Source organism: Vicia villosa, linkage group LG4, assembly GCF_029867415.1.
Source record: "Vicia villosa cultivar HV-30 ecotype Madison, WI linkage group LG4, Vvil1.0, whole genome shotgun sequence".
Lineage (NCBI taxonomy): Eukaryota > Viridiplantae > Streptophyta > Magnoliopsida > Fabales > Fabaceae > Vicia > Vicia villosa.
In genome coordinates this window covers 15,288,533-15,360,621 of record NC_081183.1, presented here as the reverse complement: position 1 = coordinate 15,360,621, position 72,089 = coordinate 15,288,533, and the positions used below count along the sequence as shown (strand labels likewise).

At 35.7% G+C, this 72,089-nt stretch overlaps 5 protein-coding genes across 7 annotated transcripts; 2 read left to right on the top strand and 3 right to left on the bottom strand.

The window, feature by feature from the left end:
• The first annotated feature begins 3,347 nt into the window (after nt 1–3,347).
• LOC131596810 (uncharacterized) lies at nt 3,348–4,120 on the top strand. The gene is made up of 2 exons (XM_058869548.1): nt 3,348–3,595; nt 3,730–4,120. Exons 1-2 carry the CDS (start codon nt 3,348–3,350, stop codon nt 4,118–4,120), a joined length of 639 nt encoding a protein of 212 aa, XP_058725531.1.
• A 29,477-nt stretch (nt 4,121–33,597) lies between these two features.
• LOC131596809 (uncharacterized) lies at nt 33,598–34,585 on the bottom strand. Its single transcript, XM_058869547.1, has 2 exons — nt 34,207–34,585; nt 33,598–33,794 (listed from the first exon to the last, which is right to left on the bottom strand). The coding sequence occupies exons 1-2, from the start codon at nt 34,583–34,585 to the stop codon at nt 33,598–33,600; spliced, it is 576 nt and encodes a 191-aa protein (XP_058725530.1).
• Nucleotides 34,586–44,934: 10,349 nt separating this feature from the next.
• Nucleotides 44,935–46,714, top strand: LOC131598875 (EID1-like F-box protein 2). 3 transcript variants are annotated; one of them, XM_058871447.1, is made up of 3 exons: nt 44,946–45,087; nt 45,510–45,592; nt 45,845–46,714. In XM_058871447.1, the coding sequence occupies exon 3, from the start codon at nt 45,854–45,856 to the stop codon at nt 46,598–46,600; it is 747 nt and encodes a 248-aa protein (XP_058727430.1). In that variant the 5' UTR covers nt 44,946–45,087; nt 45,510–45,592; nt 45,845–45,853; the 3' UTR covers nt 46,601–46,714. The 3 variants fall into 3 exon arrangements, with proteins under 3 accessions (XP_058727431.1, XP_058727430.1, XP_058727429.1); XM_058871448.1 differs by lacking the exon at nt 45,510–45,592 and having other exon boundaries at nt 44,935–45,087; XM_058871446.1 differs by lacking the exons at nt 44,946–45,087; nt 45,510–45,592 and having other exon boundaries at nt 45,602–46,714.
• A 4,406-nt stretch (nt 46,715–51,120) lies between these two features.
• On the bottom strand, nt 51,121–53,511 carry LOC131596808 (uncharacterized). Its single transcript, XM_058869546.1, has 3 exons — nt 51,956–53,511; nt 51,441–51,840; nt 51,121–51,336 (listed from the first exon to the last, which is right to left on the bottom strand). The coding sequence occupies exons 1-3, from the start codon at nt 53,344–53,346 to the stop codon at nt 51,121–51,123; spliced, it is 2,007 nt and encodes a 668-aa protein (XP_058725529.1). The 5' UTR covers nt 53,347–53,511.
• A 6,099-nt stretch (nt 53,512–59,610) lies between these two features.
• LOC131594569 (chaperone protein ClpB3, chloroplastic-like) lies at nt 59,611–64,591 on the bottom strand. The gene is made up of 10 exons (XM_058866739.1): nt 64,222–64,591; nt 63,676–63,894; nt 63,275–63,512; nt 62,944–63,139; nt 62,766–62,820; nt 62,445–62,595; nt 62,011–62,319; nt 61,403–61,668; nt 60,212–61,138; nt 59,611–60,073 (listed from the first exon to the last, which is right to left on the bottom strand). Exons 1-10 carry the CDS (start codon nt 64,453–64,455, stop codon nt 59,744–59,746), a joined length of 2,925 nt encoding a protein of 974 aa, XP_058722722.1. The 5' UTR covers nt 64,456–64,591; the 3' UTR covers nt 59,611–59,743.
• Nucleotides 64,592–72,089: the final 7,498 nt, after the last annotated feature.

Below are 72,089 nucleotides of genomic sequence, written 5' to 3'. Positions count from 1 at the left end.
CTTGTTTTCAACCTAGCAACGCCGGCCACTAGTAGGCCTCTCACCACACATGAGATGGTCCCTCAAAAATCACCATAGAGGACTACTTGTAACAGCCCGAATTTTATTATTTGGCTAATTAAATTAAATAAGGATTTATTTACTTAATTTGGACGAAGTTTGATAATTAATTGGATCGTCGGTGTTATTGAGAAACGTGTTCAAATTATTAAGTGAAGTTAGAATTTATTCGGTTAATCGAAGAATTAATAAAGTGGAGCATGTAGAGAAATAATATTAGAAATAATATTATTATTGGATTTTACTTATTTGAGATAAAGTCGAATTTAATTGGATTAATTGGAAAATAATATTAAGGGTAATAATATTATTTGTTGGAGCATAATTATTTATTTGACTACTATATTTTATGAGTGGGCCTAATTAGTTAGGAAGTGAAATTATTTGGGTAAGCCCAATATCATAAATAAAGATAGTAAGAGAGGAAATGAGAAGTAGGAGAACCATTAGTTCATTTCAAGAGAAGAGAAGAGAGGAAATAAGGAGAAGAGGAGAAAAAGAGGAATAAAGAGAAAAGCTAGGTTTGAAGAAATTGAAGAGGTAAGGGGGAGAATCCTTATTATTATGGGTTAGTATGATTGGGTCAATGGGTAGATTAACATGATTTAGGGATGTTCTTCAATTTATGGGTTTTGATATGTTTAGGTTGAAATCCCTAATTTTTATGGTTTTGACATTGTTAGATTTTGATGAGTAATCCCTAATATGTGATGATTAATTGTGTTTTGATTGATAAATTTGGTGGAAAATGCATACAGGGGCGTCATCTTCTGTCAAATAGAGTAGATATTTTTTTAAATCTCCATGGTTTTCAAGTTATATCCATGTACCAATACCATGCTAAATTTCAACTTATTTTCGTTATTTCGAAGCTGTGTTGCTAGCTAATGCTTTTTGAATTGGTTGAATAAAGATATTAGACATGTGATTAAGATGTGTCTTCTCATATTTGCTTAATGATTTGTTCAGTATAGTTAATGGTGGTTGGAAATATATATAAGATTTAGTTATTCTATATCATCATAGAATGAAGTTTCTATAATACCTACTGATTATGATAAACAGGTACTATATTAGTTAGGTTCTAAACACTGCAGCGCCATGTTTTGATGAATGAAACAAATTGATATATACTGTAGCGGCAACTTTAATTGAAAATTCTATTTTAAGTTTATTAATATATAATAATTTTTCAGTATAATTAATAGTAATATTAATAGTATATTATTAGTATAATATTTTTAGGTGTTTTGAGTTAGAGATGAATATTTAAATTATTAGGCTAATTTAAATTATTTTCAATCTCGATAGGGTTGTCAATAGAGTTGTTAGAGTTGTCAATAAAATTGTCGGAGTTGTTTCGAGTTATTACGAGTCATATTTTAATTATTTCGCGTAATTCTGACATGTTTAGAGTTGTTAGTGTATGGTGTCGGTGTTTGCTTTTTTTATAAAAACTTTAAAAATTCATAACTTTTGAACCGTAACTCTGTTTGAGTCTCCGTTAGAAGCCTTAGAAAGCTAGCGCGGTATTCTTTTTCAATTAAAATGGTCTAATTGGAAATAATTGATTTAATAATGATGTGATTATGTAAATGACTTGTAATTGTGTGTACATTTATGTTGAGAATAATATATTGTTATGCCAATGATGTTGTTTTGATATTGATTCTCTGTGGGTAGTTGGATAGCATTAATTTTAATGATTAATTGCTTGATTTTAAATGTGTATGTTCATATATAATGGGCAAAATGAGAATTAACATGAGATAGTATGGTTACTAGTGTTAATTGGATTTTGTGAATCGTAATTGATTAATTGACCTTTTATATGTGAATGATATGTATGTGTTGTGAATGTTGTGTACAATTGGTGGATAATTCATCGAGTTGAATTATTGTGATATGCTAAATATTAAGATGGTAGAGATGATCTTAATTGCATATGTTTGATTAACATTGTACATACATTCATATCATGGATGCCTTGAAACAAAGGTGGTTTGCTTTGAAACATAAGCGTGGCTTGGATTCTAGAGTGAATCGGAAAGCGGTAAACTATATGTTTACATTTGGTGGCTTTGGTCTTGTCCGGATCTGAAGTGTGGCTAGATTCTATATGAATCGGAAGCGGTGGAACTTTGGGTCCACATTGGGTACCACATGCATAGTGTCACATGTTTCATTGAGTCACATTAGAGTTATGTGATAGTTGATTATGTGCATTATGTTGTCGTGATATGTGCATGATTGTGATAATTGATTATGTGTATTGATGTCATAATGCTATGTGTATGGATTTGTAATTGATTATGTACTCTTGGTGTTGTAGTGATATTTGTATTAATTGACAATGGATAATGGGTGACGTTTGAATGCGTAATTGGGTAAATGCGGGAATATGTGATAATTATGGCTATGTGCATAATTGAGAATATAATATTGAGATATTATACGCTTATACTTGTTGTACGTTTAAAGTGTGTGATTATATTGATTAGTATTAATTTACATGATTAGGCAAGGTGTAAAGTCTTCCTATAATTGTTGATTTAACCATTGTATCTTATTATGCTTTCTTCATAATGGTTCGTATTGTCACCCTTCTGTTTTAATGTTGCCCTCGTTTGGCGACATGCAGGCTTGACGATTAGTAGCTGACGTGTGATCTAGTCGGAGTTTCTTCTGAGTTGCTTGGTAATTAAGTAGTGAGTCGATGCTCTGGTCATGTAACACTGGGTAGATTAGTCGTGTTGAATTCATGTTTCTATTTGGTTATGTATGATGTTTATGACTTGAGAACTTATTATTTGGCTACTTGTTGTTTGAGAGGCTTTCAAGCCAAATATTCTGAATTATGTTTTAATTTATGTTGATATGATTATTGAGACTTGATCATGGTATGGGACATGGATCATTTTATGAAACACATGAGTATTTAGTAGTTTCCGCTGTGAATGCATATTCTGGATAAAATATGATTAATTGAGAAGTGTTATTTGAAATGACCAGGTGTATCATATATTGTAAGTAAATGCTGTTGGTTTTTAAAGGCTTTTAGTTTTTGAAAACATCGATGTGACACCCTTTTATTATATGCATGCTTATTCTCTGATTATATGCTTAATTATTTTGGGGTATAAAAGGGGTGTTACATTAGTGGTATCAGAGCCTGGTCGACCGGTTGGTCAAGGTTATTAATGTCGTTTTTCCCGTTGTATTTGATTTGTGTATCCGACACAATCAATACTATTTTGGTCTGTTTGGTTGTTGGATGTCTTAGGACGATGGTTGCAGGAAGGAATGGTGACATTAATGTTGAGGCAGTAATGAGGTGGACTAGTGCGATTGGACAAGCGCCGCACGAGAGTGATGGTAATGGAAGAAAGGATGAATTTCGTGTTTTTGGAGATTTCCGAAAGTGCAATCCGCTGATCTTTGAAGGAAAGTATGGACCAGACAAAGCACAGGCATGGATGAGAGATATTGAGAAGTTATTTCAAGTCATGAATTGTACTGATGTACAGAAGGTACGGTTTGGTAGTCACATGCTGACGAAAGGAGCTGAGGATTGATGGAGTAATACTGTGCAGAGATTTGAAAGAGAAGGTATTGAAGTTACTTAGACTCTTTTCCGTGATGCATTTTCGAAAAATTATTTTTCAGAAGATGTGCGTGGAAAGAAAGAAATGAGGTTCTAAAGTTGAAGCGAGGAAGAGGACAATCCAGCGGGAAACCATATGATGACAAGAGAGAACAATCTGATTTTGGCAAGAAGCTAAGTGGGGGAGGAACTTCTACTCTACTTAAGTGTTTCGGATGTGGTATTGAAGGTCATCATGCCGTTGATTGTGATAGGACTCATGTGACATGTTTCAAGTGCAACAAGATTGGTCACAAAGCACACAAGTGTAGAATTGGTTCGAGTGAGATTTATTACAATTGTGGTGAGCGAGGTCACATTAGTACCAAATGTGATAATCCAAAGAAGGAGCGAGCAGAAGGGAAAGGGATTGCGTTGTCTGGTGCTGAGATCATGGCTAAGGATGAGCTAATCTGAGGTACATGCTTTATTATTGATAATGATGCGATGCATTCTTTCATTTCTTTGGATTATGCTACGAGTTTGGATCTTGCTTTATCTGTATACGTAGAAGTATGGTTATTGATACAACTGTTGTGGCTTTGTTTCTATTTCTTTTACGTGTTTGAATTATTCGTTGATCATCTTTGGTAGAGATTTTGAGAATTGATGTAATTTTTTCCGTTAGACCAAGTTGATGAATTTTGGTGTGAACTGTTTGGAGTTGAACTAAGTAATTGTAACTGTAAGAGAGATTGTGGAACTCGGTGTTGTAAGTGATTTGGAGTACGAGTTATGAAGGAACACTATTATGGTTTAGTAACGATGGTTTATGTTTCATTATGATTGTCGATTGTCTATTGACAAATTGAGGATTTGATCACCCTTGATCTATTGTTGATAGGAGGCGATATCGTATTGAACGAGATAGACTTGTCTTACTAACTTGGTAGTGTGTAAGCGACTAAGGAGAAGTTGAAGAGTAGATTTGAGGAATTGTTTGAGAAAAGGGTTCATTGTCTGAGTGTATAGTCGTAGAGTTACCTTGTTCGTCGAGTAAGAAGAAAGAAGGTTCTATGAGGTAATGTTTCTTGAGGATATTTGATTCAAAGAGCGACGATGATCATGTTTAACATTTAAGGATTGTGTTACCGGTGCTGAAAGAAAAGAAGGTTATGTAAAGCTTTCTGAATGTGAGTTTTGGTTGGAAGAAGTGAATTTTCTTGAATATGGGATTTCGAGTTGAGGTGTGTTGATGAAGATATCGATAAGTGGTAGCTTATGCTTCAAGGTAACTTAAAGTTTATAAGGGGAATTATTCGATGTATGTATTGGAGTTGTTGCCTTTGTGTTTGTTTGGAATGTAAGAGGCATTGTTTGTGTGGATCAAGGTTTGATGTGTTGAGTAATCACAAGAGTTGAATATGAGGTAAACAAGACGAGTAGAATTTCGAAGAATTTTAATCTTTGGTTTGAATTACCATCCTGGAAAAGCGAATGTTGTAACTTATGCATTGAGTAGGAAATCATTGCATATGTCTATGTCAATGATTCGAGAATTAAAGGTGTTGGAACAATTTAGAGACTCGAGTTTGGTTGTGAGATGAAGCCTTCGTATGTTAAGTTTGGTATGTTAAAGCTTACTTGAGGGATTCTTGACGAGGTTAGAGAGGGTAAAAAAAAATGGATTTAGAATTAGTTGACAAGATGACATTGATGAAACAAGGAAAAAGGTAATAACTTTCGGATTGATGAGAATGGTGTCATGAGATGTTGTGATCGAGTTTGTATTCCTGATGGTTAGAATTCGGACAAAGAGAATTTTTGATGAGGAACATCGTAATGATTTGAGTATTAATCATGGTGTTAATTATGTATCGAGAGTTGAGGAAATGTGTAGTGGTAAAGTATGAAGAGGGATATACCGGAATTGTGTATTTGAGTTGGAGTATCAGGAACCATTTCGTTTGGTGCAACAGTTATCTATTTTTTCGAGTGGAAGGGAGATAGTATCTCTATGGATTTTGTTTCGAGATTGCCGAGGCATCGAGTAAATATGGAGTGAGTTGGGTCAGTATGGATAGTTGACAAATTGTGCTCGTTTTATTCCGATGAAGATGGATTATTCGATGAAGAGACTTGCTAAGTTGTGCATCAAAAGGATTGTGTGTTGCATGGTATTTCCTACGGATGTTGAAATGACATCTTTTGAGGCTTTGTATGGTCGTAAGTGTAGAATGTTTTGTATCGATATGAATCAATAGAGAGGGTGGATGTGGTCTGGGTGCTGAGATGGTTGTGTCGACTGAATTTTCGAGGACGAAAATATTTTAAGTGGGGGAGAGTTGTAACAGCCCGAATTTTATTATTTGGCTAATTAAATTAAATAAGGATTTATTTACTTAATTTGGACGAAGTTTGATAATTAATTGGATCGTCGGTGTTATTGAGAAACGTGTTCAAATTATTAAGTGAAGTTAGAATTTATTCGGTTAATCGAAGAATTAATAAAGTGGAGCATGTAGAGAAATAATATTAGAAATAATATTATTATTGGATTTTACTTATTTGAGATAAAGTCGAATTTAATTGGATTAATTGGAAAATAATATTAAGGGTAATAATATTATTTGTTGGAGCATAATTATTTATTTGACTACTATATTTTATGAGTGGGCCTAATTAGTTAGGAAGTGAAATTATTTGGGTAAGCCCAATATCATAAATAAAGATAGTAAGAGAGGAAATGAGAAGTAGGAGAACCATTAGTTCATTTCAAGAGAAGAGAAGAGAGGAAATAAGGAGAAGAGGAGAAAAAGAGGAATAAAGAGAAAAGCTAGGTTTGAAGAAATTGAAGAGGTAAGGGGGAGAATCCTTATTATTATGGGTTAGTATGATTGGGTCAATGGGTAGATTAACATGATTTAGGGATGTTCTTCAATTTATGGGTTTTGATATGTTTAGGTTGAAATCCCTAATTTTTATGGTTTTGACATTGTTAGATTTTGATGAGTAATCCCTAATATGTGATGATTAATTGTGTTTTGATTGATAAATTTGGTGGAAAATGCATACAGGGGCGTCATCTTCTGTCAAATAGAGTAGATATTTTTTTAAATCTCCATGGTTTTCAAGTTATATCCATGTACCAATACCATGCTAAATTTCAACTTATTTTCGTTATTTCGAAGCTGTGTTGCTAGCTAATGCTTTTTGAATTGGTTGAATAAAGATATTAGACATGTGATTAAGATGTGTCTTCTCATATTTGCTTAATGATTTGTTCAGTATAGTTAATGGTGGTTGGAAATATATATAAGATTTAGTTATTCTATATCATCATAGAATGAAGTTTCTATAATACCTACTGATTATGATAAACAGGTACTATATTAGTTAGGTTCTAAACACTGCAGCGCCATGTTTTGATGAATGAAACAAATTGATATATACTGTAGCGGCAACTTTAATTGAAAATTCTATTTTAAGTTTATTAATATATAATAATTTTTCAGTATAATTAATAGTAATATTAATAGTATATTATTAGTATAATATTTTTAGGTGTTTTGAGTTAGAGATGAATATTTAAATTATTAGGCTAATTTAAATTATTTTCAATCTCGATAGGGTTGTCAATAGAGTTGTTAGAGTTGTCAATAAAATTGTCGGAGTTGTTTCGAGTTATTACGAGTCATATTTTAATTATTTCGCGTAATTCTGACATGTTTAGAGTTGTTAGTGTATGGTGTCGGTGTTTGCTTTTTTTATAAAAACTTTAAAAATTCATAACTTTTGAACCGTAACTCTGTTTGAGTCTCCGTTAGAAGCCTTAGAAAGCTAGCGCGGTATTCTTTTTCAATTAAAATGGTCTAATTGGAAATAATTGATTTAATAATGATGTGATTATGTAAATGACTTGTAATTGTGTGTACATTTATGTTGAGAATAATATATTGTTATGCCAATGATGTTGTTTTGATATTGATTCTCTGTGGGTAGTTGGATAGCATTAATTTTAATGATTAATTGCTTGATTTTAAATGTGTATGTTCATATATAATGGGCAAAATGAGAATTAACATGAGATAGTATGGTTACTAGTGTTAATTGGATTTTGTGAATCGTAATTGATTAATTGACCTTTTATATGTGAATGATATGTATGTGTTGTGAATGTTGTGTACAATTGGTGGATAATTCATCGAGTTGAATTATTGTGATATGCTAAATATTAAGATGGTAGAGATGATCTTAATTGCATATGTTTGATTAACATTGTACATACATTCATATCATGGATGCCTTGAAACAAAGGTGGTTTGCTTTGAAACATAAGCGTGGCTTGGATTCTAGAGTGAATCGGAAAGCGGTAAACTATATGTTTACATTTGGTGGCTTTGGTCTTGTCCGGATCTGAAGTGTGGCTAGATTCTATATGAATCGGAAGCGGTGGAACTTTGGGTCCACATTGGGTACCACATGCATAGTGTCACATGTTTCATTGAGTCACATTAGAGTTATGTGATAGTTGATTATGTGCATTATGTTGTCGTGATATGTGCATGATTGTGATAATTGATTATGTGTATTGATGTCATAATGCTATGTGTATGGATTTGTAATTGATTATGTACTCTTGGTGTTGTAGTGATATTTGTATTAATTGACAATGGATAATGGGTGACGTTTGAATGCGTAATTGGGTAAATGCGGGAATATGTGATAATTATGGCTATGTGCATAATTGAGAATATAGTATTGAGATATTATACGCTTATACTTGTTGTACGTTTAAAGTGTGTGATTATATTGATTAGTATTAATTTACATGATTAGGCAAGGTGTAAAGTCTTCCTATAATTGTTGATTTAACCATTGTATCTTATTATGCTTTCTTCATAATGGTTCGTATTGTCACCCTTCTGTTTTAATGTTGCCCTCGTTTGGCGACATGCAGGCTTGACGATTAGTAGCTGACGTGTGATCTAGTCGGAGTTTCTTCTGAGTTGCTTGGTAATTAAGTAGTGAGTCGATGCTCTGGTCATGTAACACTGGGTAGATTAGTCGTGTTGAATTCATGTTTCTATTTGGTTATGTATGATGTTTATGACTTGAGAACTTATTATTTGGCTACTTGTTGTTTGAGAGGCTTTCAAGCCAAATATTCTGAATTATGTTTTAATTTATGTTGATATGATTATTGAGACTTGATCATGGTATGGGACATGGATCATTTTATGAAACACATGAGTATTTAGTAGTTTCCGCTGTGAATGCATATTCTGGATAAAATATGATTAATTGAGAAGTGTTATTTGAAATGACCAGGTGTATCATATATTGTAAGTAAATGCTGTTGGTTTTTAAAGGCTTTTAGTTTTTGAAAACATCGATGTGACACCCTTTTATTATATGCATGCTTATTCTCTGATTATATGCTTAATTATTTTGGGGTATAAAAGGGGTGTTACACTACTCGCTGCTAGGAGATAACCCTCACCCTCAAACATGTAATATACGTACAAGGGCCTCGGAGTCTCCCTGCCCTTGCAGGGGGAACATGTTACACCCTAATAACCCCACGCTTATTATTATAAAATAAAGCATATAGAAAACCCATATTCTCATTTAGGATGTTACTCGATATCAAACACATTTGTCATGTAACACATAATTAAAATAATACATTCAATACATGTCATCGCATGCTCACCTTCACTTAGGATATCATTGCAGCGAAATTATAAAAATATGTATGCTTCACAAATCATATAAGTCTCATAAAAAAACTTTATTAAAACCCAAGCAAATACAATAAAAATCTCTTTAAAGAGACATAGTCATCACAACGAAGAGAGTACAACATCCAACTCTCTAAATAACATAAACAGAATAATAAAAACATCATTCTCCTTACCTAGTGTAACAGACGAGAGCAACTTAACTCTAAGAACGCAAAACAAAAAAGAATGAAGCATCGCGCTAAAAAGCTCCTCAGCTACCTGCTTATTTGTATTCCAAAGAGGAGCACATACCACAAAAAAATCAAAGGGGGTGAGAAATCACATCAATAAAGTTAGCAGTATGTAGTCCAAGGTTGAGTATAAAACACATACATATTCTACAGATAATTACATGTATCATCGCACAACACATCCTCACATCCAACTTAACCATCACACAAAAATAGATATTATTCAAATGACTCATTTCTATGATGCAACTTAATCGTGCAACTCAATGCATATGCATGTGGTACCAACTCAACATTTGGTTTTCTCAGGAACCGAGTCCCCTCTCTGAGCTCCAAGCCCCCTCTTTAAGCCTGGGACAAGCCACTAGTCCCTTATATGAACTAGTGAATATGCCTTTTGAGATAAATCAAATGATATATGAATCATACAGATCAATACACTTGCGTTAAGACTCCTCTCAGACCTTAACATAGTGCACTGACAACTCTCGTAACCCCCTCTCTGGGTTATCACACAATAATAATCAGATATGTACATAATATCAATGCAACTTAGGGTTAAGTAGTTCCTCTCGATTAACTCATACATACAACCACAAAAAATCACAATTTACATTATCAAACACCACGACATCGCCATAACTCATAACTCATGCTCAATACAACATCAAAAATCACATTCACAAACATTTACTCGATTAAATAGTTTTAATTTAATTAAGTTCCCTCATCCCAACCCCATAAGTAGTCCAACAATCACTTAGAAGTCAAATAGTCCAATTATGCATTTATACACTTATGAACAGGCTTATTACGTGAACTGTAGAGCCATGACGCTCTGTTCGTCACCCCAGTGATGCTTGTTAATGAGCTCGTCACTCCCAACCCGTTACACTGTGACGACCGACTTGGAAAACCAAGTCTAAATACCATGATGGCCTTCCCGTCAGGTCGATGATGATCGTTATCGGTTCAAAGCGCTTGACAGTGTCATACCCCAAAATTTACCCGATATAATTCGCATCTTTTAACTTAGTAAGGGTGTTAAAAATTAAGAGCCATATGGTTTAATATATCTAATATTAAACTCGATCTCTTATACAATTCCCTTATAAATTGTTTAAAATAAAATTAAGGTGTGAATAGAAAACATTTGAGATCCAATTTGTTTTGGGCCCATTTGTTCCTCATCATTTAATCTTCTTTTTTTCTACAAATAATATTATTATTATTAACTATTAGCGTTAGTATTATTATTTCTACTATTAATGATGAGATTGTTAATTATTGTGATTGTTAATATTAATGTAATTATTAATATATTAGAATTATTATTGTTAACCAGTATTATTATTAACTTTATTAATCTAATTTGCAATTAATTGTTCGTCTTAGGATTTTATAGTGATTTTAATTAGGTATATTTTTATCATTAGTAATGGGCTAATTATTAGGAGTATTATTAATTACCTATTATCAATTACAATTTTTATTATTAATATCATCAGGATTATTATTAATATGAGGTTTGTTATGTATATTTATTATTAAGTAAATGGGCCGGATCAGTTAAACAGACTTGGGCCATGGATCAAGGGTTTTTGGGGCCACGTGTGGGTCAATGGACCGGGTCAAGTTGACCCGAGTCCTGTTCATCGTCTCCCACATCCCTCCATCTGCGCCGCAGCCAACACCCATCACAAACCCTAGCTTCAATCAACACTCATACCCAAGCTAATGAATCTGCAGCAAAGTTGTAATCGAATCCAAAAGCAAACGAAATCGAATCAAATAATATAACACAAAATCAAATCTAATTTTATTAAAAATTGCAAATCAATTACAATTAGAATCAGTCTCTAACTTAAATCTCTAATTTCCTGTTTGAATCAAATCAGATCCTAAAAACTAATTGAATCTGAAATCTATTGTAACTTAAAATAGATCTAAACCCTAACTATATAAGCCTAAAAGAAATCAGAAGAAGAGGAGAATTTTCTGGAAAAAAGTTGAGGCGCCGCTCGAACACAAATCCTTGGAGGTTTTGAACCTCCGATCGATACCTGCAAACAGAATAAGGAAGGAGAGATTAGAATACAGTTTGGAGCTCACACGTTCCTGAAATTCAAGGCATAAGGTATCAAAACCGAATCACTTAGCTTAAGCATCGTATTGTTGTTTGCATGCAATCCAATTCATCTTGTTAGATTTTCTGGAAATCTTGGTTTAGATTTAGGTCTAGGGTTCTTAACTTGGTGATTATATCCTTTTCTGGGTTTGAATTCTTTGGAGGTTGAAGTTTCCGGTTGAATATCAACCGGAAAACTGGGTAGTGTGGTGGTGTCGAGGGTGGTTTACGGTGGGGCTGAGGGTGGTTTCTAGGCTTCTTAGGGAGAGAGGGGCGAAACGAAAGGGAGAGTTGAGAGAGAGTGGGAAGCGAAGAGAGAGAAAGGAATCAGAAAAATGAGTAGTGGAAATTGGGTCTTGGTGGTTAATTCTCCCTTGGCCGTTGGATGATCGACGCGTGGCCAAGCTATGGCTATCTGTCGGCGCACCTAGACATGATCCAGTGCGCATTCCCTAGCATACTCCCTCGGCCATTAACACATGCACACCGTTGATAAGCATTCAAACGGATCCTAGCCACACACTGACCCTGAGCGCATAATAACCACGCGACGTCGCCACACTGGATCCCAACAGGTTCAGCGCTCTAGTGGGCTTAGCCCGTTCACTATCCACACATCCCAAATTACTAACCCTTACAATATACACCCCCCTGCAGTTTTGTAAATAAAGTTTAATTAATTTTGAAAACTTTAAATTATTTAATTGTTTGTTTTTTAGATAATTCAATTTAATTTTCTCCTCGAACCGACTATACCTATTAGTCGCATTAGACGAGAAATAATTTTAATTAACTTAATTTGTTTATTAATAATTTAACTAATTCTCGAATAATTCTTTCCTCGACCCGACTAAATCTATTAGTCGCAACGACGAGAGATGAAAATGATAAAACCCTCAATTAATTCTCTTCTCGACCCGACTAAATCTATTAGTCGCATTAGACAAGAGATAAAAAAATATATGAAATTTAAAAAACATTTGATTTACTGCCCGCGACGATCGAATCTATCAGTTAGAGTAACCAGCAATATCCTGTATAATCCGTTAACTATAATGATCAAATCTATTGATCATCGCATCTAACGGTGACATATCAAATCAGGGTTGTACGCCCAAAACTCAAAACATTCAAGACACTCCTCCAAAACTACAGATTTTCATTCTTTTCAATCAGGCAACTCAAAATGCCTTTCAAATCAACCTCAAAACTACGATAGGCAATTCAAAAAGCCTCCAAACCATATCAAATTCAAATTCAAATTCTAAGGCGTACAACCCTGTGCCCGAACTACGTTGACTCTGATTCTCCCTAAGGAGATACGTAGGCACTTGGATAACCGAGGCGAGTCCCCCTCCCTAGAATCTCAATTCACTTAAAATTTCAATTTTGCCCTTTCACTTCTTTAGCTATTATCCTGAATATTTTAGCCATAAAATTTGACCTTAGATTCAAAGCCATAGGAAAAGGTTGAGGGTGCCTAACACCTTCCCTCGACCTGATTATAATAACTTATCCCAAATCTCTTAACTGCGTAAGGTTTCCTATTCGCCTTGGTAGAATAGGTGACGACTCTAAAAGCTTATTTTTAGGGCAGGTTGCTACAGCTGGCGACTCTGCTGGGGACTACTATAATAGTGAATTATTATGCTCATAAGACTTGAGAGGGTTTAGGTTTTGGTAAACGGTTTAGGTTTTGGCGGAATTTTTTAGGGTTTGGCTAATTCGCCATTTTAGGGTTTGGTTTAGGGTTATGGTTTTTTTTTAAATATTTAATTTTTGTTTTATTTATTTATTTAATTTTTATTATTTGCCTAAATGTTAATTGTTTATGTTAATATATTTGCATTAAATGTTTAAATGTTATATTAATATATTTGCATTGCTGGGATTATAAAACTGTTGTTAAACCTAAGCGTGGGAATTATATTTAAGACCAGAGGGGAATTACATCGCCTACGAGTCTTATTATAATTCCACTCAGAGTGGGTTGAATATCCGGAAAGGTCTGATACGAGGCTTGACCTTGTTGAGGGCTGGACTTGGTATTTAGCTGATCTCTCTGGGAACCTACCCCTAAAACTCGAACCTCATGGATAAATGAGTTGTTCTAAAATCCAAAGAGATAAAAAGTCTCGGCGGCTATGAATGACCCCATGAGACCTTCTAGAACATACCAATGGGAAGGGTAGGCACCCTAAGCCGTTACGTCGAACCTATGAACCTAGGGCTTATGTGCTTATGTGTTTAATTGTACGTTTTCATTATTTTATATATCGTATAATTGTGGCATTCATCATGCATCATGTGCATTCTTGCATCATGTCTTATCCACGAAAAATAATGAGAAAGATAAAAAAAAAGGAGTTATTATAATTAATCAATGGATGTGGATAAGACATAAACACGGATAAAGCATATCATTCATGGCATGCATATCATTTTCATGACATTGAAAGAAGATTTCTCTTTTACCTTCAGAGCAAGAGACCATTGGGAAGGATAATCTAACATCCCGACCGTCTTATCAGACAAGATTTCAGCAAAAGAAATCAATGGATCATCTAGAACAGAATCAAGCCGCCCTTCGTGAGGAGGTGGATCAGCTAAAGGGTAGTATGGAAGAGGTTAAAGGAGGTATGGCTCAGATGCTAGGATTCATGAAGGCCCTCCTAGATAAACAAGAAAAGGCAAAAGAGGTTCAGTCTGGGGATACCCTGGTTAGGGATGAGATCCCCAACGACGAAAACCCGCTGCTAGGATTTGTGGCAGGCTTTGGCCCTGCTAAGGATAGACCTCAGGTCCGATCTGTTAGGAGAGCTATCCAATTCCAAGAGAAAAGAGAGGCCTCTCAAGAAGGATTTGTTCCCCCTCCACAAACGAAAGGGACAACCTGCACAGTTCACATTCCTGCTAACAATGTCCCTAAGGATGATGATTACTTGGATCTACAATACGGAGTACAAGAGGTGGACAACACAGACCAAGCACCTCAGACACAGCAGTCTATTCCTAACTCTGGGGAAGACTCCAAGGACAATGAACAAATCAAGGCGCTAGAGGAGAGACTAAAGGTAGTAGAAGGATACGATGCTTTCGATGTGGATGCCTTCGAAATGAGCTTGGTCTCAGACTTGACCATCCCGCACAAATTCAAGATTCCCGACTTCGAGAAATACAAAGGAGTCACATGTCCGAGGAACCACTTGCGCATGTATGTGCGAAAAATGGCTGCCTATGCCCACGATCAAAAGTTGATGATACATTTCTTCCAAGATAGCTTAAGCGGAGTATCTGTTGACTGATACATGCAATTGGAGAAATCCTATATCCGAAGCTGGAATGATCTTGCTAACACATTCTTGAAGCAATACAAGTACAACTTGGACATGGCACCCAACCGGATGCAATTACAAAATATGTCGCAGAAGAAGGATGAATCATTCAAGGAGTATGCCCAAAGGTGGAGGGAAATGGCTTCTCAAGTCCAACCTCCCTTGATGGAAAAAGAACTGGTGGACATATTTATGGGCACTTTGCAAGGACCATACTATGATAAGATGGTCGGAAGTATATCTTCAGGGTTCTCGGACTTGGTAGTCATTGGTGAAAGGATTGAAAATGGGATAAAAAATGGGAAGATACAAGGGGCACCCTCAGGTTCCTATCACACAAAGAAGTCATATGATGGGAAAAAGGAACCCAACACTGTGGGGGCAATCCTGGTTAATCAGACACCAGCACTACAACAGAAGGATCAGCAAAAACAACAGGGTGGCCAACGCACCTGGAGGTCAAAGCCAAAACGATCATTCACCCCGTTGTACATGCCACTGTCTCAGGCTTTGCAACATCTGCTCAGTCAGAACTTGATAACTCTGCTACCTCCATACTCAGCTCCAGCTAACCCCTCTCCTGGGTACAAGCATCATGCTAGGTGCGCTTATCACTCAGATAGTCCTGGTAATGATACAGAGGATTGTGGGCCGTTGAAGCACAAGATCCAAGATTTAATTAAAGAGGGGCTCATTGTGTTCGAAGAGCCTCGCAAGTCTAATGCTATAAGTGGCTAGAAGGAGGGTTTCTTAGATCATTAGTTTTGTTTTCATTCGCAATTTCTTTTCTGTTTGTTTAAACATTGGTTTTGTGGTATACGCTATGTACTTTACAATAATCATTAATGCATTGCTTACGTTTGTCTTGATTTATTCTTAGTGTTTTCGCTATATTTAAAACTGTGTTTCTAATTGGTTTTCTTATTTGTGATATTCAACTCTCGTTTAAAGTTGTATACCTTTAGAGGGAGAATGACGAAAACGATACCACAATATCATACAGTACGCTTTCGAATAGACCGTGTTGACGATGTACAAGCATTGTTTTGATTCCAATACAGTGGAGATATAAGGATGCTAATCCCTCGTCAACCCCTTTGAGCCTAAGAAGTAGGAGTTTTCCTTCACGTACAAAATAAAAACCCTCAAAATATAACCTGGGGTAGGGTAGCTGTTCATTTAACTTAATTATCCCAAATAGTTCCTTTGAAACGAAATCGTCGATGGTTCCCCGTCATCATTAAGCCTGGCAGTCAATATCCGCAAAGAAAAAGAAAGAAAACGCAAGGCCTGCTAAGTCCAAATCTATTAAGGAGACTTAGGCAAAATTGGGGCATCCCGCTGACTGTAAATTTAAATAAACAGTTCAGGGAAAATTTAGGGATAATAAAGTCGAAGAGAGGTCACTATATATCCTCGACAAATGGAAAATATTACAAAAAAGGAGGATGACTGCCTTTGCAGATAAACCTTTAGTTTTTGAACCGTCATAAATGTCAGCATTATAACACCTAAGGTCTTTTGGAGCTTAAATGCATGGTTAACTGAGCTTAGGACTAGAGAACATCACGAAGATTGGGATGGGTACAAATAAAACTTTGAGCCATTATCCTTTGTTTCTTAAAACCGTGAACCAGGCCACGTTACAACCCTTAAAAGTCCTAACTGAAGCATGTTTAGTTCGAAAGCATATCGTTACCAAAAGGTATCCCGACTCCTTAAGGTCTACTATAACTCTTGAGTTGATATCACTTTCTTACACAAAAAAAACTTTATTTTGCTCAAAAATGTTTTTGAACTTTCAAGACAAACGTATGCATTCGCATCTTATGAATTTCATTATAAAGCGCACTTGTCTATATAGATTCAAATGTTTTAACATCAGGGAGAAGTTGCATGGGGCATGGCTAATGGCTAAAAATCCTACCGACATGCGAAATAGCTTTAAAAGCATATCAAAAAAGAAATATCTCTTACGCCTGACTCAGATGGCTATTGTATACACAGGGCATGGCCCGTTGTTATCCTGTTTATCTAGGGCAATCTAATCAGGATCCATGGAATCTCTCAAAGATGCTGAATAGCCCATGGGGCAAGTCCATCACCTGAGAGCACGATGCAAAGTTCACTCAATATCAGACGGTGTTAATACTATTCTCACATTCTTTCTAGGAACCTTTCTAGGTAGTCTTCTTTAAGACATCTCTTAACCTGTTCAGGTAGTCTTCTTTAAGACATGTTCAAATATCTCTTACCCTTTCTAGGAGTCTTTTTCAGATAGTCTTCTTTAAGACACATCTTCTCGTCCTTTCTACGAGCCTTTCTAGGTGTCTCTCATCGTTTTCAGAAATCTTTCCAGATAGTCTTCTCTAAGACATATCCCTTTCTAAGAACCTCTTTAGGTAGTCTTCTTTAAGACATTCCTTGCCCTTTCTAGAAGCCTCTTCAGGTAATTTTCTCTTAAAATATCCCTCATCCATTCCAGGAACCTCTTCTAGGTAATCTTCTTTAAGATACTCGTCAATCCTTTTCGGTTTGTCTCTCTTAAGACATGTTCAAATTTCTCTTATGCTTCCAAGAACCTTGTCAAGCTTTGTTTAAAGTACAGTCTTCTTTAGGACGGTCTCCTATCCTTTCTAGGGTAATCTTCTTCAAAATGTCTTCTCCTGAGTTTTGTTTAAAACACCACATTCCTTAAAATAGTCTTTATCCTCTATGGGATCCTTTGACCCTCTTTACAAACGTGCATCCCCGAGCTTTGTTTAAAGCACAGTCTTGTTCAAGACGATCTCATATCCTTTCCAGGAGCCTCTTCAAGTAATCTCCTAGAAGACATCATCTCATTCTGAGTATTCAACGAATTTTTGTCCATCGGACACGACAAAGACGCATGACTAATTCTGAAAAGCATCTGCTTCACATTCAAATCAACACTTAGCATCAGGGAGATTGGTTTAATCAAAAGTGATCATTTCTAATAAAGATCCCTGAACCGGGGGAACCACGTCCAGAGGGTTCTCCTAAACAGGGGCAAAATTTCGAGGATTACGGGGGCATACGGTCAAGGATCCTATTGACTGGGCATATCTTTCAAGAATTCAAATACTGGGGCAGTGCATATCAGGTTCGTGGCATGACATGGTAATATTCAAGTTCCCTCTAAGGATACTTCCTTCAGGTTAAATGGTGCGTCTCTCAAAATTTCTGATATTAGGGAAATCACGCTAATATCACACAAGGAGCATTGCTGCGTAATTGGCCTCCCTACGCCTGTATTATTTACGACCTACAAACGCAGGATCGTCATACATACATAATTCTCATTTATTTTGAGAATCTCATACATCACATGCATCATGACATTGCATAAAACTAACGCTGCCTTTTCAGGTCACTTCATAATCAAAAGGATGTTATCATCCAAGTACAGTGCAAATACGATCGTATCAACGATTTAATGTTAACGCTCACAGATACAGTTCTGATACTTCATGCCAAGTCTTTCTTCAAAGGCAAACCAGAAGCAATCAAATAATTTCGTACCTTTCTAGGTAGGCTTTTCCAAAACAATTATCAACCTTTCTAAGTAGTCCTCTCTAAGACCCTCCTTATCCTCTCCAGGAGCCTTTTTAGGTCAGTCTTGTTTGAGACATATCCAAGTTAACCTTATAGTCTTATGTAAGACGTATCATATCCTTTTTAGGAGCCTTTCTAGGTAATCTTGTTTAAGACGTTTCATATCTTCTTTAGGAGCCTTTCTAGGTAATCTTGTTTAAGACGTTTCATATCTTCTTTAGGAGCCTTTCTAGGTAATCTTGTTTAAGACGTTTCATATCTTCTTTATGAGCCTTTCTAGGTAATCTTGTTTAAGACGTTTCATATCTTCTTTAGGAGCCTTTCTAGGTAATCTTGTTTAAGACGTTTCATGTCTTTTTTAGGAGCCTTTCTAGGTAATCTTGTTTAAGACGTTTCATATCTTTTTTAGGAGCCTTTCTAGGTAATCTTGTTTAAGACGTTTCATATCCTTTTTAGGAGCCTTTCGAGGTAATCTTGTTTAAGACGTTTCATGTCTTTTTTAGGAGCCTTTCTAGGTAATCTTGTTTAAGACGTTTCATATCTTTTTAGGAACCTTTCTAGTTTAGTCTTGTTTAAGACATATCTCAACTTCTTTAGGTAATATTCTTCAAAAATTTATCCAATCTTTTCTAAAGACATATCTTGCTCTTTCAAAGAGTTTCCTCAGTCAGTCTTCTCTAAGACAATTCTTCCCGAGCTTTGTTTGAAGCCTAATCTCCCTCACATATGTCAATGATCTACCCTGTTCAGGAACCTCTTCAGGTAATCTTATGTAGGGCATTACTTCATCTCTCTTCAAATATAATCCAAATCAGGATTCGCAAACAGTTCGAAGGGGTTAAACAAATTCAATGGGTGAATAAGGAGATAAGGCGTTGGAGTTATCATACATACATACTCATTTGCATACACGCAACATTTACATATGTGAACCTGCATACATTTGCATCGTATCAAACAACAGGGTAATATGCATACGCATTTACAAAACAATCCTCTATACAGGTAAACTTGTCTGAGCCAAGGCAAGTGACTCCTATTAATGCAGGCGAGAGTGCTAGAATTATAGCGACCAATCCTTTTGGGTTATACAAACTGCGGAAACTTACTAGACCTATAGTAAGTGGGGTTCACGGACTGCAGGTCCTCGTTATGTAAGTCTCAGACTTTAGCAAGGCGATTATCTTTTCTCGCACTCAAGCACAAGGTAAATTCAGGGGTCTTCCATTATTTAATAACTCTTCGATTCGAAAAACGTGAGACCTGCGTATTCTCACGCCATTCAATCCAAGATAATTAAATAGGGGCAGCTGTCATACCCCAAAATTTACCCGATACAATTCGCATCTTTTAACTTATTAAGGGTGTTAAAAATTAAGAGCCATAGGGTTTAATATATCTATTATTAAACTCGATCTCTTATAAAATTCCCTTATAAATTGTTTAAAATAAAATTAAGGTGTGAATAGCAAACATTTGAGATCCAATTTGTTTTGGGCCCATTTGTTCCTCATCGTTTAATCTTCTTTTTTTTACAAATAATATTATTATTATTATTAACTATTAGCGTTAGTATTATTATTTCTACTATTAATGATGAGATTGTCAATTATTGTGATTGTTAATATTAATGTAATTATTAATATATTAGAATTAATATTGTTAACCAGTATTATTATTAACTTTATTAATCTAATTTGCAATTAATTGTTCGTCTTAGAATTTTATAGTGATTTTAATTAGGTATATTTTTATCATTAGTAATGGGCTAATTATTAGGAGTATTGTTAATTACCTATTATCAATTACTATTTTTATTATTAATATCATCAGGATTATTATTAATATGAGGTTTGTTATGTATATTTATTATTAAGTAAATGGGCCGGATCAGTTAAACAGACTTGGGCCATGGATCAAGGTTTTTTGGGGCCACGTGTGGGTCAATGGACCGGGTCAAGTTGACCCGAGTCCTGTTCATCGTCTCCCACATCCCTCCACCTGCGCCGCAGCCAACACCCATCACAAACCCTAGCTTCAATCAACACTCAGGCCCAAGCTAATGAATCTGCAGCAAAGTTGTAATCGAATCCAAAAGCAAACGAAATCGAATCAAATAATATAACACAAAATCAAATCTAATTTTATTAAAAATTGCAAATCAATTACAATTAGAATCAGTCTCTAACTTAAATCTCTAATTTCCTGTTTGAATCAAATCAGATCCTAAAAACTAATTGAATCTAAAATCTATTCTAACTTAAAATAGATCTAAACCCTAACTATATAAGCCTAAAAGAAATCAGAAAGAGGAGAATTTTCTGGAAAAAAGTTGAGGCGCCGCTCGAACACAAATCCCTGGAGGTTTTGAACCTCCGATCGATACCTGCAAACAGAAGAAGGAAGGAGAGATTAGAATACGGTTTGGAGCTCACACGTTCCTGAAATTCAAGGCATAAGGTATCAAAACCGAATTACTTAGCTTAAGCATCGTATTGTTGTTTGCATGCAATCAAATTCATCTTGTTAGATTTTCTGGAAATCTTGGTTTAGATTTAGGTCTAGGGTTCTTAACTTGGTGATTATATCCTTTTCTAGGATTGAATTCGTTGGAGGTTGAAGTTTCCGGTTGAATATCAACCGGAAAACTAGGTAGTGTGGTGGTGTCGAGGGTGGTTTACGATGGGGATGAGGGTGGTTTCTGGGCTTCTTAGGGAGAGAGGGGCGAAACTAAAGGGAGAGTTGAGAGAGTGGGAAGCGAAGAGAGAGAAAGGAATCAGAAAAATGAGTAGTGGAAATTGGGTCTTGGTGGTTAATTCTCCCCTGGCCGTTGGATGATCGACGCGTGGCCAAGCTATGGCCATCTGTTGGCGCACCTGGACATGATCCAGTGCGCATTCCCTAGCATACTCCCTCGTCCATTAACACATGCACATCGTTGATAAGCATTCAAACGGATCCTAGCCACACATTGACCCTGAGCGCACAATAACCACGCGACGTCGCCACACTGGATCCCAACAGGTTCAGCGCTCTAGTGGGCTTAGCCCGTTCACTATCCACACATCCCAAATTACTAACCCTTACAATATACACCCCCCTGCAGTTTTGTAAATAAAGTTTAATTAATTTTGAAAACTTTAAATTATTTAATTGTTTGTTTTTTAGATAATTTAATTTAATTTTCTCCTCGAACCGACTATACCTATTAGTCGCATTAGACGAGAAATAATTTTAATTAACTTAAATTGTTTATTAATAATTTAACTAATTCTCGAATAATTCTTTCCTCGACCCGACTAAATCTATTAGTCGCAACGACGAGAGATGAAAATGATAAAACCCTTAATTAATTCTCTTCTCGACCCGACTAAATCTATTAGTCGCATTAGACAAGAGATAAAAAAAATATATGAAATTTAAAATACATTTGATTTGCTGCCCGCGACGATCGAATCTATCGGTCAGAGTAACCAGCAATACCCCGTATAATCCGTTAACTATAATGATCAAATCTATTGATCATCGCATCTAACGGTGACATATCAAATCAGGGTTGTACGCCCAAAACTTAAAACATTCAAGACACTCCTCCAAAACTATAGATTTTCATCCTTTTCAATCAGGCAACTCAAAATGCCTTTCAAATCAACCTCAAAACTACGATAGGCCATTCAAAAAGCCTCCAAACCATATCAAATCAAATTCAAATTCTAAGGCGTACAACCCTGTGCCCGAACTACGTTGACTCTGATTCTCCCTAAGGAGATACGTAGGCACTTGGATAACCAAGGCGAGCCCCCTCCCTAAAATCTCAATTCACTTAAAATCTCAATTTTGCCCTTTCACTTCTTTAGCTATTATCCTGGATATTTTAGCCATAAAATTTGACCTTAGATTCAAAGCCATAGGAAAGGGTTGAGGGTGCCTAACACCTTCCCTCGACCTGATTATAATAACTTACCCCGAATCTCTTAACTGCGTAAGGTTTCCTATTCGCCTTGGTAGAATAGGTGGCGACTCTAAAAGCTTATTTTTAGGGCATGTTGCTACAGACAGTCCACCCGTCATGCTGGTGACACCCGTCACCTTGAACCAGAAGGCATAAATCAATGTTTTTTTTGCTATTGATCACCTTCAAGCTCCAACTTTTGGATCCTTATCCCCCAAAATTCGATTATAGACATGGTATACTGGTCAAAACAGACAACCATACACACACACACACACATACACACACACACACATATATATATATATACACATACATCTACTACAATAATTTAATCATACATTCATGGATTAAACTATACAATTTCATGTTCATTATTCCAATTCAACATTACATATACATAACATAGTTTCATGGTAAATGGTAGTACACAAATTTCATCATTAAAAACAAATTATAAAATCAATAGGTTACCAAATTTCATATTCATATAATAACACAACCAAACATACGCATTCATACCAACCCTATTGGAGGTTAAGGACTACTCTACTATACCCCTCATGCATATACTCTTTATTAAGGTTATTCTTCCCCCTTACCATAATTCCTAGCGAGAAATCTAAATTGGATTAAATGATGTCCTCTCACCCAAAGCTCCAAGTTCTCACTCTTTCCTCTAGTCTCTTTCTCACAATTCTTATTATGTATTGTCAAAATTTTCCTAAACCTAGATTATCCTTTAAATTATAAAGTTAGGATAATCTAATTCAACTTATAATTTCACCGCTCACTTACTGATCAGTGGTTTTCACACATAGTTTTATCGTTGTTTTTAAGTATGTTTAAGTTTTGTTATTGAGTGTTTTATTTCTTTATTCGTCATTTTATGCTTTGGTTGTATGTTTTAATGTTTTCAGGTTCTTATGAAGAAATCGGAGTAAAGCAGTGCTAAACTCGGAAGTTTTGAGGAAGTTCAGAAAACATGCTACAGGAGGCCTGACACGGGTGGCCGTGTTGCTCAACACGGGCCGTGTCAGGAAGAGCGCTGGAACAAAGTGTGGAAAGAATGGAAAACAGTGGTGCAACACGGGTGCCCGTGTTGCTCAACACGGCCCGTGTTGCTAAGTCTGGGACCAAAGTTGAAAAATAAATATTACAGGGGACCAACACGGGTGCCCGTGTTGCACAACACGGCCCGTGTTGGGTGATGACGCTGATTTCAGTGATTTTTATTATTTAGTTCAGTGGTTGGCCTGCAGGGGTGTTTTTGGAAATTCCAACCAACTTAAGTGAGTCTGCACTATTTAGGAGGGTTTCCAAGATGAATTAGGGATCTTTTTGCCACACGAAGAATTGGAGGATTGAGAGAAGAAGCCTATGCAATTGGAGAAGAACGGAGAACTCTCATGAGCGGAAGCCATTGAAGATCAAAGTTCATCATCTCTATTGTAATGTCTTTATTTGATATCTTTGTAATTTCTTTGGATGATATGAGTAGCTAAACCCCCCAATGCTAGGGGGTGTCCCTGATTAACATTTGTGATGATTTTGAATTCCGAATTTTAATAACATGTTTCTCTTTTACATTCAATTTAATGGTATAAGGTTTTTAATGCTTTCCTCGTCGGACCAACTGGATTGATTTATGACTGACAATTAGGATTGACCTCCATTGTTAGGGTTTTTATACCATTATATTATAGTAGATATCACCTAGGACTAGGGATACCCTATAGTAACCGGATTGTTCTTGATTATAATAATATTTGATTTGATCACTAATTTCGAAGGACTTTGGGATTAGGATTTCAATGTTCAAAAGTTTGCCCACTAAGGACTTAGGAGCAAATACCCTTAAGAACCGGTAATTGATAAGTTGAACTTTGTTAATGAAATAAGGGTTCAGAATTGTTACATGTTAATGCACACACCTACCCTGGCATGTTACTCATATTTGGCCAATTAAACCTTTTTAAGTTTATTTGCAATTTAATTTGTAATCACAAAAACCAAAACCCCAAGGCTTTTTGTTTAATTGAAGTGCGACTAACTCTATAATCTCACGCAGTCCTTGAGATCGATATTCGGGGAATTTTCCCTTTATTACTACAGAGGCAAAATAGTACACTTGCTATTTTACCGATCAAGTTTTTGGCGCCGTTCCGGGGACTGCCGAAAAATTGTAGAGTTTTTAGTTTTATTTCAATTAGAATTTTGTTGCTCTGCGACTAAAATTTTATTTTCTGAAAAAAAAATATATATATATATTTTATTTTATTTTTGTTCCTCATTCTAATACTTGTCTAATCTGTTTATGCGAGGCAAGGCCTCAGTAGAATTTCTTTTTGACGCAGAAATTGAAAGGACTTTTCACGCAAGGCGCAGACAAGCTCATCAAGCTAAGCTGGAATCCGAAGAAGAAGTTGTGACAGTTCATTCAGGTTCTGAAAGTGAAGAAGAAGTTATAGGCGAGAATCCACCCCCACCTGAGAGACTCCTCGGAGACTATGGAGTTGCAAATACACCGGGGGGAAGACAAACAATTATCAACCAACCGGTGAATGTTCCTAATTTTCAATTGCACTCAAGCACCATCACTCAGCTCGAAAGAAAGCCTTTCACCGGAAGGGTTAATGAAGATGCAAACAAGCACTTACAGAGGTTTCTGACCATGAGTACAACTTTAAAAATCGAAGGTCATACAGAAGAGGCCAAGAAGCTGAGAATGTTTCCATTCACCTTGGCAGAAGAAGCAGAAGAGTGGTTTTATTCCCTTCCAGCGGGCAGCATTACATCATGGGGAGAGATGGAAAAAGCTTTCTTAAATGAGTATTTTCCCGCCTCGGTATTTATAAGGAAGAGGTATGACATTCTGAATTTCAAGCAGAAGGAGGGTGAGCCCTTAGGAGATGCATACAAAAGATTCAAAAGAATTCTAGTAGCATGTCCCACTCATAATATGGACAAGACTGAACAGATGCAAGTATTTGTCAATGGGCTCAGAATGAAAACAAAATAGTTAATTGATACAGCAGCTGGAGGCTCGACAAATTTCACAACAGCCTCGGGCATCATCAAAATCATTGAAGCAATAGCTGCAAATGAGCATTTGGAATTGTATGACAGGTGTGCTAGCAAACCGGAAGGAATCATTGATCTCAAGCTGGAGACTTCTAAAACTCGGGTTGAAGATGCGATAGCCGCAGAAGTTGAAAAGAAATTGAAGGCTATGAATATAGGTAAACAACAGGTGGCTCAAGTTCAACAAGCTCAACCTGTCAGCTGTGAAATCTGTAATGGCCCACACCAAACGGTGTACTGTTTTGCTACTCCCAAGCAGATTGAAGAAATCAAATTCCTAAGGCAAAACAACCCGTATTCTAACACCTATAATCCAGGGTGGAAGAATCATCCAAATTTTGCTTGGAAAGATCAACAATAACAAGGTACCCAGAAGGCAGAGTGGGAAGTGGCAATTGAAAGATTAGCTGGGCAGTGTTCTCAGTTCCAAGAAGAAACAAGAAACAACCACAGAAACACTGCGACCTCAATTAAAAATCTGGAAGTTCAAGTGGGGCAGATAGCACAGCATCTCACTCTACAGGCACAAGGTACCCTTCCGAGCTCAACTGTGAAAAATCCGAAAGACCAGGAGAAGATTAATGCGGTTACTACAAGAAGTAGGAGAGTAGCAGAATCTGAAAAGGAAAAAGAAAAAGAGGAAATAGATGACCCAATGGTAATAGAGGTGGATTTGGAAATAAGAGAGAATCCAAAAGAGCCAGAAGTTGTGGTACCGCCGGTTAAACCAATTGAAGAAAAAAATAAGAAAGACGCTAAACCTGTGATAAAACTGCCCTTCCCCTCCAGAGTGACAAAGAAGGGTTCAAGAGAGAAAGACTTTGAGAAGTTTACTAAATTGTTCAAAAAGTTAGAGGTAAATCTACCATTCTTTGAAGCACTTGAGCACATGCCTTTGTACAAGAAATTTATGAAGGAGGTGTTGGGGAAAAAGAGATCACTAGGAGGAGAACCAAAAATTGCAACGGAAAAGTGTGGTATAGTCTCAACAGCAAGGAAGATCCCAATAAAGAGGAAAGACCCTGGGGCAGTGGCGATACCATGCACTATCAAGAATATAGCATTTAAGAAGGTACTCCTCGATTCTGGGTCTAGTGTGAGTTTAATGCCTTTGTCCATTTTCAAAAAGCTTGAATTGGAAAAGATTAGTGAAAGTAAGACCCAGTTAAGGTTCGCCGATCACACCGTTAAGAAATCATATGGGGTAGCTGAAGATGTACTAGTGGAAGTTGATAAATTTGTATTCCCTGTTGACTTCCACATCATGGACATTCCGGAAGACGAAGAAACTCCTATCCTTCTTGGGAGGCCATTTTTGTCGACAGGCCGCTGCAACCTCGACATTGAAAAAGGAACGCTGACGCTGAAATCTTTTGATGAAGAAGTAACGTTGAAGATGTTAGGAGTCAAAAGACAGAGGGCGGTTGTGAATGATCAAACTTCTGATGGTATGACAGAAAGTGAGGAAAAGAACAAGAAGTCTAAACAGCCCCAAGAAAAAATGTCAAGCATAGCCTCCCGGGTGGAACCATCTTATGTAGTTGTCAACAATCTTAAGAAAGCTAAGGAAGTCAAGAAGAAGGTGGAGGAGAAAGAGCAAGGAAAGAAGAAGAATGTGGGAAGTAAATTAAAGTGAAAAGTGGTGAATGCTTTTCGTCTTCATGAGTTAGTGGTTGCGAAAGTGACAAGCAACAAGGTTTGGAAAAGGAAATACCCTCCATAATAAAGGGTAATGGACCGTCGAGCCATGCGACGTTAAACGAAGCGCTTCGTGGGAGGCAACCCACGGTTTTAATAATTAATTTCTCTGTTTGTTTATTTTATTTTCAGGAAATAAAAGAGGACGTCTCTGGTGAAAGCTTGGAAGTGATCATGAGAGTGCATTACCCTCTGTGAGTCACCTCTCTCGAACTCGTTCTGAAACATTGAGGTCAATGTTTAGTTCAAGTTTGGGGGAGGCTCTTCTCTGTGCATTTTATTTTTATGTTAGTTTTATGTTATTGGTATGATGTGAAACCATAAAGTGAATTCTGCCCAAATTTTTACCGAAATTTTAAATTTTTGTTGAAGAAGTTTTGATCCTAAAGAGCGATCGGGAATAGTATATAGAGATGAAGCGAGGATTGTTTGAGGACAGGAAGTGCGGAATAATGTGACAAGAGGTTTGTGTAAGCACCCTTGGTTCCCTGAAAGAGATACGAGTCTAACGTGTAGATTTGCACCATAGTACTTGTCTCCTGAGAAGTACTTCTCGAGTAGTTTATTGATACAGTCTGGCATAATTCGGATTCACTTGCATGATGGCTGGTTGAGAAAAAAAAGAGATATAAAGTTGGCACCAAATGATGAAAAGGCGGTAAAAGGCAATCGGCTCGCTAAGTTGGGTAACCCTCACCCGGTTATTCAGCCCAAAGGAGATTGATCCCCAAACGTCGTCTAAAAGGACAATATATAACTGCAAAGTTTGAAAATTTCATCGGTAATAAAAAGTAGCCAATGCTGCTAGTTTGGTGCCAGGAAAAGAAAATAAGGAGCCTTGATCCATCTCATGCAGGTGATGATTATTATAAGAAATGCAGTGCCTTAATATGATTGTCCGAATGAAAGAGGAGGAAAATCGGAAAGAGACTTAAGTGCAAAGCATAGTTGGAGAGGTATCCGAAACGGGAGCTTGAGGTTTAATGTGGTAACGAAACTCGTCACGTCATGTGAATGCCGAACCAACTGTTTCTTGATCAATACAGACAGATATCTCACGTATGAACACCGTGTGCTTTGAAGGTCATTAACTTTTGTAATTGTCGCTTGAGGTCAAGCAACGGTTTAAGTTTGGGGGAGTTTGATCAGTGGTTTTCACACATAGTTTTATCGTTGTTTTTAAGTATGTTTAAGTTTTGTTATTGAGTGTTTTATTTCTTTATTCGTCATTTTATGCTTTGGTTGTATGTTTTAATGTTTTCAGGTTCTTATGAAGAAATCGGAGTAAAGCAGTGCTAAACTCGGAAGTTTTGAGGAAGTTCAGAAAACATGCTACAGGAGGCCTGACACGAGTGGCCGTGTTGCTCAACACGGGCCGTGTCAGGAAGAGCGCTGGAACAAAGTGTGGAAAGAATGGAAAACAGTGGTGCAACACGGGTGCCCGTGTTGCTCAACACGGCCCGTGTTGCTAAGTCTGGGACCAAAGTTGAAAAATAAATATTACAGGGGACCAACACGGGTGCCCGTGTTGCACAACACGGCCCGTGTTGGGTGATGACGCTGATTTCAGTGATTTTTATTATTTAGTTCAGTGGTTGGCCTGCAGGGGTGTTTTTGGAAATTCCAACCAACTTAAGTGAGTCTGCACTATTTAGGAGGGTTTCCAAGATGAATTAGGGATCTTTTTGCCACACGAAGAATTGGAGGATTGAGAGAAGAAGCCTATGCAATTGGAGAAGAACGGAGAACTCTCATGAGCGGAAGCCATTGAAGATCAAAGTTCATCATCTCTATTGTAATGTCTTTATTTGATATCTTTGTAATTTCTTTGGATGATATGAGTAGCTAAACCCCCCAATGCTAGGGGGGTGTCCCTGATTAACATTTGTGATGATTTTGAATTCTGAATTTCAATAACATGTTTCTCTTTTACATTCAATTTAATGGTATAAGGTTTTTAATGCTTTCCTCGTCGGACCAACTGGATTGATTTATGACTGACAATTAGGATAGACCTCCATTGTTAGGGTTTTTATACCATTATATTATAGTAGATATCACCTAGGACTAGGGATACCCTATAGTAACCGGATTGTTCTTGATTATAATAATATTTGATTTGATCACTAATTTCGAAGGACTTTGGGATTAGGATTTCAATGTTCAAAAGTTTGCCCACTAAGGACTTAGGAGCAAATACCCTTAAGAACCGGTAATTGATAAGTTGAACTTTGTTAATGAAATAAGGGTTCAGAATTGTTACATGTTAATGCACACACCTACCCTGGCATGTTACTCATATTTGGCCAATTAAACCTTTTTAAGTTTATTTGCAATTTAATTTGTAATCACAAAAACCAAAACCCCAAGGCTTTTTGTTTAATTGAAGTGCGACTAACTCTATAATCTCACGCAGTCCTTGAGATCGATATTCGAGGAATTTTCCCTTTATTACTACAGAGGCAAAATAGTACACTTGCTATTTTACCGATCACTTACCAATATTATTACTCCTTCCTCCCCTATATTTCTCTTATTTTATACTATTGGCCAAAATTCTTTATTTTCTATTTAAGTTAAATAATATAATAAAATACTATTATTTTAACTATTAAAATAAACTCCAATATTTTAATCAACCTCTGTCCCCTTTAATTACTCCCCACACGGCCACCATAGCGTCACACACTCCTATCATCCATATTTATTTAATTAATATTACTAAATAATTAAATAAGTACAAAAAATTCTAATCAATTAAATAATTTCAATAATTCCAAAATTTGGGGTATTACATAACACACACACATGTACTTTTTTGGACGGTACAACTCATAAAGTGGAGAATCCCCAATGTCTTTCGTCCAATTTCTTTGTAGGGTGTTTGTATAACTTTTTGGCAAAAGTGTATGTAAACATATTACGTAGAGTTATTGGGAGTGTCATTTGAGATTCCTAGTCGGCTTTCGTTCACAGTAGATAAATTTTGGATGGCATCCTTATTGCGAATGAGGTACTAGATGAAGTGCGTAAACACAAGAAGGAGTTAGTGTTGTTTAAAAAGGATTTTGAAAAAGCATATGATTCATTGGACTAGATAATGGGAGTCCAACTGATAAATATCCTAGAAAGAAGGTTTTGACAAGGTGATCCTCTTTATCTTTTTCTCTCCCTGATAGGCGCTGAAGGTTTGAATATTATGCTTAATTTAATTGTTGAAGCGGGGTTGTTCTTGGATTATAAAGTATGAAGGGAGGAGAGAGTTAATATTAGCCATTTGTAATTTGCTGATGGTACTTTAATTTTTTGTGAGAAAAGTTGGGCTATTATTAGAGCGTTAAGAGCCATTCTTGCGCTCTTTGAGGTAATTTCGGGTTTAAAGGTTAATTTTCGTAAAAGCTCATTAATTAGAGTAAATATATATATAAGTCTTGGTTTGGGAGGCATCGGGGGTGTTGAATTGTAAGATTGGATTTATTCCTTTTTTGTATCTGGTTATACCGGTTGGTGGTGACCCTAGTCAATCTGTTTTTTGGCCGTCATTGATTTATCCGGTTGGTGGAGACCAACCTTTAATTTGGTCCGATCAGTGGATACAGGGAGGTGTGTTGTGGGATTAGTTCAGAAGGATTTTTGATTTAGTAGATAAAAATTGGTGACGGTGGTCAAGATGTGTTCTCTAGGATAGGGTGTTGGGGAAGATGGATGGAAGTGTATGAGGAGGTTATTATCTTGGGGGGAGGAGCAAGTGAATGAGTCTTATCTTTTGTTGTTTAACATTTTGTTTTGCAGATTGATGTGGAGCAGTGGCGGAGCCAGAAAATTTAGACAGCCTGGGCAAAAACCTTTACACCATTTATTATTCATCTGTTTTAATTTTTACACCTTATTTTTACTAATTTTGCCCCTAATTTTGTCCCTGATTTTATCTAAAAATCGACTATTAAATTGGGAGAAATACAAAGAAAATAGGGGTTGAGCCCGGGCGCCTGCCCGGGCTGGCTGGGCCTTGGCTCCGCCCCTGATGTGGAGGATGATAGTTGGAAATGGAAGCTAGATCATGATAAAAATTACACATTTCAGGAAGTTTATCCGTTTTTTACTACAAACTCGACAAGAAATAGATCTTTTCTCTTTGATATGGTTTGGTTAAAAGCGGTTTCATTAAAGATTTCTTTATTTATGTGGGTGCACTCAGGTTAATTCAGGTTTGTGAGTGACTAGTTGTTGGATTAATCAATGGTGGAAAGCAGAAGAACAACTATTTAACTCTTGACTTCTATCAATGGTGGATTAATCAATTTCATTGTGGTCTTCACATTTTGTAGCTTTGGCTAGTATCTTTTTTAACTTTGCTTGTTTCATACTTTGAGTCCTAGTCTAGCACTCCTTGTATGGATTGAGTTATTCTATTAGTCTTTTTATTATATTTTAGTTTGATTTAAAAAAAAATTGAAAAATAAATAAATAATAAATATTATAGTTTGGTTCAATTTATAGTCAATTTTGAATTTCATAAAACCAGTGTTGGAACTAATTTAGATCGGTTTTGATTGACTTAGTTTGGTTTAAATCAATCTTTTAAAAATTACGAATTCATTTAATTAATTTGAATTAAATTATCTTATTATTGATTTAGTTCTTAAACCTTACTTACAAATTTAACTTTGCCAACTGAATCATACTGTTTAGATTCTAATAATACTATTTTTATGGTTAGGAATTAATGTTGTAACATAAGAAAATGGTAAAATATATCTAAAAATTATGAAAAATATATATGAGAATAATTTTGATGCATTATTTCTATATTCATACTCTAATCCCATACTTTACAAAATTTGTTATTTGCATGATTCATTTGATTTTGACTACTTGAATATGATAGGAAGCTTTATTTGAAGTCACCATCCTTCAATTATATCTTATTTTAGATATTTTTGTTTCCATACTTTCTTTTATGATTCTCTCTTATCCTATTTGATAGTGAAACTATTGAAAATATCCACCATTTGTTCTCAATTAATATTCCAGCTCAAGTTTTCTTGGCAGCTTATGAATATCTTCTTTGCAACTAACCAATACTTATATTAAGATTGTGTTTTCTATAAGACCCTAGTGGGAAAATTAGTTGACTTATCAATGAAGATAATTAGAACTTAAAACTTGACTATAGGCATAGACATGAGACAAGTTCTAAATAAATTTATACACTTGTATCTAAAGTATTAATTTTACTTTCTAATAGTCAATGTTACTATTGTTAATGACAATTAGTAAGAATAAACTCTCAAAATCAGTATCAATCTGTTCTTTAACTTTCTCATCTTATCCACCAAACTAATATTATATCCTTTCTAAGAGTATTTATTAATATTGAATAGAAAATGTATTATTATTATATAATAATAAAAAAGATAATAATCACTTATGTATTTCATATTAATAAATTATAATTTCATATTATGAATTAATAAAATAATATTATTTATTAGTTTTTTTTATATTTATTCTAGTAAATTTTTATAAAACTAACGTGTAAAATTTAAGTTGAAATTTTTTATCATTATAAACCCTGATAAGATTTTATTTTTATTTAATGTGAGATTTAAATTTTTTTTTTAATTTTTGCGTTTAATATTATTAACTTTGATGGCCAAATACAAAGAAAGAGAGATCTAAAGAGATATGTTCTAACTTCACAGTAACAAAGAGATGCGAAACTGTTTCAACCAAATACCCACACAATGGACAAGAAATCCTACTAGGATAAAAATCATCAATATCCTAGTCAGGTTCTCTCTTGACAAAAGTCTATCTTTCAAATTTTGTCAAAAGAAGACCGAGATCTTATAAGGAGCCCAACTGATCCGAAAAAGGGGGTTCGATACAAATCTATTCCAAAAGAGGTGACGCAGAAGAGTTTGAACTAACCCTCTAAACAAGGTAAGTGAAGGCCACCAAGAAAGAACCTTCCATAGCATGCTTCGAAGTCCATTAATATCTATCTAGGAAAAGAGTGACATCCTAAAGCATAGATAGAAGTTCATAAAAAATGGCAGTTCTCTAAAAAAAAGAAATGTCTTCGCCAATTATTTCTTCTCCTGAGATAACACAACTCCTATTCCCACTCCACTAGCATCACATTTAACTTGGAACACCTTGTCAAAATCCGGAAGTTTTCTCCTTAATTAGTGTGAAAGTCTACTCTTGCTCAAACCCCCAATTGAATTTCCCTTTCTTCAAACATTCAGTAATAGGTGCAGTGATGGTACTGAAAACTTTGATAAACCTCATATAGAAGGTGGTCAGGCCGTAAAAGCTACGAACCTTAGTCACAGATCTAAGTGTAGGCCACTCCCTTATAGCACTCACCTTATCTTCATCAACCTGAATCCCATCTTCACCAACAATAAAGTTTAGGAAAAGTAACTTGTTGGTGCTGAATGTACATTTTTTCAGATTAATGTACAACTGGTTCACCTATAAGACTTGCAACACTTTCCTAACATGTTGCAAATATTATGTATTAGTCTTACTATAAATCAAAATATCGTCAAAATAAACCATTATAAAAGAACCAGTAAATGGGCGCAGAACCTGATTCATCAACCGCATGAAGGTACTTGGGGCGTTTGACAAACCAAAGGGCATCACCAACCACAATCCATCCTTGCTCTTAAAAGTTGTTTTCCATTCATCTCTACTTAATAGTTATATTAATGATGGCTCGACTATCAACACACATTCGCCACTGATTTCCTTTCTTAGGGACTAAAAGGATTTGTATTGCTTAGGAACTCATGCTCTCACAAATAAATCCCTTCTTCGACAAATTTTCAATATGCCCCCTTAAAATCTCATTCTCCTTAGGGCTCATACGATAGTGAGGAAGGTTTGGCAAGCTAGACCCCAAGATGAGGTCAATTTGATGTTGAATATCTTGCATGGGAGGCAAATCATTTGGCAATTCCTCTATAGTCAAATCCTTGAAACCTTCAAGGATCTCTAGCACTTCTTTTGGAATCGTTGTTTCCTTCTTTACAACATTCGTCATCCCTTTGGTCACCATTGAACAGAAACATTCAATTTCTTTTACAATCTCATCAAACTCATTTTCACTCTGCGTCATCACCGAGAAACTAGATTTTTTTCCTCTTGGATTCTTATCAAAGTGCAAAATAGGAGCCATATAAATTTTATGTATGCCCCATGTAAACACCATCATATTATCTCGTCCTCAATAAGTGATATAATTATCAAACTGCCAAAGTCTACCAAGTAAAATATGATAAACATCCATATCAAGAACATCACAAAGTACCTCTTCTCTGTAATGTTTTCCGAGGGAGATAAGAACTCTGCAGGCTAGTGTTACTCGAACTTTAGAGCCCTTCCTTACCCAACTGAGGGTGTATGGCTTCTCATGAGGTTTTATGAACAACTTCAAATAATATACCAATTTCTTCAATGCCATATTCTTCGTGCTGTTAATATCCACAATCAGATTACACACTTTGTTTTTTTATAAAACAATGTGTTTTGAACAAATTCTTGTGTTGCCTGTCGTCTTTGGATGATAGTAAAATTTTCTGCAACACAAAATTTACTTATTAGATTCTTCCTCTGCAGACTCAGCATCAACATATTCATCGTTCTTAAGTGCAAGATCTTCTCTTTCCCCATCTTCCTCCCTTTCTTCCACAACAATAGTGACTCTCCTTATTGGACAAACATTAAATAGGTGGCTTATTCCATTACAATGATAACATGTGTCTCCAGTGGGTTTATCATATGGATTATTATGCCTTTGGATTGGTGTTTTAGCCTGCTGTACACCGCTAGATCTGCTAGCCCCTTTATTCCCAGGGTTGGAATCTCGGGTGTTGCACTCTTTTCCTTGTCACTTACTGATTCAAAGTTATTCTAGGGTGAGTACCTTCTAAAAAATGAGAAATTTCACCCATCAATTATGCATTTAAAGGTAAACTGGATGCCTCAGCCACAGTTCATACACTTTGTAAACTCATCTTCTTTACTCCCATCGTTTCGTAGAATAATCGAATATCAACTTTCACTCGATAGTCATGGTTTTTATGTCGATTCCCATGATCAACCTCTTCCTGGTATGGTTTTTCTTCTTCATAATATTTTCCAACGCGCGATTTATTCTTTGATACGCGCAGTCAGCCTTCCTACATCACGGTGATATACATCACTATCATTATGAGAATAACTTATGACACTTACATAACATATTATATATTATTCTCATGGTGGGTCAATTCAGTATAAATATAACTCCTAATATTTATATATATGTGAAGACTTGATATCTCATATCCATGACCTGTTATTGAGAATATTTCACGGTAGGTATTTGTTTTATCGTATCCACAGGGATTGAAGTGATATTACCATCGTTCTACAGTTTATAATGTTTTAAGTAAGGGGTTTCGATTGGTTTTGGTTGGATAAAAGTAACATTCATAAGAGTTTATAGTAATGAGTAAAGTTTAGAAAGATTAATGTTTTGAAAGAGCGTATCAAGACTAGATTTCATCAACCTATTTTACATGTATTTGATTAATCAAGCATGTGAACTTCATTTATAATCAATATAACCATGTATCGCTCATCTATATCGCTTATGTCTAAAACGGTATTGTGATTTTTACCGTATTATTTAATTGATGATATCTCAACCTATTAAAAAACACAAATAACATTATGAACTGATACAAAAGTGAATATTAAATTCTAACTCCATGTCTAGACTTAGATTTTGATAGATGATAAACTTAGATCAAGATACAGAAGATGTATCTCACAATCTTTTAAACCATAAATATTCAATAAAAGCAAAGATTATCATCTATATTGATTATCAAGTTGTTCACACACAAAAGCTTAAAGAAAATACATACAAGTGAAGATTAATTACATCTAATCTTGATACAAAAGAAGTTTAGCTATCCATTGACATGGTATCTTGCTTGAAAAGGAAAGGAGAAAGATTCACAAGCATCAAAGTTGAAGAATCGAGGATTGATGCTCCAAGTTGTTGATTATGAGTTGATCAAGTTTTCTCATGTGTTTTTATCTGAAAATGAAGAGCTAACCCCAAAATATCTAGGCAAACTCTATTTATAGGATTAGGAAAAGTAGACTGCGCCAAGTCCAAGCAGGGCACGCTTAGCGCGGTTGCGAAGATATTTAATGTAAACAGCCACAAACCTCGCTTAGCCCAGAAAAATGGCGCTAAACGAGTTTGTCTATGCCAGAACTTCCTCTAAGTGCGCCACGACACACTAAGCGAGCTTCTAATTGCACAAATTCATCCAAAATGCATTCTTAAGCTGGTTCTTTTGCCCTAGGGTGCCCAAAGCTTCAATCATGTAAAAAAAAACCTACAAAATGAATTAAAATTTATCAAACGACAAAATATTTACAAGAATAAGCTACAATTCAAATATCTACACTAAAATTAGAGTTTTGTCATAAAACTTCCATAAAACCAAGTGAAAAAGGGCCACAAAATACTATTGAATATAAACACAACTTGGCCCATAACACCTCAGAGATACAATCATCAATCAAGTCACATAATAATCTCTATGCATAATTGTTTTCCTATATGATAGTAAAACTTGATTACATATACTTTAAGAATAATGTATTTATATTTACAAGAATCTCAATATTATGTCGCATTTAATATACCATTAAATATACTAGTTATTCTAAGAATTTTTTTTTTACTTATCTAATAGAATCTAATTGTTTGTATAGAAAAAAATCAATTATTTTTAACTTATTTTTTATGACAATTAAACAAAAATATATATCTAGAATGTGTATTTGTTAATTTGAAAATGAATTTTATATAAAACAATTTTAAGACCTATTGCATAATATTTTTATTTTTAGAAATTTTAACGATACTTTTTTAAGTTACTTTTTTAAAATATGAGAAGAGAATCTAAATGGATTAGTTTTATTATCTTGAAAAATAAACATTAAGAAAATTTTATTCTATTAATTTAAATAAATAATTTTTCATCTAAAAAAATTCATTTCAATTTAAATAAAAATATGTTAATTTGACGAAATTGTTATTATAATGTTAAAAAGATTTAATTTAAATTTTACTTTAGGTCTCGAGATGTGTTGGATCGACCATGATATATATATATATATATATATATATATATATATATATATATATATATATATATATATATATATATATATATATATATATATATATATATATATATATATATATATATATATATATATATATATATATATATATATATATATATAAGGAACACAATAAATACAATATCATAATAAAAAAGAAAATACAACTAATATTGATTGTCTATTAGGGCTTAATTCAGCTACATAAATCAATTTGAGTTATCATCGTCCTTAGATCTAAGAAGAGACACATCTTTTCATTAGGAAGAATTAGAACAAAAACCTGTAGTCTTCCCCCACAAAGAGAGGAAACAATATAATCTCAATATCTAACTATAAGAATATTTCTCGAAAGACTTGAGTCCCCTATAAGCATCATTCATCTCCACTTCGCTAAAAGAGTACGATTGACCAGTCATGAATTCCTAACTCATAATCCCAGTATGTTCTTTGATTTATAGATATCTTTGTTGAGATATTATTGAGATTGATATATTATTGAGATTGATATATTATTGAGATATTATATATAATATCAAATATAATCTAATATAATAATATCAAATATAATCAAAGTTGTCTAAGCTCAAATCCAATCAGGGATATATATATATAAATAGTCATAGTCTATATCATTATTTGTACACACTATTACAAATTCACACCAAATTCTACGAAGGATAGAAAGACAAAATTCACTTTAACTGCTATGACTAATCTTAAAAAAAAAATTCACACCAAATTCTATAGTCAATTCAAAACCTCTAAAAATAACTGTAATAGTCCACAGATTCTCTGAAATAGGGTCATACAATTAACATTATATGTCTTCAATCTGGTTTAGAAAACATTCCTCAATTTATTCTCAAGTAATGATCCACAAAGCAACACCATACTAGCAGCAATTTAAATATTATACATCCAATTATGAGTAAGGATCGTCTCCGTTTTTCAAAAGAAAGGGAGGTATCAATTACTATAATTTTAATATATATAATTAATGTCAGTGTTTTTTGAAATGTGTACAAATATATCTTTTATTTACACCAAAACTATAATAATAAATAATTTCATTTTTTTTTTTTGGTTGAGAAATAGATAAGATCCTTACTACTGCATTATAAAATAAATACTTGTAATATGTACTGTATCAAGTTAGTTAGGATCATCGACAATATTGAGCGGAGCATGCGACTATGGACTTCGCTCTCTTCCCGGAAGCCCAAATTTGTTACTCTCCATCTCCTACGGTCAATACCAATACTCTTCCTGAGTCAACACAGATGCTTCCCGAGCCCCTTTCGGAAGGTACTGTTAAACAACCTAAATCTTTTGTGGAAGCGGTTAACAATGTTTGTGACATCCCTCTTAGCCAGCTGCCTAAACCTTGCGTGAAAGGTGATAGATTAGCCATCGTCATCCCAGAGGAAGAGTATCAGCTAGGGATTGAAGCCTGTAAACATAATCTGCACGGGCGAATCATTTGGCCTAAGGGCTCATCGCCTCTTACGGTGTTGAATCTGAAAAACAAGTTGACTAATCTTTGGAATTCGATTGGAAAATGGGGCGTTACGTCACTGGGTAAAGGCTACTTCGAATTTTCATTCTCTTCCATTGAAGATGTTAGAAGGGTGAGATCAATTTCTTCTTGGAATCTCAATCCTGGGTTCCTCAAATTGTTCCCATGGACAAAGGATTTCAATCCCCACTTCCTCAAACAAGCTTCAGCCCAAGTTTGGTTGCGTATTCATGGTTTGGCACAAGAGTATTGGAGGCCCAAGATAGTTTTTGCTATAGCCAGTAGCGTTGGTATTCCTTTATGCACCGATTCAGCCTCAAACAAATGTTGCTTTGAGAGACCATTTGGTCACTATGTTCGTGTATTGGTGGACTTGGATTTATCCCAAGAACTTCGGTACAAAGTCTTGGTTGAGAGGAAGGGTTACGCTTTTTTTGTGGAGCTTGAATATGAAAACCTACCAGATTACTGTTCCTTCTGTTGCCAAGTTGGTCATGGGCTGGAAAAGTGCAAACGGAGAAATGTGGAGGGAAATCCAGACAAGAAGAACAACAAAAAAGCTTATGTGCAGATCAACAATGTCTCATTGAAGGAGAGTGGGAAAGAGGTTCGGCTAGAAGTAGATGGAGAGCTTAGGGACGCTACTGAAAATGCAAATAATGGCAAAGATGCTGCGAAGAAATCAGGTGTGAAGACAGATGACCAGATTGCAGCTGGAGTGGTTGTCACAAATGCTGTCGAGGATACAAATTTGAAGGAGGTCTCACCGGCCATCGTGGCGGAGGATGGTTCCGGTACTTCTGAGAATTCCATTGAACAATACAGTAACGAGGAGTTCGTTGCAGATACAAACCCGTTGCTTGGAGAAATTAATAGGAACATGGCTTTTTTAGACTCATCTTGGGCCAACATTGCACAAGCAGAAGCTGGTAGAAATGGGTTAGGGGTGGACAACACCCAAGTTGCAGTAGCAGATGATGAAGGATTTCAATTGGTTAAATCCAAGTCAAGAAAGAAAGCGCAGCACAGTCAGGCGGCTAGGAGCAATTACATCACCAGGTCAAGGCCAGGTAGTGCTCAAAGCTCGCCGTTATGAATTGTATTTTTTGGAATGTGAGAGGTATTGCCAACTCTCCTACAAAACTGGATTTAAAGAGGTTAATTCTAAACAATAAGCCTCAATTTGTTTTCATTGCGGAGCCGTGGATGAATGTCGATTTGTTTCCTCAAAGTTGGTTGAGAAGACTGAATCTTAAGATTTTTGCTATGAATAATAGAAATCAGGTTAATCCTAATTTGTGGTGTTTGTGCGATAAGAGTTTGGACCCTACTTGTTTGGATGGTGATGACCAACAAGTTTCCTTCACTTTCAAGGCTAACGGTAAGTCTATGGGAATGTCTGTTGTGTATGCTTCTACTTGTTACATTGCTAGGAGGTCTCTTTGGAGTAAGCTGCAGGATATCTCGTCTAGTAACCCGATCCCCTGGTGTTTCATTGGGGACTTTAACACTACTCTTGGTTCCCACGAGTATTCTGGCTCTTCTGCGCCAGCCCGAGCCCCCATGGAGGACTTCTCAAATTGGACCAATAATAATCACTTGCTGCATTTACCTACTTCTGGAGCTTTCTTCACTTGGAATAATGGTAGAAGCGGTTCCAGCCACACTCAGAAGCGATTGGACAGAGTCATATGTAATCAGGACTGGGTGGATGCTTGTGTTTCAACCTCTTGTTCCACCTTGCCAAAAACTAGGTCAGACCATTATCCTTTACTGTTACACTTCAACTGTGAGAATGCCAGCTTCAAATCTCAATTCAGATTTCTTCGTATGTGGACTCTCCATAAGGATTGTATTAAAGTGGTGGAAGATTCTTGGAAGACTAAGGTTGTTGGTTGCCCAATGTTTGTGTTGACTAAAAAGCTTCAAATTCTTAAGAGCAATCTTAAGGTATGGAACAAATCTGTTTTTGGGAATGTGCAGAATCAGGTTCAAAAGGCGGAGCAGGATTTAATAATGATTCAAGAGGAGATTACGAATTCGGGACATTCTGACTTGTTAGCCGATAAAGAGAGAGTGGCTCAAAGTAATTTGGATCAAGCTCTTAACATTGAGGAAACCTTTTGGAAAGAAAAGGCCGGGATTCAATGGAACATCGAGGGTGACAGAAATACGAATTTTTTTCACAGAATGACCAAAATAAAAAATGCAACCAAGCTTATTCACTCTTTGAAAATAGGAGATTCTATTATTACGGATCAAGATCAGTTGGCCTCCCATGTGGTGGAACATTATAAGGATTTGTTTAACAATGTTGCTGTTTTGCAGGATAATGACTTGGTTCAAAACGTGATTCCTCACTTGGTTACAGATCAGACCAACAGCTTGCTTACTATGCTGCCCTCCGAGGACGAAATTTACAACGCCACCTTCAACTTGAGAACTGATAGTGCGGCTGGTCCGGACGGATTTGGTCCTCTTTTCTTTCAAACTTACTGGAAGGTGATCAAGTTTGATGTCATTAAAGCCACAATGCAATTCTTCACGGATTCTTGGATTCTTCCGAATTATAATTCCAATACTGTGGTCCTTATTCCAAAATCTCAGGAGGCGGAGCGCATCGACCACTACAGGCCTATCGCTATGGAAAATGTCAAGCATAAAATTATTACGAAGATTCTAGCGGACAGGTTAGCTAAAGTGTTGCCCCAGATTATCTCTAAGGAGCAAAAAGGCTTTATTCATGGTAGAAGTATTAAGGAGTGTATTTGTCTTACTTCCGAGGTGGCTAACATTATGCACAATAAGTCGATTGGAGGGAACGTCGCAATGAAAGTGGATATTGCCAAGGCTTTCGATACGTTGAGTTGGGATTTCTTATTGAAAGTCTTGAAAAAATTTGGTTTTAATGACACATTCTGCAGGTGGATCCACTGCATTCTTCAATCCGCGAAAGTCTCCATCTCCTTCAATGGTAGGCTCCATGGATTTTTTACTTGTCAAAGGGGGGTTAGGCAAGGAGACCCCTTGTCTCCTTTACTTTTCTGTGTTGCAGAGGACGTGCTTAGCAGGGGTCTGTCGCAGCTAGTTTCTACGGGCAAGATTAAGTTAACTAATGCTTCTCGTGACTTGAAAATTCCTTCCCACACGTTATACGCGGATGATATCATGTTATTCGTCAAGGGGAATATTTCATCTATTGATGCCATCAAGGAGCTCTTTTGTAGGTATGCGGATTGCTCGGGCCAGGTTTGCAATCCCTCCAAATCCATCCTTTATGCCGGTTCTATGTCTTCTACTAGACATGCTTTTTTTGCGGAGAGAATCGGTTTTAACATAGGTCACTTGCCGTTCATTTATCTCGGGGTTCCTATTTTCAAGGGGAGGCCAAAAAATACTTACTTCCAGCCTATTGCGGACAAAATTAAATCCAAATTGGCCTCTTGGAAAGCTTCTCTTCTGTCCATAGCAGGTCGCATTCAGCTTGTGAGGTCGGTTACGCATAGTATGCTGATGCACTCTCTCATGATTTACTCATGGCCTGTAAGCTTAATTCTGGAGGTGGAAAAGTGGTGCAGGAACTTTATCTGGAGCGCGGACATTAATCGGCGGAAGATGGTGACTGTTGCGTGGCAGCAGTGTTGCAAACCGTACAAAGATGGTGGGTTTGGCTTGAGATCTCTTCGGCTCATGAATGAAGCCACAAACCTGAAACAATGTTGGAATATTTTCAGCTCAGATGAAGACTGGGCGCGGGTTTTAAGAGCCAGAATTATTAAGAATGGACATTTGGTTAATTATCATATTTTTTCTTCCATTTGGACAGGTAGTAAAAGTGTGTATCATGTTGTGGATGACCATACAGCTTGGCTAATTGGTAGTGGTGAGAAGATTAAGTTTTGGACTGACAATTGGTGTGGGCAAAAATTAATCGACATTGTTCCTCTTCATCCAAATCTGCACAGGAACTTGAAGGCTAAGTTGAGTGAGTATATTCATAATCAATCAGTTATCATTCCTCATAATCTGTTGTCGTGTTGTCCTATGCTGCAACAACTTGTGTCTCATTTATCGGTTAACCCGCTTGGTGATGATAGAATGTTTTGGAAGGGTACGGATAATGGTTTAATCACTGTCAAAGATGCGTACACGCACCTTGCTGCTAGCCATCAGACCTGTTCGTGGGGTAAAGCTATTTGGAACCCGTCGGTCCCGCCTTCGAAATCATTGTTGCTTTGGAGAGTGATTTTGGGGAAGTTACCCACTGATGACAGAATGTCCTCTAGGGGCTGGTTGTTTCCATCCCAATGCAGCCTCTGTCTTTGCGATGTGGAGAATATACAACACTTGTTTTTTGATTGTAAGTTTGCAAAATGTCTTTGGGGCTGGTTGAGTTGTTTGCTTGGTTTATCTTCTTCTTTTTCTTCTGTTGCGGACTGCATCTCTCTTCTTGGCAGTAGGCATTCCTTGCAGTGCCAGGTTGTCCTTCTTGCTGCGGTGGTCAACACCATCTTCTTTATTTGGAACGCTCGAAACATAGCCCGGTTTCAAAACAAGATCACCCATTGGAAGTCTGGTTGCGCTATCATTGTTTCTCTCACGGCTTTAGCCGGTAATCTCACATCTAAATGTTCCAACAACGATATTCAGGATTTTATTATTTTAAAAAATTTTGCGGTCTCTGTGCATCCTCCTAAACAGCTGATCTGTATTGAGGTTATGTGGAGCCCTCCGACTCGGTTTTGGGTGAAGGTTAACACTGATGGGGCAGCTGTTGGTACGCCTACGGTGGCTGCTTGTGGTGGCATTTTCCGGGACCATAATGGCGATCATTTGGGCAGTTTTGCTAGCTTTTTGGGTCCTGTTAACGCTTTGTATGCGGAGCTCATGGGAGCCATCCTTGCCATTGAGCATGCTCTTAGTCAGGATTGGCCTAATTTGTGGCTGGAGTCAGATTCTAAGACTGTGGTGCTAGCTTTTAGCGATGCTTCTGTTGTTCCTTGGAGGCTTAGAAATAGATGGGATCTTTGCATTCAAGCCCTCAACAATCTCAACTTCATGGCAACTCATATCTACAGAGAGGGAAATCATTGTGCAGATAAAATAGCTAATTTAGGTCTTTTAGTGACTAACTATACTTGGTGGGATAGTTTACACCCCAATGTAACTAGTGATTTCAATCGAAACAAGTTAGGTCTTCCTAACTTCCGTTTATGTTAGGTTTGAGGTTTTGGTCTTTGTCCCCCTCATTTTTGTGTACCTAATTTTCCTTTTTATATATCATGGGCAAATGCCCTCTTTTGATTAAAAAAAAAAAAAGTTAGTTAGGATCATGAGGGAATCTCAAATATGATAATGAAAACCTCAATCTATAATCTGACAAGTGGGAGATGTGGACCAAAATTGAAAGAATCATTTTTCCACTTGTTGAATTCAAACACTGTGTTGTTTTGATTATTTTAAGGAAATGTTAAAACACTACCATTGCCCGAATGACACGTAATCATGATTCAGAACGAATGTAACATCACTTGACAATACATTTTGTCCAAACCTACCCTTCTCTTATTCTCATTATGTTTCTTCACTTTTTAAAATATATGAATTCATATTTTATTAAATAAATCCAATTGATATTGTATAGAAATATTCAATTGTAGAATGAAAATTCAAACCCATGAAATTCACTTTACACACTTTTAAAAAATAAAATTTTGACCATTATAAAGCTACTAAACTAAAAAAATATAAATTTAATTACTAAAAAATAGATAGTGTAAATTGTATATTTTTATATTAGATATTATCAAATTGTTAAACTTTCTCTTGCAAAGCTCTGATTTTCTTCCTTTTTTATTTCTTCTTCCTTTCCCACCTCTCTCTCTCTCTCTCTCTCTCTCTCTCTCTCTCTCTGCATTTCTCAGCTTTCAAGTGTGTATTTTCTTGGACCAAATTGCCCCTACTCAGAGGTGAAAATTACATCTTTACTTTGCAACTTTTACAATCAAGTTGCTCTCTTTCTTGTTCTTTGTTATTTCTTCCAATTGCATGTCTAGTTCTTCATTTTTTTCACCCTTTTAAGGTTTTGGGGTTTATAAATGGATCATAAAGCTTGTTCCTTTAACCTTAGATAACACACAATCTGGATTTTTTTTGTTTGTTTTTAATCTAATTGCAAGCTTGCATAATCCAATTTTTGGTGCTGAAGTTTGAATTTGATTGTAAATGATTTTCATGAATTTCTAATTTTGTGTAGGGACTCTGTGAAATCTAGTGATGGGTCATTTTGGATTTGTCTCTAGTAAAGTAACAGATTCATGTTAATTCAATGTGTTATTGTTTGTTTTTGGAATTTTGGGATATTTCAATTTTAATTGCTTTCATATTTCAGCTTTTTTTCTGCTATATTTGTGCATGTGGAATTTGGGGAAACTCTGAACTTATGTTGCTTGTTGAGTTTTTGAACAAATTAAGGTTAGTATTGTCAATTGCGGTTTGTTCAAATTTTGCTATCATATAGTACTGTCAGAGTCGTCTTAAGTTTTTGAAGACTCTATTTAGCTATAGTTTAACTGTGACAAATTTTGAATCTGTCGGTTAGTCTGACTTGTACGCTCTCAAAGACGGCTCTGAATACTGCATTGATTTAGTCTTGTTTAGGTTACAATGCTATTGCTTGAATTGAAATGCATTGTGCATTACTTTCTTTGTGGAAACTTTTTTCAGGTGAAGGAAATGATTCTCACGAAGCAGTACCGATGCGTACACTCGTCTTCTTGCCAATGTACAAAAGGTCATTTAAGCGAAGACGTGATATTCTTGGTGTTTAACAATTTGAATTGGAACCCGAAGCTAATAGCTACTCTGTCGTGCGTATGCAAATGGTTCGATGATCTTGCCAAACGAGTTCTATGGAAAGAGTTTTGTCGAACGAGAGCTCCTAAGATGATGATTGATCTCCAATCTAGTGGAACTCACAGCATTGATGGAAACTGGAGTGCCTTAGGGAAGCTGCTTATACACTGTTCCGGATGCAAAAGAGGCGGTTTGTTCAACAACGTTCATATCCCCGGCCATTTCGTTTACAGGACGAGATTCTCTAAAACATCGGGAAAGAGCTTTCTTTTGCCACAATGTGTAAACGATGTTTTGTATGTGTCTGATCCTTGTGAGCATCTTGACCAAGGCGAAGAAGGAGATATAGGATTCTTCCGCGGAGTTTTCAAGTCGTTTGCTACTACAAACATTCGGAGGATGCTTATTAACAAAGGCGCTCGGCTCCATTCGACAGAAGTTTGTCCGTATTGTAAGGCGAGGCTGTGGAGCATGCTGCAGGCTAACATGATACCGCAGACCGCGAGTTGCAGATTGGGATCGTATGAAGAATGTGTCGATTATTATGTGTGTCTTAATGGACACATGGTTGGGATTTGCACATTGTTGCCATTGTCTGATTCAGAAGAGGTGTCTGAGAAGGAGTAAGTAAGATATTGATGATTCTCAAGTATTTTACCAACATTTTTGTTAATGAATCAGATTTAAGGATGTTACTATGAACTATGTGGTATATATCATGTATATTTATTGGTGTGTTGATTTGTGAATGTTAGTGACCAATTTGGTAATGCAATAATTCATATACTTGTTAAGAATGGTTTTGATTCAGTTGCATTTTCTCATTCAGATTCATTTGAAGATTACTTTGCACATTGAAATTGGTGGTATAAATGGACCTTATAAATAGACCTCACTTAATATATTTTATTTCTTTATACTTTTCAATAATTTAAAGAATTAAATTATATTTTTCAAATATTCATATAATTCACTTAAAAGTTTAAATTAGGTTTCAATATACTCCAACTCAATATATTATTGGCTAAAAGAGAAAAAAAAATGATAATATTATTTACTAACATGGGTGGATGACTTTGTACGTTTAATAAATCATCAAAATATATATATATATATATATATATATATATATATATAATTATGCTCTTAGTGTCCAACATGGTTACGTGTCTGGCACGGAACTTACATGTATGTTTATATGTTATCAATTCTTTTTTATTACTATCGATGATGACGTGTCAAATATCTTATGCTCATTCCGTTTCAAAATAACTATCGTTTTAGCAAATAAAATTTGTTTTAAAATGAGTATCATTATCATTTATCATGTCATTCTGTTTTAGGACCCGGCCCTATAAATGGTGGATCTTATCCAATCCTTAGGTCATATTGTCACTCACTTCTTCACTAGAAGTCCTATCGATGCTAACTCAATCGTTAATCAAAGATAGGTGTCAGTGGTGGATACGAAATTCCAAGCAAAGGTAGTGTCAATCATGTGACGACAATGTAGAAAAAAAAACGGTGTTGGTCGTATATAGTTGTAACAATCAAGGCAGAGGTGATCGCGACATTCTATAAGTTCATATTGTAGGTCGCAGTAGAGGTGACAATTTGTTCTACTAGACTTTCGCCTAAGTGGTGAACGAGAATTTGTTCCACCAGTTCGGCCTAGGTGGTGGACGGAGATTTGTTCCATCAAAGTTTGTTGCACATCATCCTTAATTGCATTTCTTCTCACAAAGGAACAATTAAATCAATCGTACAAACTATTTCATGCTTTGTAGTCTATATAAGTAATTTTTCACACATTTCACATTAGTGGCATTCCTAATCATAGTTGGATTTTTTATTATTATTGAGCTATCGATCACATGACCGAAGAATCTAGTTTATTTTTCTAATATAAATTATTTATAAGAAATTTCAAATTTAAAGTTGTCAACGACTCTCTTTCAATTGTGGCAACATGTTCTATTGTTTAGTATCCTCTAACAATCATCCAAGATGGATTGCATGTTTTGAATTTGTTTTAAGGCTTCTTATCTATTAGTAAGCTAACACAATTAAATGATATGTGGAACAAGATGACCCAATAGATTAGAAAATTAGCTAAAAAGACATTGTGAAAATTAAGAGGTTTCGGACCTATGGTAAAGAATTGTGGTCGTAAAATGAAAGTGTTCAGAGTAAAGTTATAGTTAAAAATTATTGTTTTAAAGAATGGTTTGTGTGTAAAAATGTTGAAACTTGGGAAGGCGGTGAGTGAAGTAAGAACCCAAACTTTTGATATATTATACTAATCTTTGAGAACCAAGGAAGAAGAAAAATTGATATATAAGGTTTGCTAAGGGAAGAGAAAGAAAGACAAGAGATTTGGGTGTAGTGAAGTGTGTTAAAGATGAAGAAGGAAAAGTCTTCGTTCAAGAAAAAGATATAAATGATAGGTAGAAGACGTATTTCTACAATTTAGTCAATGAAGGATATGATATTTCAACAGACTCTAACAAACTCAACATTAGGGAAGAGGATCGAAATTATAATTACTACCGTCAGAGTCATAAATAAGAGCCAAGAGAAATTTTGAAAAGGATGAGTAACAGTAAAGAGGTTGGACCAAACAACATACCTATTAAAGTGTGGACAGTTCTTGGAGATAGATGTATTGAGTGGCTCACCAAACTCTTTAAAGAAATTATGAGGTCAAAGTAATGCTAGATGAATATAGAAAAAGCACTTTAGTTCCTATCTATAAGAATAAGGAGGTATACAAAATTGTGCAAATTATAAGAGGGTTTAACTGGTGAGTCATACCATAAAGTTATGGAAAAGAATGATTGAACAGAGACTAAGTAAGAGACTCAAGTCACTGAGAATCAATTTAGTTTTATGCTTGGGAGATCAACCATGAAAGCAATCTATCTACTACGACAGGTGACGGAGCAGTATCAAATGGACCAACAAGACTTGGATTTAATTTTTATTGACTTGGAAAAGGCGTATGATAGAGTGCCTAGAGAGATTTTGTGGAAATTATTTGATAAGAAAGGGGTTAGGATTGCATATATTCGAGTTATCTAAAATATGTATGAAGGGTATCGACTAGTATGCAGACATAGGATGGAGAAGCAAATGATTTTCACATTACAATAGGTTTGCACCAAGGTTCAACCCTAAGTCCATACCTTTTTACTTTAATTTTGAATGTATCCACGAAGCACATCTAAGAGCTAGCACTTAGATGCATGCTTTTTGCAAATGATATAATCCTACAAGAAGAGTCGAAGGGGGATTTAAATGAAAGTTTTGAAACTTGGAGACGAGCTTTAGAAACGTATGGCTTCGCCTAAGTAGAAGTAAGACGGAATATATGGAAGGTAAGTTGAGCAAAAGGAGAAGTGTTTCTAACCTATAAGTGAAAGTTTGAGACCATATCATCCCACGAGTCACACGATTTAAATATCTAGGATCTATAATACAAAACAATTGAGAAATATAAGGGTTGTAAACCATAGAGTTCAAGCTATGTGCTTGAAATGGAGGAGGGCTTTATGGATTTTATGTGACAGAAAGGTGTCGTTCAAGTTGAAATGAAATTTTTAACAGATTGTGGTAAGACATGCGAGAAAAATATTTTGTTGGATGTGTTGTAAGACTATACATGATAAGATTAAAAATGAGAATAAAGTAAGTGTAGCAGAGAAAAATATTTTGTTGGATGTGTTGTAAGACTATACATGATAAGATTAAAAATGAGTCAAATGACAATATTAGAGAGAGTATTGGGTAGCACTAGCATCTATAGTAGAAAATATCCTGCAGATTTTGTGGTAACGAGAGTAAATCAGATGGAGAGGAATCAAATAGTTAGAGGTAGAGGAAGACCTGAGAAAACTATAAGGGAAGTTATTAAGAAAGATCTCAAGATTAACAATTTAGATAAAAGCATGATCCTCGATAGAACATTATGGTAGAAATTTATCCATGTAACTGACCCCACTTAGTAGGATAAGGTTTGATTGTTGTTGTTGGATTGACTAGACAAATTTCTTTCAATTTTGAGCCTATCTATCTCCCTTACAGAAGTATACTTCCAGGTTTATTTCAAAGGTATATTTCCAAGCTATTTTTTCGGCAAAACAAGGGTGATTCACTTACGAAATGTTGTGGTATAGTGCTCTAAAAATATTTTTTCAAATTTTAGAGATATTATTGATTTTTCACCAAGGTGCATGAACACAACTAAAATACAATAAACAATCCCCCAAATGAAATGACATAATTTGTTTAAACACAAACCAAACAAATACAGTGAAACAAACAGATACAATGAAATATGATTTCCTTGTCAAATACCTTTCTAGAGGCAAAAATATCCATGTTTCCGACCGATCCACTTAACATTGATTTCCACATCAGTCACCAAACTCATAATAAGATTGATCATTTTTACCCATCAAATTAATATTCGTTGAAGTTCTTCATATAACCTTAACAGCAAAACAACCTTGTACACTTTTTATTTCATGTCTTGAGATGATAATACTGCATGTCCCTATCACCATCACTGGTCCACTTGAAACAAGATGTTTGAAACCACATTATTTCTTCAAAGTATCACTAAGCTTGCTCTGGAGCTTTGAATGAATGTGCATGGTTCATATTTCTGATAGGTTCTGTTTTTAGCAGTAGATTCTGAACCAGTTTCAACTAAGAGATTTCGACTACCTAATATTTAATTGAAAGACACAGAACAAGGTATTCAAGCTGAAAGACTTACATAAGAACTTAAGGGTAGTTTCTGTAGTACTTCTTAAATTTCCTATGCAAAGCAGCAACACACAGAACAAGAGTGCATAAAATTTAATAACAGGTATACAAGAAAGCAATACTTCAGACACAGATTAAAATGGGAGTAAGAACAAAGTCTTACTTGGGGAACAAGAAACCATATAAAATAACATAAATAAGAAGTTCACTACAAACACGTCATTAAACTTAAATCAAAACCCACGAGAAAGTCACGCACAATTCATAAGTCACAAATTAAAACCTAAAACTATAGTATTAAGCTTCTAACAAGTGCCAAGACATAAACATACCAATTGTAAGTAGTTAAACTCTAGGTATTTAATCTAGAAAATCTTTCAACTTAAATCATAATCTTCCATTTGATCATCCTCGTCCTCATCTCCATCTTCATCTTCATCTTCATCCTCAATAACATGGCGATTATGCAAATCATCAATCAAATCAGAGAAAGACTTAAAAACTCCGTCACCGTCTTCATCTCCAAGTTCATCTCCATTAGAAAATTCATCATCCAAATCAGATATCATATCATCTAGAGACTTGGCATGTACCTAAACAAATACACACAAATACAAATACAAACACAAATACAAATAAGAGAAGCAAGTGGTAGGCAGATTACAATTCACATTTAATATATATTTTTTCATCTTACCATCTCAAAGGCCTTTCGATTACGCTCACCCCCATGAGAACTGCATGTCAAGCTTAATACACGACACGCAAATTTTTGGAGTTCCGGTAGTTCACCTCCAAAAGCGTCCCACCAAACTGATGGAACCTCATCACGAGCTGTCATTACGGCTGTCGGGCGACCCAGAAGGTTTGCCCGTTTATCGAAATCATCGAGTTGAGCTTCAATCTTAGCTCTTTCTTCAGGATCAATCACCATCCTTGCTATACAATGATGTAGACCACTTTCAATCATCGGATTATCTTCTCTAAAACCATAACTATAGTGAAATTGTTGGTTGAGAAAATAGCCTGCTGCATACAAAGGGTTGTGGAGTTGTTTGTCCCATCTTTCACCAATGATTTCCCATAGAGGCATGAGCCTATAAAATAAAATGAAAAAATTGAATTACTTGTCACAATTCAAATCAACACACCAAAATAGAAGTTCAATTATAAAAACTTAAGTTCATAATCGATCCTGCCGAACATATTTACCTTTCTACGCAACCTTTAGAAAGATTCTTCAGTATCTCCAATTTAGCTTGCTTCATAGCCTCATAAATGAAACTGGTGGCTGGTTTCCCGATTGAATTGACCAAACGAAGCACGTCAATAAGAGGATTTGCACCTTTTAAACAAATTGTAACGTTTTTCCAAAACTCTTTGTCCAAAACCACATCCTCCGCAGATCTCCCTGCAATTGTTTTCGCAAACTGGCTCGACTTCCACTCCTCAGATGTGAACATTCTTCTCAAAGCTCCCTTGTTCTCAAGAAGAGAGGCTAAAGTTAAGTAAGACGTGGCACAACGAGTAATGGCTTGTTTCACCAAATCCACTCCTTTTGTGAAGTTATGCAAAAGCGAAACGACAGAAGCCCTCGAATAAATAAAGGTCGTAATTCTCTTACCCTTCCGAATTGTCTCATCATACAAAGGCACCTTCTTCTCGTAATCTTCCAATATCATCTCAATGCAATGTGTTACACAAGGTGTCCAATACAACCTAGTCCTTTTCTCCATCAACATCTCACCAGCAACTTTGTAGTACGGTGTATAATCCGTCACAATTTGTACAACATTTTCTTCCCCAACCTCTTCAACAATGTCATCCATCATCTTAAAGAGCTTCTTAGACGATTCCAGCATCTCAGACGCATCAATAGTCTTCAAAAATACCGTTCCCTTTATACTATTCACCAACAAGTTTAGTATGCTCCTCCTCTTCTTATCAGTCCACGCATCAACCATTATCGTACATCCTCTTATCTTCCACACAGCTCTATGTTCTTCCAAAACATCATTCGTCAACTTGACCGCTTTCCTCAAATACTTCCCACTGATCTCATCACAAGACGGTGGCTCAAACCCAACGCCATATCCTGAAACCGCATCACACATTTCAATAAACTCCTTACTCTCTACCATTTCAAGCGGTATTGCACAATCATAAAAAAACCTCGCAATCGCTTCACACGCTTCCTCTCTCAAAACCTCCTTACTTTTGTCTTCAACCCCATCTCTCATCTTCTTGGAAACACCTTCAGAACTCCCAGCATTATCAACCGCTTCACCGCCTTTTCTTTTTTCACCAACTCCTACACATGCACACCCCTCCTCCTCCTCCTCCTCATCATCATCATCATCACCATAACAACCATACTCACAAGCTTCACCGCCGTGTTCCGATCCAGCCAAGTGACGAATAAACCGGTAAAGTCCACCGGTTACAATATCATCACAAAACTTGCACTGGATTGCATCTTCTCCGTCTACTGAAACACCATACTCCCAAACTTTATCAGCAACATCCTTGGGTATTTCTATCTCAGAATCCACACTAGCATTTCCATTTCCAGAGAAGGAACCAGTAGAAGCTTTGGAACTCATGATTGTTTAGGGCAGAGAAAGAGAGAGAAGAACAATGGAGTGATTAGGGTTAGGGTTTCTATTTAAACTAAAAAAGAAAAACGTTTCTGCTACCGGGTAAAAAAACCGAACCGATGAACCCGGTTTAGTTTGATCGTAAACTCGCAGCGATTCAACGAGTTTCCGATTAAGATCGTACGATTGAAGAAGAAGAGAACGGTTATATAGTTTTTTTATTTCCCTCCAAATATTTCATTTTTTCATTTTTTTTGAACAACGTAATGTTTTACAAATTCAAATATAAATTAGTAGTGGAAAGGTCACAAAAATAATTTTAAGAGTAATATTTTCCTTTTTTTAATTGCTTGTACTATTTATTTTTTATTTTATTATTCTTATAATAAATGCATTAAGTACAAAAGTTTTTCAATCATCATTTGATCTAGAGTTCTAGGCTTTGATAGTTCCAACTTCCAAGAGCTCTTCACACTGATTGAGGACGTGATTATTATATTTGATAAATGTACTAGTATTATTTTTAATTTAGTTGTGTAGGATCATTTTGTAAATATCTATGTTTTTTTATTAAAATAAAAATGTTAGGAGAATTTAACTATTTTTTTATTATGTAGGAAGTTGGCTAAATTTATTTATAATCTACAAAATATAGCTTGAGTTTTTAGTTTGTTTTAGGATTTAACTCTTATGAAATATGATAAGTTCATCCATCGATACCTAAGGAGGTAGGTTGGTTAAAGAAAATAAAAATAATTCTGATTTATATGATTTCTAAACATTAAAGCATTTATATGATTTCTAAACATTAAAGCTATTATATTTGGATTAATGAAATATATTTATATTTTATCATTTGCACATATAGAAAAAATGGAATGGTATCTAACATGATGAAATGCATTACATCTCATTTCATCACTTAATTATTATTACTTTCTTATCCTCTAATTTGGACGGAATGAGAACATGACTTTTGTACTTGTTAAGAAGTACATGGTGTGTATGTTCTCCTTACAAAGGGCATGAAGACCCAAAGATTTTTGTAGGTATATAACATGTGTTAGGTAGTAAGGGCTTGCTTACCACGGCGAGAAGTCATGTGTGGTGGTTTTTAAGGTTGTTTAAAGGACCAGTTTACGTGAGGTGAGAGTCTATGTTAGTGGTCGACGTTGCTAAGTTGCAGGGGCGGTAAGGTTGATAGTGTGTTAGGGTTACGGGGAGCGTAATGCTCTTTGAGTAGTGAAGAGTGTGTATGACTTAGAGTTTGTCTTTTTCCTTTAGGGATAATGTATTTATAGGAGTTCACAACACCTACAATTTCCTCGGAAAAGGTCACTGCCTACTTAGTCAAATGGTGGACAGTTGAATCCCTATTTCAGAGGGAGGTGTGAGTCATTAACGACCGTGACTTTCTCTTTATCCAAGACATGTCTTACCCCACATTTTTTCATCCATGGACGAGAAAGACTTAAGGGCGAGGCGATACCCCCCCCCCCCCTTCAGGCGACCTTATGTTGTCGCCTTTTCCTAGAACGGTCCCTAGACATCGCCCCAGACAAGGCCTTTTGCAAATATAACACTACAACTTTGTTATGTCATAAAATACCCAAGCAATGGAATGAAACGTATAGTCCACTCTCTTCCATTCCATTCAACTCATTTTCATTCTACTTCATTCATTTAAAAATATCTAAATTTAGCCTAAGGCACATTTGGTGGTCAAAATGTATTACATGATATGATATATTTTGTACGGAATAGAAAATGATGGTAGGTTGAAGATGGTCATCATAAAAGGTCTTTCAATAAGGTAGTATAAGTTTATGGTGGTTAGAGAGAGGTACATGCAAGATTAACACTTAAACACTTAAGTTAGAGTTTGAAAGAGATATGATTATGCAAGTGTGACCAAGACTACTACATGGGCATGACTTATGATCACACTTATATAGAGGAAGCAGTTAGAACTGTTCCCGTCTTATGTGGATTGCGAGCGATCGTTAGATGTAGATCAACTGTGGAAATGAGAATGTGAGTTCTACTTTTATGCAATGTCTTAGAGCAAATGTACGCATATTTTTCATATGGTAGGTGCTTTGGTTGGATTATGCCTTTTAATTAGGTCATTCATATCGGGCCTCTTTCCACGCGAAATAGTTGCACCTAAGTAGTTTCTACCATTAATGGAGTGAGGAATGCAAATGATGGAGTTTTGTGAAACTGTTCCAAACATCAATTACGTTGAGGAGATAGGATCGTTCAAAGGAAGTCCTCGGGAAGAATAGAAGACTTCATAGTGATGTTTAGTGGGATTAGAGGCATCGGGAACACATGCATTTAATATCCATCATGTCATTGAAATGTTGCTTTGGGTAAGGCCGCCACGTGTTCTCATACACCTAGAGTAAGAGGACGACACACTTAGGACACTTGATTGCAATTGAGTGTCATCACAAGAACGAGGCCTCATCCTGACTAATGGTTGGGCTTTTGATTTTACTTCTCTTTTCTACCATTGATCTTGGCGCCCTTTATGTCTATAAACAGAGATATTGTGGTTGGTTTCTTCTTTCGATTTCTTTTTCCTTAAATGATACCAATTACATTTCTCTCTTTGTGATTCTAACAGTTGCGGTTGCAATTTTTTTGGGCTTCACATTACTTATTCTTCATCGCCTTGTTCTTCGCTCTTCAGAATTTGCAAGATTATTGTTGCAACTTTATGGGCTTCAACTTTGTTTCCTTCATTGCGTTGTTATCCGTTATTTCGAACTTGCAAGGATATTTTAGGTACTTGTTTCTTTCCCTTTTCTTTCTTTAACTTCCATTAGCTTTCTGAATTATTGCTAACCTAGAAAACCCAAAAATGTCATCATCAACTTAGGTAGTGATAATGAAATTAGCCATGCATCTTTCTGGAGCGAAGCATATATAATAAATCCATGCGTAAGCGCGTGTTTGGCGGATCGTGAGATAAATTTGTTGAAAGAGGTGAACATCACATTTTATTTCATTGTCCTTTCCCTTTGTGGTCGAGGTCTGTGTCTTGATTATCACATTGAACTTGTCTGAATTGGATTCAATTCCTATTTCTATCAAGTAAAATCATCGGAATTTGTCTGCCTTGACCACAAATATGCACTTCTTCGGATTAAGCCCCATGTTATATTATCGTCCATGATTAAAATCACTGGTGAGGTAGCTTTTGTGCAACTTTACTTCATTTGTTTGACTATCATGTGATCCATATATACTTCCAACATGTCATCAATTTTTTCTTCGAAGAACTTATTCATCATCTTCTAGTAAGTTGCACCTGCATTTTTTAAACCAAATAAAATCACATTGTACATATAATTAGTGTGATATATCATGAAGGCAATCTTGTCTCTATCTTTCTCATGCATTGGAATCTAGTTATAGTTGAAGTATGAACCCATAAATGATAGCAACTTGTATCATGCATAATTTACCTTAACTTATTGATGTTGGGCAAAGATTATGAATATTTTAGACATGCCTTGTTGAGTTTAGTATAATCGATGCACGCGCGACATTCTCTAAATGCTTTATTGGTAAAACTATATTGGACAACCATTCCATATACTTCGGCCTTAAAATGAAATTATCCTAGATAAGTCCATTGACAGTGCTCTTGGTTGCTTCATCCTTCTTTAATGAATGATGTCGTCTTCTCTAGGAGACATAGTTGACGAAGGGTCAATGTTTAACAGGAAATAGGGAACATTTAAATTAATTTTAGAGATTTCTTTAGTGGAAACATAGAACAAGCCACCATTAGCCTGGAGACATTTGATCGGCTCCTCTTCCATGAAACTGGAAATATTAGCTCCAATCTATGTTGTTCGTATCAATTTGTTATCGAGTTTAATGGATATGAAATTGTTGTCAGAGACCGTCCTTGGGATTTTCAATTTAGCCTATCCATGAAGAGGTCTCTCCAAGTCGTGTTCATCCTCAAACGTGGCTTCCTTTATATGTGCATTGAAGTCTGTGGCGTTGACGTCTACGGGTTGTTGTTCACAAGAAATGACATATTTTACTATCTCGCTCCGCTATAAGGAAATTGTATCTAGGGTTCTCTATAAGGATGTATGGAAATGACATTTTCATGTAAGATTGCGTAGATAATCACTAATTCATCATGAATGTTATGATATTTCGTCTTCTATTAGACGGTTGAAACGATTGCGTCAAGGGTTACTGCGAATGGTCTCCTCAAGATGCAATTATAAATTATTTTTTTGGAAAGAACCACCAGAAATTGAATGTCCATTCTCTCACTTCTTCAAAGGTCGCCATAAGCTTAATGAAGTCCCGAAGAAGGTCATTGAAGTCCACCATAAATTGATTGTCCAACATAGTGTTGTGAATAAAGCATATAGCAAATGACGCAAGTGCATCGATTACACTAACCTCGACAAGACATGTCCAAACGGTTCATATCTTTTGCCTAACATCAATAAGTTAGCGGTAAATTTTGCATGATACAAGTTTATATCATTTATGGATGCATACTACATGTCTTTTCATTGGTAGTAGATTCTATGAATGATTGATTTCCCATCATGTCTTTCATTTTTTCTTCGCTACTATCTTTACCTTTGTTGAAACCCTCAATAACCTAAATTAATTTCCTTGATGATTAGTATTGGATGTAAAACACGTGTTGTAGAAGTTGTGCAAAAAAAAAAATCAGAAAATAATAAGTAAGTTATCGTATCTACAAAAATTGTATTAACTCCGTACAAGAAAAAGGTGAATGTACTTGTGATTTTAACATGGAATTTGTTCTCGTGATGGGGTGTGCAGAGAGAGGTTTATTGATTTGTGCCTAGTTATGAAACTAACAAACTAAAATAGTGTTTAACAAATATGATTATAAAATCGATTAAGTACCCTTTTAGAATCATCTACCCCTACTTGTGAGAAACTCATAACTAACCCAATAATGACTTTATTTTAATTATGATTATATTACAAAACATAGTTACTCAACAAATTAATTGCAAAGTAACCCGCTTCGTCTGAAGTGGTCCCCCTAAAATTTTGAGGAATATAATCGTAAGTTGAGAATGTTTTATAACACATAAATAATAAGTCTATTTTACAAAATATAGTTACCCAACAAATCGATGGCCAAGGTACCAACTTAGTCTGAACCCCTGAGATGTTAGGAGAACATATAATAGTATCAAACGAAAGTTTTATAATGCATAAACTAGACTAATTGGCGAGACTATTCGTGTCAATATTCGAGCAATTATAAGAGTCAAATACTTTTATTAAGCAGGCAAACAAATCTCGAGTTGGATCTCATTGAAATCTAAATCAATTCTCTCAATTCCATAGACATAGAAAATATTGCACACGAATAAAATTATCTAACTTTAGAAGTTCATTACAGAGACAATCAAGAAAGATTCCATTATGCATATTGTAAGGTGTAAATCATCTATGAAAAACTTAAATCTAAGAGAACCCTTAAAGGTTTCATGGATTTTACAAGTAGAAAGTAGAAATTAAAACTTACAACGACTATGGATGATTCTTTAATGCTAACTTTTGTTTTCCTTGCTCCTTAATGTCAAAATAGGCCCTAGACTTTTAAAATTTTGAAATCTCTAAAAACAATAGATTGTGTCGTGCCTCTACTTAATCACGCCGCTAATGGAGATCGCGTCGTTGTGCTAAATCATCCATGAATAAACACGACTTTGTTTTCAAGATAGCGTCGTTGTGCTAAATCATCCATGAATAAACACGACTTTGTTTTCAAGATAGCTAATGACATCAAGTTATTTCAACCCCTCTCATCGCAGTTACGGGAGATTGAATCGTGTTCTAGTTTGATTTATAAGTTTGTTAGTTTTCCAAGATGATCTTAGTAGTAGTTTGCCATGTTGTGTTATCTCACCTCTTATCTTCAATGGGTTTGGCCTTCCACCATTAGACATGTTTGCTCTTTGAAAAATGTAATTTCTTAGTGAACTACCTTAGATAATATTTGGGTTTGACCATTTAGATACACATACTATTACATGATCTGACATTATCCATAGAAGATAATATGTGAATCAAATTGATCACCATTGACAAAATCAAACATTCCTTAATTTTTTTCATATTTCTTTGTAGTAACCATAACTTTACCCCAAATATCAAAATTTCTAACATGTGGTAAAATACATGTCACTTCACATACAGTTTCCATGAAATTAAAGATATTTTACCTTGAACCTATACTTTCTCAAGTATGATAATTTGTATTAACGAATAGAAAGTAATATATGAATAACTGTAAACTATATGCAAGCTATACACAAAATTTGAGTAAACTTTGCATGTGAAGATATAAAGAAAAACATTAAAATTGCCTTCATAGAGTTTGTGGAAAGCTTTCCCTGCTGTTTTTAGCACTAGACTCTGAATCAGCTTCAACCCTCCTAAAAACCAGCTTTTGCTGAGGAAGTTGACCATTGGCAAGTACTGTGACTTCTGTGTCTACTAAAATTGTGTCCTCTTCCTTAAACTCTCCTCTAAGAATACCCTTTGCAAGTTCATTCTCCACATTTTGTTGAATCACTCGCTTCACCGGCCTAGCACCATAGTTCGGATCATACCCTAAACTTGCAAGAAGTTGAATAGCTGCTTCTGTTACTTGGATTATCATCTTTCGGTCTGCAACTCTCTTCTGCACGCGCTCCAACTGCAATAATGAACATAAATAAGCGAGTCTTAGCATGTAAAAAGCGAGTTTTCTGCATATACTATAGGAACTAAAAAATCGAGGACTAGGATGAAATAAATATTAGAATGTACTATCTGTTAGTGAGGACAAAATTACCTGTAATCTGACGATGCTACTTATTTGGTCACGGTCAAGAGGCCGGAAAACAATATACTCATCAACTCTATTCATGAACTCGGGGCGAAAAATCGATCTCGCAGCATCCATTACCCGTTGTTTTATGATTTCATAGGCTAAATCTTTTGGTGCAGTGTCGTCATCTGTGTTGAGAATGTACTGTGATCCAACATTTGAGGTCATGATGATGACAGTGTTGGTAAAACTTACTGTCCGACCCTGTGAATCGGTTACTCTTCCGTCATCCAAAATTTGAAGGAAAACATTGAAAACATCTGAGTGTGCCTTTTCAATCTCATCGAACAAAATAACTGCATATGGTCTTCGACGAACTGTCTCTGTTAGTTGCCCTCCCTCTTCGTACCCAACGTATCCAGGAGGAGCACCGATCAATCTCGAAACTGTGTGTTTTTCCATGTACTCACTCATATCAATTCGCACGAGCGCTTCTTCTGTATTGAACATGTAGGAAGCAAGGGCTTTGGCTAGCTCAGTCTTTCCTACACCTGTGGGGCCCATGAACATAAAGCTAGCAATCGGACGATGGGGATCCGAAAGACCTGCTCTTGAACGTTGGATTGCTTCGGATACCGCCTTGACAGCAGGATCTTGACCTACAACACGTTTATGGAGTTCGTCCTCTAAATATAACAACTTCTCCCTATCTGATTGTTGAAGTTTAGAAATTGGAATACCAGTCCACTTGCTCACAATTTCACCGATATCATTCCCGGTAACTTCCTCTCTTAACATAGACTTACCAGAGCTCATATAATCATGTAACTCCTTCTCTGCACTCTCGAGTTGTCGTTGCAAAGCATTTAGACTGCCATACTTCAGTTCAGCAGCACGATTAAGGTCGTACTCCCGCTCAGCCTGTATGATCTCAAGGTTTACCCTATCTATCTGCATACATCAATACATGGAAATGATCAGAATAAGATATTCAAGTTTCAATAAACAAAAATCATGTTCTCTGTATCACCGATACCTCTGAAAAAATGTGTCTGTGTCCGAAACTGACACTGACACTTGTGATTAGGTTTAATTTATTACCGGTGTCGACATATTAATGTCGGTGTTGTGTGGTGTTCGTGCTTCATAGATCATGTTTAAATAACAAAATAAGAGAACTTTTAGCAAAAGCGATAAAAATCTGATTACACGCACCTCTTCTTTGATTGACTGAAGACGGGTCATTACAGACTTTTCATGCTCCCATTGCTGAGTCAGCTCATCCTGTTTCACTTTTAGGAGAGAGAGCTCTGTCTCTAGACGGTTTAACCTATCTTTAGAAGCCTTGTCCGTATCGTTCATGAGTGATAGCCTCTCCATCTCTAGTTTCAAAACTGACCTATTAATCTCATCAAGCGCAGTAGGCTTAGAAGTGATTTCCATTTTCAGCTTAGCAGCTGCTTCGTCGACCAGATCAATAGCTGCAATTTATAAATATCTAGCAGTTAGAATTTTATGAGCATTATCAATGCTTAAATCTGTCAGAAAATGTGCTAACCGAAAATCCAAACCACATTCTTATTAAACTCGGGATGCATCCTATCCTAAGAATATAATTGTAATTATTTTCTAGAAAAAATGAAATTTCCCAATCTTTGTTCAATATAAGAGTTTTTATCTATGAAGAACGGACACCGACATTGATACGTCGACACTGGTAATAACTTGAAAAAATGAATAAATCGAACATTATCACAAGTGTAGGTGTCGTCCGACACAGACACAGACACGCCTTTTTACAGAGGTGTCAGAATAGTTACTACCTTTGTCTGGCAAAAACCTCCCACTTATGTATCGATCTGAGAGAATCGCAGCATCTACAAGAGCAGTGTCAGAAATGCGAACTCCGTGATGCAACTCGTATCTTTCCCGCAACCCCCTTAGTATTGAAATGGTATTTTCAACTGAAGGTTGGTCAACATAAACTTGCTGAAAACGGCGTTCTAGTGCAGGATCCTTCTCAATATACTTCCGAAACTCATCTAATGTTGTTGCACCAATACATCGTAGCTCCCCTCGACCAAGCATAGGCTTTAAGAGATTACCAGCATCCATAGCACCATTTGTAGCACCTATAGCATATAATAGATTATAGTTGCATTCAAATTCAACATCCATATGTTAACTATAAATCGCCTTTCAAACAACGTTTACAATAGTAATAAAATCAACTGTCGGAAACTTTGAAGCTCATTACCTGCGCCAACAACTGTATGGATCTCATCGATGAAAAGTATAGTCTGACCATCAGATTCTGTAACTTCTTTGAGAACGGCTTTCAGCCTATCCTCAAATTCTCCCCGATATTTTGCTCCAGCAATAAGTGCACCCATATCAAGAGATATAAGCTGAAAAAATCAAAGTATATCAATTTTGCATCAACTCTGGCTGATACACAATTCAAGAAGGAGAACAAAACAAGACAAATTTTAGAGTGTAAATTGTCACCGCTATTGTCTCTGTTTCTTCTATTTTCGGTATTATCAAGAATATTAGAATAGCCTAGTTGGATACATACCCTTCGATTCATCAAAGCTTGAGGGACATCTCCTTGAACAATTCTCTGAGCAAGACTATACGAAACGTAGAGTTAGGTCAATGTGCAGAATATATTAGTGAAAAAATTAACAAAAGCATCCATATAAGATACGAGCAAGTATATAACCTGCTCGTGCTAAAAATAATTACGAACTTACCCTTCAGAAATCGCAGTCTTTCCAACACCAGGCTCACCAATTAGCACAGGGTTGTTCTTTGTTCTCCTGGAGAGAATTTGAATGCACCTCCGTATTTCATCATCTCTTCCTATCACAGGGTCAAGTTTTCCTGCTTTGGCCATTGCTGTCAAATCTTTCCCGTATTTTTCCAACGCTTCATACTTTCCTTCAGGATCTATAACATACGATATAAACATTGAAATTAAATTTAAATAAATTGAGATATATAGAAACATTGAAAAAGCGGACAGACGAGCATGTTACGTCTTTAGACGTAGTAACTATAAAAAGAAGACAAATAATAAATGACCTTGATCAATAACTGATTGGCGTCCCCTTACGGACTCTATCGCAGTTTTTAGAGATTGCTGAGATATTTGAAAATCTCTAAACAATATCTTCCCAAATCGTCGATCTTGAGCAAAACCAAGAACCAAGTGCTCAACTGATACAAACGAGTCCCCATATTCTTTCTTGAAATCCCTGGCTCTCTGAATCAATGCCTCCAAATCACGCCCCAACATTGAACCGGCTGAGTCCCCTAGTACCTAACATAATCGAATAAGAATTGTAAACTTCAATACAACTCCTATTTAGGTCTCAACTTCTACTAATAAAAAACATGCCTATGCCTGTAAAGGAAATTGAAAGAAAATACGGATATAAATAACCATAAGCACCAAAGAATATTTGACTCGGTCAATCAATCACCTTGGGCTGGCGCTGTATGTGCTTTTCGGTAGCTTCCAAAAGCCGAGTGTTATCCACTCCAACCTTGGAAAAGATTCGACGAGCAAGCCCGTTCTTTTGCTCTAATAAAGCTTTCATCAAGTGCTCAGTCTCCACAATCTGATGCTTGTTCTGCTTCGCCACTTCTGGCGAAGACACAATCGCTTGCCACGCCATTTCAGTGAATTCTTGCTGTGAAACCTACCATTGCATAAAAAAACAATTCAAACCACTATACTTTAAAAATCCAACCAGACACAATTAGTATGGTCATCTTCGAGAGCGGGCATGACGGCCCCGAAATTTGTCAGTTAAACCATAACTAAATAGAGCCCGCAAGGCCGCAACTAATCTACACACGGCCTCTGAAAATTTGAGACGACTCTGACAATTAGCATCACAAATGACCCAAATTACAAACAATTTCAATTTCCAGAATTAAACTGACATTGAATATTTACTTCCTCATGTTGAGCTTATAGTTGTGCACAAGTTATATGCTATAAAAACTGTTATAAGAGTTTATACCTTTCCAGTTGAATCTGCGCAGCGAACAGTGAAGGGTTTAGGGTTTCTTCTAATTCTCGAAACCCCATTTGAAAAAGCTTCTCTTTTCTTCAAAGGAAGTGCGTTTAGGGAAGTGGGTTTCAATTGAGAGGTAAGGGAAGCTTGAAACGGAGAGAATTGAGTGTTTTTTCTGCTACGGAAATTTGGAAGAGAGTGGTGAAGTATGAGATGTGAAAACGACGTCGTTGATGCCATCGTCGGAGAATGAAAACTCCGATCAAATTATGCGGCGAGTTTGTTCGTGTGAAGAGATAGTGAAGAGTGAGAGTTTGAAAGCATGAACCAGTTTTTGGAGAGTTCTAGAAAACGTGACCATGTTTTTCGGTATGTTCGGTTTTCATACTACCTTAACTAGGTTCACACACGTGGCCACTTTTTTTAATGGATATTTTTTCTTTTTTTCTAGTTTTTTTTTATAGAATTTTGTTTATATTATTTGGTTAATTATTTAATCATTACAATCATATTTTAAGGTTTTAATCAAAATCTAAAATTTAGATTGGGATGGTTTTCTTAGGCATGAAAAAAAAAACAAATTCGGCCCAATCTGACTACTCATGCTTGGAATTACTTGTTAGACAAGGATGGTACCCCTCGTCTTAGAATTTACTCTTAAGGGATTTTGACTTGGTCCCCTTGTGTTTCTGGTTTTTCTTTTCATCTTTATATAATTTTTTTCAGCTTAAAAAAAAATTCAATAGAGAAAAGTTTATTTAATTGGGGATGGAGACTGAGTGAGAAAAACTCGATTTTTAATTACAAAGAGAAAATTTTATTTTGTACCTCTATATTTATTCTCATATTCCTACCTTTTATGAAAAATATCAATTTTTCCCTTGTGTATTTTTAATTAATTAATTATTTTATTTTACATACCGGAAGAATTTGTAAAAAGAGTTTCGGTAGTTATAGTTTTACATTTTTCAAGTTTTATTTTGTGTTTCGGAAGACCTTGCAAAAGAGTTCCGAAAGACATTTTTAACTTTTATTTTGCATACCGGAAAACTTTGCAAAAGAGTTTCGGTAATTAATTTTTTATTTTGTTTGCTAGAAGACTTTGCATAAGAGTTCGGTAGTCAGTTTTAACTGTTATTTTGCATACCAAAAAGACTTTGCCAAAGAGTTCTGGAATGAAAAATAATTTTGCAAGAAAAGTGGAAATTCTGACGAATTAACTATTTTTTCATACCGGAACACTTTCAAAAAGTGTTCCAGTATGACAATTTCTTTACCGGGACACTTTCAAAAGGTGTTTCGGTTTGCATGTGTAAGGGTGCAATTTTTTGATTTTTTTATAAGTAGTAAAATTTTAATGATAAAAGGGTTAGAAATATTAAAAGGTAAAATTTGTAGTTTTTAAAAATTGTAGGGGTGAAATGTTAATTGTAGGGGTACAAAGTAAAATTTCCTTACAAAGACGAAGGACCATAATATTCATACAATTTTAAAGCAATCAGTTTAATTATACTTTTTGTTGTTACTTAGATAATCTACCACTACATATTACTCATCGCTAACATATGCTGCAAGCTTGAATTAATAATAGGTTTCTTCAAAATAAAATCTTTAAGAGATTTGGGTTTCACCATTTATGGATAATTGATTTGTTTCTCCATTGTTAATGCCATGATTGTTCTTGATTGGGAGAGATTTTTAATATATATGTATGATTAGAGGGGTGATTATTCTAGTTGTCTGATTTTTAGGTTTGGTAGTTTTTGATGCAATGTCTAATCCAATCATCTAAATTATCCTCATGGAAGAATAATGAATCCAAGAAGTCGATAGATTTTCAAAAGTGAGTAGCAAATTCACAATCTCTCAAGCAGTGTAGAGTCGTCTCAGCGTCCTAATTGCATCTAGGACATAGATTAGTCTAGTGCATACCACGACACATCATTGATCACGTAGGAAGGGACTTGAGTAAAGTCGTCCAAAGGAAGAATTTCACCTTCTAGGAGCAGGAATATGCCACGCCCACTTCCAAGAGTTATTGTTTGTTGTATTATGAGTAAATTCAAGTTTCTTAAGCTAGTTATAACTATCCTGAGCAGTATAAATACCATTTAAATTTCCTTTCCAAGTTAATCGACCAGACACCAGAGAATTCAAAGAAATGGGAAGCACTTTCAAGCCGTCATAAACAACCGAAAGAATATTAGTATATAATAAATTAGAGTTCCAATTCTCATCAAAGTAAAGATCATTCACTCGCATTTTTAGATCGTAGATATTCACATAGAGAACCTGCTCCAGTATTTTCCCTACCTTAGACCAATAGGAAAAACAGAAAGAGGAGTTATCATCTCTCAATCTAAATTCAAATGCAATCAAAACTTTCATAATTGCATTCCAAGTAACTAATTCAAGTTTCTTGCATATCCAATATAGAAGTATTGGTCTCTCTTGCTTTCTGGATCCCAAGACCACCTAGATTGTTGGGCTTAGTGAATTTGTTCCTACCAACAAGATGCACACCAATGTTTCAATTACCTTTCCACCAAAAATTTCTAGACATCCTATCAATAAAGTCACGAGTTAGCTGATGTACCAAGCTACTTACTAACCAAAGTGAAATGACCAACCTTGTTTAACAATTTATGTTGCTAAGATCCTAACCTCTAACTGATTTTCTCCTTTATGAACCCAAAGTCCCTACATCGAAGACAACCATGAAAAATAGGTAAAGGATGCATTTGATTCAATGCATAAGTAACTTCTTCTCTTGTCACTAGTTAGTCAAAGAGTGTTGGGCTTCTTCAGTAAGAATTAGATTCATAGTTAATTCACCCATACTAGTGGGAGTATAGGAGATGTAGGGCGGAAAAGACCTTAAAAAATACACTGCTTCTTCCCTGAGAATTATAGCTGTCAAAATGTACTACCCGATCTTAAATGGGTCGGCCCATGCGGGCCTTAGGCTTTTCAGGTCCGGACCTAAAAAACCATATTTAAATGAGCTTTATTGTTACTATCCAGGTCCAGCCCTGTCTAGGTTGCGGGCTACTCGGACCTAAATGGACCCATTTCTAAAATAAAAAAAGTCTCCTAATTTTTGTAAGTAACCATGCAATAATATATATATATATATATATATATTATATTTCTAAAAAATGTATATAAGTTATAATTAAAATGTAAAATAACACATTAACTTAATTCCAACTATCTAAAATACATCAAAAATTATCTAAAGTAGCACACAAAATTAAATAACTTGTTCCAGCAAGTTTTAAGAAATAAATATTCATGACAATTATAATTTATAACAATTATAACAACAAATTGTTATAAAATTTTATAACAATTATAATTAGATTGACGGGATATTATTTTATAGCAAATTGTTTTATATATGAATTGTACTACTAACCATAGTTTTGAAAACCGGACCGGTCTAATCGGGAAGGACCAGTTGTCGATTTGATTCATTTGTTGCATCGTATGTGTCATTGTACTGGCGAGAACCGGTGTGAACCGCTTTGAACCTCATAAACTCGTAAAACTGACGGTTTCTAGAAAATCCCGGTTGGAATGCATCATTTTTTACTTTTAAATTGAAACGACGTTGTTTTAGTTTAAAATTTTGTTTTAAATTAAAATTAAAATTAAAATACCAAAACGTTAGCATATCAAATTATCAATTTCTTAATTTCTTCTTCCTTTCAAAATAGAAAAAATGCAGAAAGAGGAAAAGATAAAAACCTCGCTTTCTCGGTCTCTCTCAAACCATATCCGCCGCACCACCTTGTATCTCCCCGCCGCACTGCTAAAATTCAGAGTTTCTCTCCTCCGCACGCCACGCTACCATCATTTCTCTCCTCCGAAACATACCAAAAGCTCATCAGGTTAGGGTTTGTTCAATGTTTTAATAATGTCTCAATGTTAGCTTATGTTTTATTCTCTTCCAATCCATCATCACACACGTAACGTAACCTAGAGATTTATTGCTGAGAGATATTGTTATTAGAAGTTGAAACCCTCTATTATGAATTTGTTGTCGCTAATGTTTTTTTTGTTCTTTCACTGATAAGTTTGTTCAATGTTATAATTAGATGAGTTTCAATGTTTGTTCAATGTTTTAATAAGATGAGTTTCAATATGCACTGCTTTTGTTGTTTTGCTACTGAACTTGTTGTCGGATGTCGCTACTATTTTTGTTGTTTTGTCAATGTATGCTTATTGAGTTTCAATTTTTTGAACATATCACTTTCAAAACAAGGTTATCGCTACTGTTTTTGTTAAGAGGTTGAATCAACTTGAATCTATATTATAAAACAAGGCTGGTATTTTATGTTACTGCTATTTTTATTTTTGTATTTAAAATAAAACAAGGTTGTCGCTACTTTCAAAACATATTACTGATATTATTTTGTATGTATGTTTTTCTATAATTTCTACATAATTATATTAGGATGAAACCTTTTAGTTTGAAATTAAGTCAAATCATCAACTTTTGTTTGATATTTATCTTTATAATACCAACAAAAAAAAACATAATACACAAATTGTTTATAGCATACCTTTATGAATTAGGAAAGGATAATTTCTAATTATATTAAAAAAATTAATTTTTTCGGGATGACGGGCTACCCATGGCCCATATAGGCTGACCCATGTTTTTACGGCTTTTTCGGGTCGAGCTTAAAAAGGCCCGATGTAAATGGGCTTGAAAAATAAGGCCTAAGCCTTAACTTTTTTCGGACCTGATGGGCCGGCCCATAGGCTTTGGCCCATTTTGACAACTCTACTGAGAATAGTATCTTTTTTGCACCAAACACCATTAGGAAGATGAAGGCCATTGACTTCATTTCTCTTTCGCCTGATTACCGTCTTGGTATGAAAAAATTTGGTGTTTCGATCTCCTAATTTAATCTAGTCATCTATAGCCTTTTGTTACCAATAAATCTCCTCTTGCGCGAGGATCTCATCATACTCCCCGTAGAAGCTCATGTTGGAGATAAACTAGTCTTGTCGAATCTATTATCTCCAAAGAGCGTTGGATACTCTTGAGTCTCTTCTCAATGTTGTACTTCCATTTGTTGATATTGCCAAAAGTTTCCTTATTAAAAAGGACAGAATCGGGTTGCACATTTTGGAGACAAGTTACAATGTCATATGGGGATTTCCCTAAAGCAGCCTGGACTATATTGAAGTATTCTGGGTCAATGGTCCAAGCTGCCTCAAATCTAAAAGGACATAGCCCATGGTCTTGGAAGGGAAGGTCGCACCTAAAGAGAATGGGATTGTGATCATAATGAAATTTATACAACACCTCAACATATGAATTGGGGAAAGCCATGCGCCAATCAAAGTCAATTAGGGCCCTATCTAGCTTTCGATAGACCATTCAATTACCAGTACAAGGCCTATTCCAAGTGAATTTGCCACCAGTTATGTCTACTTCAACGAAATTTCATTTATCAATGATATTTAACAAAGCAGTTGCCCTACAATGATTAAAATTACCTCCTTTTTGTTCACTCAGATGACTGATGTTATTAATGCGTTTTTGTGAAGACAAAATAGGTTGAGAGATCGAGCGCGATGGATGAAAGGTGATGGTGGTCTAGCGCGGTATTTGGTAACGTTTCACGCTGAATTTTCTTTTGTGTTTTGTGTTAGTTGTTTATTGTACATTTTGATTCGAACATCGACTGCGTTCGCTTATTTTTGCTGTGACTTTGTACTTGATTTTTTTTTATACTGTCACATTATCTATAAGGTTGTAATATGTGGGTTGGATGTATGTTTTGTTGCATAGTCATTGCGTCGAAATCGAATCTAACCGTATTACGCCCGTTCGACATCAATTTTCTTTATTGACAATTTGTTGTGTGTTTGCGTGTGACGTTATGTTTTGTACGATACACTGTGTTATGTTATGTCATTGTGTATGTTAACACAATTTGTACGTTACGCGAATTCACACACGTTAACATAATTTGCATGTTATACGAATTCACGCATTTTAATTCAATTCGTACCCCTCAAGTTACAATTCGTGCACCTGCGTTATAATTCGCGAATCCGCGTTACATTTTGCACCCTCGCGTTATAATTCGCGTCCCTCGCGTTACACTTTTACGTACGTTAACTCAATTCGCACGTTATGTTACTTTTCGTTATTTTGCGTTATGATTGAATCAATTTCAAAACATTTTCTCAAAATAATCTGGTGAAAGGGGAATGATGGGATGTACATCCAATTGCTCCTCAAATAAACAGGTGGTTGGCGTACGCCATATTGCTTGAATATTTGTCTTCCGAATAAAACACATTAATCAAACTTGGATGAAAAAGGAATGGGAGGATGTACATCCACTTGCTCCTCGAATAAACTATTGGTTAGCGTACGCCATATTGATCGAACATTGTCTTCTACTAACAAATTTCAAAATTCCAAAATCGGATGAAAAGGGAATGGATGGATGTACATCCACTTGCTCCTCGAGTAAACAGGTGGTTGGTGTACGCTTCATTGCTCAAATACTCGTCGTTCACCTAAAACAATTTCAACTCATCAAATCTTTATTTTCACCCAAGCGCGACTAAGCAACTTTTTTACAAACGATATTTTATCCATTCCAACACAATACAAGTAAATGTTTCATTCCTCCTGTACGCGACGAACAAACAATGCTTAACTGCTCGATTGTGATCTAAACATCATTCGCTAAAATCAACCAACACACAAACATTTGCTACCCATAACTACATAGCTTTGAGTTCCCCATCGCACCCGAGAGTACGTAGGAACGAACGATATTCAATGTCTCGCCAAGCACCCTAATAAAAAATCTAATTTTTCTCCCGCTTGTAAATATCCGACAATAATCCGAAGAAATCAAATACCTTAAGCTAGCACTCTTATTCAAAAAATTAACTAAATGGTTCTCGTTCAGTACAACATATGTGTGGGGTGCTAATATTTTCACTGTCATAATTGACTCCCAAACTTAAATTTGGTTACGATGTCCCTATTTTTGTTCTTTTAGAATTTTATCGACGTTTTTACTTTCAAAAATAAACTTCAGTGACGACTCTTGTTGATTTTGAACTTTCATATGTTCAGATATTATTCACACCGCGACACTAACTACCTTCATTTAATCACACACCTTGTCTGAGTGTATTCTTAGGGTGGAACTTAAGATTTCCCGAAGTCATACACATCATTTCTTCTTGTCCACTTTTCCTTGTTACTCTTGATGCAACCATTCATGATGAACATCATTAAAACTGGATTATCTAAGATTTAAGTCAATATCTTAACATGCCGATGTTCTCTGGAATTTGCCTAGGTAGGAAAATCATTGAATGTTAAATATGGACACATCTTTTGGCTTAAATTTGAATATTGACTAACTATATTTTTTCTATCAGTCAAGTTGAAATCTAACTAGATTGCATCCTTGGGAATTGATGTTTTAATTTAAGTTAAGAAAACCTTACATTACTACTATTTGTTTATTTGAGTAATGTAATTTCATTTTTGACTAATTTGGACACATTAATTAAGTTAAATTACTATGTAGAAATTTTACAGGTACTTTGGTAGTTTTCATTTAATGATAGATTCGCATCTTTACATAATCTCACAAGTCATTACATATATATCTTAAGTACTTTTGGTAGTTTTCATTTAAAGACAATTTGATATCTTTACACATCTCTAAGTGATTACATATATATGGCAAGTACTTTGGTAGTTTTCATTTAAAATCAATTTGATATTTTTGCATATTCTTACACATCATTACATATATGGTACATATTTTTATATAGTAAGGTGAACTTAATAATACTACTGTTAATATGATGAAGGA

Coding starts and splice junctions, on each gene's coding strand:
- LOC131596810 (XM_058869548.1), top strand. CDS start 3,348: ATGGTTGCAGGAAGGAATGGTGACATTAATGTTGAGGCAGTAATGAGG. Junction 3,596..3,729: donor ACTGATGTACAGAAGGTACG/GTTTGGTAGTCA, acceptor ATTTTTCAGAAG/ATGTGCGTGGAAAGAAAGAA.
- LOC131596809 (XM_058869547.1), bottom strand. CDS start 34,585: ATGGCTCCTATTTTGCACTTTGATAAGAATCCAAGAGGAAAAAAATCT. Junction 33,795..34,206: donor GTCGAAGAAGGGATTTATTT/GTGAGAGCATGA, acceptor TTGTTGGTGAAG/ATGGGATTCAGGTTGATGAA.
- LOC131598875 (XM_058871446.1), top strand. CDS start 45,785: ATGCTATTGCTTGAATTGAAATGCATTGTGCATTACTTTCTTTGTGGA.
- LOC131596808 (XM_058869546.1), bottom strand. CDS start 53,346: ATGAGTTCCAAAGCTTCTACTGGTTCCTTCTCTGGAAATGGAAATGCT. Junction 51,841..51,955: donor TCTAAAGGTTGCGTAGAAAG/GTAAATATGTTC, acceptor TTTATTTTATAG/GCTCATGCCTCTATGGGAAA. Junction 51,337..51,440: donor ATCGAAAGGCCTTTGAGATG/GTAAGATGAAAA, acceptor GTATTTGTTTAG/GTACATGCCAAGTCTCTAGA.
- LOC131594569 (XM_058866739.1), bottom strand. CDS start 64,455: ATGGCATCAACGACGTCGTTTTCACATCTCATACTTCACCACTCTCTT. Junction 63,895..64,221: donor GCGCAGATTCAACTGGAAAG/GTATAAACTCTT, acceptor ATGCAATGGTAG/GTTTCACAGCAAGAATTCAC. Junction 63,140..63,274: donor CCAATCAGTTATTGATCAAG/GTCATTTATTAT, acceptor CGTATGTTATAG/ATCCTGAAGGAAAGTATGAA.